The following is a 71,595-nucleotide window of genomic DNA, read 5'->3' as shown; positions in this document are numbered from 1 at the left end:
GGATTGCAGAAGCCTTTCCTGGGATCAGGAGACAAGAACGTGCTTTTAGGCACATTGAAGTGAAAATTAGCTGAGAAAGTTAAAGACAGATAGAAACTAAGATGAGGTTTAAATAATTCTCAGTACAACTCAGAGGCAAATGAAAAGGACATTTCAGGATTACAAATGAAAGGAAGGAATAAAGGTGAATTGGGGATTGTAAAAAAGCAGGCAGGGAAGAAAATCCTACAATATGATGTCAGTTTGATAGATACCTATCTGTTAAGTTTGCCTGAACTCAATAAGTAATAGAACAGTTTGAACCATACTAGTTTTATAAACACGTTTTATTGCTTAAAACTTCAAAATCAAAATGTGAAGATGGATCACTATCTCTGTCTTGCGTATATTGTAAGATTTGGGGGTTTTGGCCAGCCTAGGAAACCTCTGGCATTTTTTACCCAGCCCTCAGAATAATTTTTCAGATAGACGGTTAGATGGTTTTTTTCCTCTGTTTCTAAAAAGAAATGAGAGTGTGCATGAAGGACAGCTTGACAGTTAAAGGACAGAGTCAAAGGACTTGTCACAGTTTGCAGCAAAAAATTGAACATTATCTAGTTGGAGTTCAGTCCACAGAACACTGGAGTGTAAAACAGCTGCAGCCAAGGGATGCAAGTGGACAGAGAACTGGACAGTAAATGTTTAATGTGGGTAATCCTCCCTGAAGTATGTTTTCGTGAAATTTATTGCAGTGTCCCTTCTCTTTCTGTTTCTTAATGTGGAGCGTGCCCAGAAGCAGTCTTATTTAATAGAATATTTAACTGAGGTTTTTAGAGTGTAATTCTGAGGTGACACAGATTGTGTGTAGTCTTTCAAACAGACTCATTAAGAGAATTGATACTTTGAAAAACAGGTATTTCAAGGTGTTAAGTACCCTAAATTCCAATTAATGATGTGACAGCCAAGAACAGTGAGGACCATGCAATGCAGCATGATAATGCAGTGCACCTGTACAGACATTATAACAAGCTAGGAAACTAAAAGTAGAATTCTCTGCATCTCTGCCTCTCATGGGGAACCTCCTTGGTTACCAAGAGAAATACTGAGGACATGGAAATGGCTTAAATCTAGGATTTATAAATGAACATAAGTAAAAGCAGGCCTACCACAACCCTTTCCATATGCATAGCTTGTATGTGGCTTCACCTGTTCTCTCTTCTGGATGAATGTTGACGTGGAGAAATTCCACTGACTGTAAACACATTTTCTGTAAAAAATTCACTGTCACTACTACAAAGGCAGCTCCTTCAACACAAGCTAGAGGAGAAGTTTTTTTCTTCTCCTTTTGACTTCTAATACAAATAGTAGAATAAAGGATCAGAAACATTCCTCTCCAAAACCCTTTTTTACAGGGATTTTTACTAGATGCTACAAGACCTTTCTAACTTGCAGCTGAATGGTTCAAAGAAATTGTATTAAAGCATTTATAATTTCTTCTGAACTGTGCTTTTTTTGGGAGCACAGAGCAAAGGTGTCCTCAAAGATCTGAAGCTGTTTGGTTGCAACAAGTGTACCTAAATTCTGTGCAGATACCCAGTCTTACTCAACTTTCAGCTAATAACTTCTCTTTGATTCTCTAAGTATAAATAGGGCTGTCCATGTTTGGATAACCTCTGCGAATCAGAGGGGCTTTTTGTATCTATGTCTTTTCCTGGTTTCGGTTTCTTGGGCATGGACATATGTTGAGGTACTAACTGGGAATTTTAAGATTCTGGCCTTCCCAAAATCTCTGTCTGTTCAAATCCACAGCCTAGAACCCTACAGAGTTAAATTACATCCTTCCTTTCAGTAGAAACCACAGTGTCCCACCTTCCTATTAAAAATCAGTTGGTTGTCATTTCTGTTAATACTGTAGCTCCAGATGCAGAGTACAGTGTGAGCCCTCAGCTGAATTCCTGGGCCTCTGAGTAATATGCCTAATGGTCTGGCTGTGGACTGGTTAGGGATCAAGGTGACCCTTTTCCTTGTGAGACTGTTGCCATTTGATTGTATCCTTCCTAGAAGGCAATATGTTACAATATGTAACCAGAAACAGGTATAATAGCTCTACTGGAATATTTTAATGGGTAAATGAGGTCCGGCATTGTTTGTGACTCTTGCCTGAAGGAGGAAAATAGAATATGCCTGGAATAAAACGGACTGCTTCTGATCCCATGCCCTTGCTGCCTACAGCTCTTGGCACAGACTGAGGGAAGACTGTTTGCTTAAATAACCTGTCTGCTACTGGCCAGGGGAAGCACAGCAAAAAACCCTGAGCTTCTCAGAGCTGGGAGCCTCAAATGTACAATTTCAAAAGGATGATGTTAACACAGCATCTTGCAGAGGCCTGGGTTTTGTGGTGTGGGAATTCTGGGAGAACACCTACTGGATGGAGACTTTCCATCTTGCTTTTGAAATCCCACCCGACTCAGAGAGTGAATTAGGAATGGCAATTTCGTGTTTGTCTGGAAATCTAATTACAGATGCCTGGAGAAATGTAATGTCGAGTCTAGTCAAGAAAAGAAGGAGGTGTGAAGTTTAGTGTTTAACATACTGGTTGGCAGCAGCATGCCTGCAGGGGGAAAGAGGAGGGGTGGGAAGTATTAATTACAGTTTTGAGCATAAACACGTACATTGCCATATCATTCTTGTTCATGTTAGCCTTTTCTTGAATCCAGCTTCATAAATACAGGAGCACTGGGGAGAAAATTTAGTCAGATTATTTAGGATGCTACTGCACTGACAATCAAGCTCAAGGAAAGATGCTGACAATTCATAGGTCAGAAGGAAAACTTAGAGACAAGAGTAGGGGTATAACAAAATGCCAAGATTTGTAGGATCTTTTAAAATACAGGTTAGCTTGTTTAGACTTTTCAAAAAAAACAACAGCTCTAATCCAAGAATGTTGGGACTTTCCAGTGCAGAAATAGTAACATAATTTTCAGATTCAGCAGGAGAAATTGTCCTACATTTGTTGCTGTTGTTATTTGATGTGCAATGGGACTTTTTAAAATGAACTTTCTTTGCTATTCCTTTAATTACCTGAGGTTTTTCACAACACCTATTTCTGCTACCTTTGAAATGGTTGTAAAGCCAGATGCTACAAAGCCAGAGCAATAAGACATATGGAGACAACTTTGGGCAATGTACAACCTGCTGGCTGAAAAGATTTTAGGAAATACATCTTCATACTTGAAAAAGAAAGAAAAAAACCCCAAATGGTGAAAAAATGAAAAAGCAAAAGCTTAGCTGCAAGTATATTTGAAAACTTTTAAAACATCTCTGTACAGAAAAAAACCAGAATTGTTGTTCATCATACAATGATAAGATAGTTTGTGTTGGGAGGGACCTTTAAAGGTCATTTAGTCCAACCCCCTTGCCATGGGCAGGGATCGGATCACTCTCTGTGAATCGCAGCTCGAACTTGCACAATATTAACTCAATGCAGCAATAAAAGGTGAGGGTTTGTTTGGATTTTTTTTTTAAGATAAATTAGTTTTTTATTGCTCATAAATCCTTTTTCAAGGATTGTAGCAATATCTCCATGCACTTTTTGATAACATGTAAAATTGGAAGAATTCTTCTGTCTAAATGCTGACGAGAAACTGTCCATCACTGATAAGTTGCTTATTATCTTCTAGCTACAACAAATAGTGCCTTAATTTTTTTCCCCCTAGTCTTTCCAGACGACTGGCTTTAAATTTCTATGTGATGAGACTCCATGATCAGCTGCTACACTGCTGGTTTGAGACAGGATACAGGTAGCACATACTTCTCAACAAATTTTGACTTCCTTTCCTGCTGTCACCCATATCTGGCTTAATAACTTCTGTGCTTTCAGATATTTCGACATTTTAGCAAGTATGGAACTGCAACTGTTGGAAATAAATGCCTCAAGCATCCCTTTGCAATGCAGCCTTCAAGTAGGAGTCCCTGGGTGGGGTTTTAACAATGCAAACAAAATATATTGCTGCTTCAGAATAAGCTATTTCCTATAGGAAATGTTCCTCCTTCTTTCTCAAAGTGGATGCTCATTTAATGGTTTGGAATGATAGCTGTCAGACACCCACCAAAATCTTGACAATATTTTTCTCTTTCATTATTTCTATGCAATTTCAGCCTGCCTTATGCTGTCCCTTTATACAGAGCAATTGTTCTACTGTTTTTTCAGAAAATCAAATTTTCAGAAAAGTATAAGTACTGACCTACTTAGTTCTTCTCTTGAAAAACTCTGGAAGATTTTTGCAATTTGTGCTGTTTCACAGGAACTATTTAGTCACTTGAAAACATTTCTCCTGTTTTTCATCCTAAAAGGAAAATAAAGCTACAGGTACAAGGTGAAAATATATTTAAAAATTTCACTACTCTTGGAAATACTGTCTGAAATCACTACTGAAAAATGGATATACAAACATGGATATTAGTCAATAAGGTCTAAAGTTTTCATCTATTTTTGACATATTTGTGCTGACAAAATACTGTTTTCCTGTGTTTAGGAAGGGGGTATTTTTATTTACTTGATTAGATAGAAATTGACCCTCTGATTTTGTCATCATGATCTGTTTAAATAGAATATAATTAGAAACTACGTAATGGGTTTTGCTTTCTTCATTGACTAATAGCAGTCTTTGATTTTATTGCATAACTAATACCAAAAGACCTCTTTAAAAAATCTCTATCTAAGTTTGCACATATAAATCATTAATTTTAAATAGTCAATCTATAATAATTTGCCAGGGATCCTGTAGAACATGTCTTGTCTAAGCTGTTTCCCTAGGAGTTCCTGTTTGAAACTCTTATTGCAGAATAAAAGAAGGAAGGTTTGCATGAAGGAGCAGTATCTCCTCTTAGATCCGCTGGTAAAAGGATGGGGCAAGCTTCCAGGCACTTTCTTCTGAAGCAGAGGCAGCAAACACAACTTAGCAGAGATCAGGAGCAAGTCCTGGGAGTCAAACAGCTCCCAGAGCCAGAGGAAGTAATTTATAAGAAAAGTGAACTTTGCACTTGCAGAGAACAGTGGGATAATAAAAAGGAGAAAAGGAAGGCAGTGTTAGGCCACCTTGACTGAAGCAACTCTACTCTTGCCACTTTTCTTGAATGGAGTCTTGATCCTAAAGCACTTCCATTATTTTCTCAGAAGCAATGAGAACCAGCACACTGGAACAGAGGAATTACTGCATTAAAAATAACACCAAAACACTGCTCTTACCATCAGGTTTCCTTTGTGCACCAAGAAGCCATCCATTGTATTATCTTGGTTCTTTGTGTTGGCCAGAAGCAGCTTTTCAGGAAGATTTGGTGTCACCAAAGTACTGGAAACTAAGAAAGCACAGCGGTGAATGACCTTGCAGCTCTGGGATGGGACATCAGAGTATTGGTACTGCATTTACTTTGTCCTGCTGACAGATTTTCATGATAGCATTAAGTTGGCCAAGATCTAACAAAGCTGAGCAGTCTTGCAATCTAGTGGCAACGTTTCTGGGAATAGGCTTTGGAACGACTAACGTGACATGATATGGCTCTGGCTATTTTATGTCTGTCTCGACAAACGAAATGGAATCCTTTTTGGAAGTTATTTCACTCTTTCACTGTCTCACTGTTCATACATACCTTAAAGAAATCTGAGAGATATTTAGCCCTAGATGGCATTCCCTTGGCAAGACTGGAGATGTGTTAAAGTGCTGAGCTGGTGCAGCCTGTATAGTGCTACTGATTGCAAAGTCTGAGTCTCAGAATTCTAAGCTTTAGCAATAATCCAAGTGTCAGGGAGAGGACAGATGGAAATGTTTTCTTAACTGCTTTTCAGTCAATTCTGAGCAGTTTCATGCTGCATGTTTACTGCTGCTTTCTTCAGCCTAGTGTCTTGAGAGATGGTGGTTCTGCAGTATCATGGCAAGTGTTTCGGGGTATAGGCAGCCTTGCCCTTCTGTAACTGCTTACCCTGGAGAGTTGAAAAAATAAAATACTTGACAGTATTAGCTGCAGGCCTAAGTGGGTCATGCCGTGCAAATGTCTCTGATCAAAAGGACAATAGATGCTACTGTATTTGAGAAAAAAGCACTTTAATACAAGTACTAGAAATGTGATAGAATATAATAAGCACTTTTGTACTCAAGTGCAAGTGCTGAGCAAATGCCCACAAGGAAAGGGTTAGCAGACTAAATCAGCACAGGTTAAATGTCTGTGCTTTCAAAACAGGGCTGAAATATAGTATGTTGGATTTTTCCATTTTTTAATGGGAAAGCTGATTCCATTTTCAGGTACCAAAGATGAAAGAACAGATACTACATCTCCAGCTGCTTTAAATTTACATATTTTACATATTCTCAGAGCAGATAATAAAAACTTTTTTTTTTACTTTTCCAGTGTTGCGCCCCGAGTCTAGAGTTCTATGTTCCTACTCTTTCTGATAATCACTACTAGCAATTACTGTTCCTGTTCTGATAGCATTTGTGAGAATAAACCAGTAGTTTGTAGCTACTTCTATAAAGTTTGACAAAAATGTTAAAAAACTGGCACCAATAGTTTGAAAGTTTCAACAAAAATGACCTGAATTAAATCAATAAATAAAGCTCGGAAATTTGGCCGATGTGATTGCCAGCACCAATGACCTAAAGTAAATTTGCTACTGGTGACCAGGTCAACCAAGTTTCCGAGCTTTATTTAAAGCCTAGGAGAGATATTTATGGGCAAAATTCTTTTACCATGTGCTTGTCTTTCTAGCATAGCTTGGAGTTCTTTAAGAATTGTTTATTAAAGTTTCAGTTTAGGGTGGAATATGACAATTAGAGATAAAATTTAGTGCCATTTTATCCTTTTGCCTCATGGTTTCCGTAGTACACATGTGCCGTGTTCAAAGCCTCACCCATCCTTCAGAGCAGAGTTCTCTCTGACCTTTCATCAGATGGATGACCTGAGCTTTATAAGTGTTTTTCTCAATGCCTGAGAGAAAAAATGGTGACATGAGGTACCTGGTGCTACTTCTCTGATATTTTTGTGTGCTTTTGATGTAAAATGACATTATGGAGGTAGTTGGATTGTTCTTTAGATTTCCTCTTCAGGGATGGCATCTATAATTTTTCTTTATATTCCTAGCCATTGCAGGATGCCAGTAGCACAGTTACTGTGGTGTTTTATTTGCTGCAATTGCCAGCATATTTTCTTGCATGCTTTGGAATTCAGTTAGCATGTGTTTTCACTTCACTGAAGTCATTGTTATTAGCAGCTATTCTCCTAACAGTGTGTGTTACATCTCATGCTGGTCAGTCTGAATGTAAGAATGTCCCAAGACAGCAAGTAATGGACAAATCTAATGGATTAAATTAATGCCTGTTGTAGGCTGAACAGCTTCAGCTAGAATTATCTCAGAAATTAACTTGACCCAATATGTGAACAGAACAGTTATTATCAACAGTACTGGTGATATCTTCCCTTTCACTTCTCTTATTAGAACTATAATACAAACTTTAGTCCTTGTGAGAGTGAATAAGGAGACATCTGCCCTCACAGAAGTCAAAGTCAGATGTATTCTTCATACATACAGCCAGACCCTTGGCTGGTGTTATCAGCCCAGCTGATTCCAGTGCATCTGCAAAATCAGACACCATTCCCTATCATCCTCCAAGAAACCAACATTACAGCAGGTTTGCACAATTCTCTTGGCACATAATTATGCAATTTAATGTGTAGTCTGTTAGTTTATTCTGTACAGGCCAGAATGGAGATTAAGTGTCCAGTCTACCTTGCAGGTGGTAAAAGCTGAGACTAGTTGTGACAATATGCCCTTGAAATTAGTAAAAGTAGCAAAATTGCTTGACTACTGGTTAATAGTTCAATGCCTTCTCTCTGCCTAATTGATCGAATGCCTGCCTCTTGTCACCCCCACCCTTTCTTTCTTATTTTAATGGGTTTGAGGCAAATTCATTTTAGTAATGAGGAACTTACTATCACAGTACAAGAGCTTTTACTCTTGCAAATCAAATATATCAGGGAGTCTATTACTACCAGGCTCTTAAAAAATAAATAAAAAAAAATAAAACAAACAAACCAAAAACAACCCCAAAGACTTTCTGGTAGTCTGAAGCAAATGAACTTACCTTTCTGATTTTTCCTGAGCTATGGGTTCCCATCTTGCAACCCTCACTGTGTTGCATTTTCTTGGCAAACTCTGCCACGGGATGAAGTTTGAGGAATTTTGGCTTACATTTCTTCAGGATGCAGAAATGGAGTATTTGGATTTCTTCTTTTCCAATTACTGCAATGTAGTTTGTTTGCTTGCTGTCTGAAGAAAAAGCTAAAGAAGAAAAATTATGATATTTTGGGAGAAAATTTTCATTTCTAGAGGAAATGTACTGCATTCTAAAGATGTTAGTTTAGTAACAATACTTTAATGTTTTCCAAGATTAATATAGTAACCACTAATGCAGTCTCAAAGACCATGGAAACAGTCTAAGATTTTTTTGCAAATTTTTCCTGCTTAACAAAATAGCTCTTTCACTTTCATAGTTGGTCTACTATGTCCTCAACCATTTAACAATTTGATAATAATGTAAGGGCTGATGTCTCAGTGAGAAGTCATCCCTAAAAGGGGAAACTGTCAAATGAAAAAACAATAGAGAAAATGCCACTGGTAACATTCATTGACTCATAACAAGAGCTTTTGAGCCCTGTGAATCTTAATCTCATTCCAGGCAAAAATTGATATGGGATGTGGCTTTCAAAACAGATGTTATAAGTCTTATTTATACATTAGGACAGCATTTATGTTGCTATTCAGTGGGAAAAAAGGGTAATGAACTAACTACTGAATCATTTTCCTGAACTGGGTCGTTCTCAGTCTACTGTGTTGCATATTGAAATGTTTTAATAAGCTCCTTTACAGTGGCATCTGTACTTTCAGGTAGCCCTGTCCACTCCAAGGGAGGCCCTGCCATGTGTTTGCTTAAAGTTCTGAAGTATTGGAATGCTTTCCCCCAAAAGGAGTCTTCATTTTAATATAACCTTCAAAAACCAATAGCAGTCTAAGAGGAACAGAGACACTGAAGGTAACAAATTCTGGCAGTCCCTGAGTCTCTTTTGTGCCCTTTGAAAATTAAGGTTACCAGAAAGGGAGCTTTTTCCCTGAGGCATTCCTTAGTGTTTTCCAAATGTTGCTTCATCAGAGGCAAATGGTCAGAGCCACTGAAGAATCCTATTACAAATGGAGATTTTTTTTATTCTTAGATATGTCTCCGTGTTTAGCTGCATTCCTGAAGAGGTAACTGAGATAAAGCATGTGCAAAAGCTTTGCTTATAGAGTTCTCCACAGCTCAAACTCAAACAATTTTCCTTCAAGGTGCATTAGAAGCAAGATGCTTCCAAGTGTGACAATGGTTGCATTTCATCATAAGCAGTTAATCTGGTTCATGTAAAATATTCCTTCCTTGGCAAGAAAACACACTTCCAGCAGTCCCTTGCACAAAATTCAGCAGGAGTTCAACAAACTGCAGTTCAGCTGCTGAAGCACAGTCAGCTTGGACTGCTTTGGGTATCTATGTTTCACTTATTCCACTATCCATTTTATAGTTTCCTACACTCAGCTAAAGCCAAAAAGAAAATGTGGAGAACAGAAGGAAGGGGGACGTCAATGGCTCTGAAGGGCTAGAAGTGATAGGCAGGACCAGGTATAATAAAAATTGAGATTGTATATACTTGAAACAAATTGAAACCCATGTATGTGTGTTTTACACAGGCCAAGCTTCCCATCTGATGGTCTCAATCACACCTACAGATGAGCTGACTGAAGGTATGAAGTCATGGCCTATTTACAAAGGTGTTTCAGACACAATTTATAGACATGACTGAGTAGTGTATAATCTTGATGTTTTTTCTGAGCCATTCCCTTTTCTTTCTCTGTTTCCCCTGTCTTTGGAGCCTCTTTGTTGAGAAGTTTGCCTCTCTACAGGATCCTGACTTTTGTTGCCAGACCATTGAAGCCTACATAGGATCATTTTTACACTGGGAAACACACTTCTATTCTTGCTGCCAATGGCATAGTTAAGAAAAACTGTTCTTGTGTGACTAGACTGGCAACAACAGGGACCAGTTGCAAATTTAAATGAGCCATTACTGAAACACAATTTGAGAAATGTAGAAAATCAGTCTAAGCTTTCTGGTCATAATGAGCTGATTCTCTTTTTTGACAGCAACAGATCAGTTGGTAATAGCAGGTGATACCATATTGAAGAGAGAAGAGAGAAAAATGAGTTGAAACCTCTCCAACCATAAGCTTTGTAATATTAAACCAAATTTCCTGGTGTGCAATAGGTTAATGTTTCCAACATGCAAACAGGAGTCAGTCGGCTCAATAACGTCTTGCTAAGCAAAACCAGAAAAACACCAACCAAGGAGATGACTGGGATAAATGTTTGATTTATGAAATGTAGTTATTTCAAATTTTTCCTGTTTTGAAGAAACCCACAAAAGCAGCTATAGTATCCATACACCCCTCTCCAAGTCTATTGTACGTCGTCAATGTATATTTAATCACAAGAGTATGCAGAGTGTAACGTCTTTCCCACTTAAAATATTTTAAGCATCAATTCAGCAACTTTATGCTTTTTGAAGAGATACTTACATTGCAGCACATTGTCCCAGGGACTCTTCAAAGGTAAGTCTCCATTTTGGCAATAGGTGGTTTGCTCTAATTTAAACTGAAAGACTGCCAAAACTATATAAGCAAAAAAAAATTCTCTCCTTAACATTTCATTAGGCCCTTTCATTTATCTCTCCTCAATATCACTGCAAAGCTCTCTGTAGAGGATGGGGGAGGCTCCACTCCAGATGTCTCCAGAGTAAAGAGCTTTCCCTTCCTTTTTGGCCTCAGGCACTGATCTTAAATAAGGCTACTATTGCCAGACAGTGGTGGAGATTAATACCAAACATAAAACTTCCCTGAGAGACTATTAAATCAGTGTTGACCTCATTTTAATAATGTTGTATTTCCATGGATTGCAAGCAAGTAAACAAGCTTAGAAAAATACCTTGCATAAATGGACTTTGAAAAAGAAAAGACTGCTAAAAAGTCAGAAAGGATACAGAGACTATTCTCTGAAGGGGGAAAAAAAAGGAATTTTTTGTAGAACAGCACTTCACCTAGTTAGAAACTTCTTGTATCACTAATGTGCCATTTCTTGTCTTGGACAGCTCTGCCATAAAATGCTGTTGGGAAAGCTTTTTAAAAACATTAGTGTCATACCTTGCTGGGATCCACTAGGAAAAATGTACTTCAAAAATCATGTGAGAAACCTGAAAGGACAGAGGAAAGTTTGTCTGGGGTTTAGTCCTCTTTTGGTTACACGTGTGCCAACAGCTGCTAAAACTGAGATATTCTGTGTTAATCTTTTGATGATTCTTTATGAGAAATACAGGAGGGAAATGGATTGCCTCTTCAGATAAATTATATTTGAGATAATGTGAACTTCAAAACAATGAAGCTGAAGAGCTAGCAGTAATCCTTCAAGTATATACCTTATAAGTAAATACCTTGCTCCTTTGAGAAGAAGTAGTAATTAGTCTTGAGTCCCGTATTGTTGGTGGTGTGCCTAGAAATTGCTGGTGTGCCAAGGGGGAAGTAACCAACTTTTAATTTTCTGGATTATACTTTATCTCTTTAATGGAAAATTTGACCTTGCTTAGACAGCTACTTACACCCTAGAAAGCAGCCTGTGTGGCAATTACTCCTGACCACATGGCCAGCCCTGGACTGTGATTGTCTGCCCCAGCTTTAGCAAGGCTTTCAGCACTGTCTCTCACAGCATCCACATAGGAAAAATCAAGGAGAGTGGGTTAGATGAGTGGACAGTGAGGTGGATAGAGAACTGAATGACAGATCCCACTCTGATCAGTGGCACAGGGTCTCTCTGGAGGCCTGTCACTAGTGGAGCCCCCCAAGGTTCAACACTGGGCCCAGTATTGTTTAACCTGCTCATCAATGACTTGTATGAAGGTGTAGAGGCCTCCTCAGCAGGTTCACTGACGACACAAAGCTGGGAGGAGTGACTGATACCTCCAAGGGCTGTGCAGCCCTTCAGAAATGCCTCAACAGGCTGGAGAGATGGGCAGAGAAAAGCCATCTGAAATTCAACCCACTGTGGTCACTTCCAACCTTAAACTATGATTCCTGAGAGTGTTTTGGCTCAGTGAAAGTCCAGTGGGGAAATATTGTTGCAGGGCCTTCAGCAGTGCACCTGGATGCAGTGCTTGTCCCTGGAAATGTGCCTGCCATTGTGTCTGCTGCAGTCAGAGATCTGTTGCCACTGTGCTCTATACAGTGCTCTGACATGAACAGTCTCTGCCTGGTGCACTTGTGATGTTTTGTTGTGGGCAGACTGTGTATCCACTTTAGGCTGCAAAAGAATTGCTCCATGCCCAAGAGCATAGATTATATCTGCATTTCTACCCCTGTGTGTCTGGCCTTTCGTGTATGCTATAGACCACTAGTTTTAAAACAGTGCTGCTGTTCCTCAGACTCCTATTGGGACACAGAACTTTTGCTGCTCTTGTTGCAAAGCATGTAGTATTTCAAAATCAGTGTCTTGCTCATAGCATGTTTTTTTACTTTGTTTTACAAATTCCAGTTCTTGAGTCTATCCTCACCTTACAGCATTCATCATGAACCAATTGTTTTAAAAGCTTTACAAGTTGTGTGAGCCTTATGCAGTAGCTGGTCTTGTAGGTATATAAATAATGGCTCTTATTTCTTCAATGGATATCTAGTGTTTAGGGGATTTAATTTCTTCTTGGCTTCAGCCTGTAAATATTCAGTCTAATATTCCATTCCCAGCACATTTAATAGTTGTCGCACTTCAGCATCCTTTTTTTTTTACCTCTTCTCTTTTCAGGTGGGAGTGTCATGATGTTTGAGACAATGAGTCTCTCTGGATCTGGTTCAGTTGACACAGGGTCCCTTGGCAGGCAGCTGAGGTTCTGTCTTCCATTAATAATTGTACCTGGAGATGTGGCAAAGGTTCGAATGTCTGATTTGTATCTTCTGTCACAGTGGAAACTCTCCCTGACATCAAAGAAGCCACAGATTTTTAAAGTAGGAGGGCTTATTTGGCCAGGTTGAATGGCCTCAGTTTTTTATATTACACAGCTCAGTGGCTTTGGGTTTACACCAGCTTTGGAGAAGAGGTTGTGGTGCATTTTCCTTGCAGCTCTGCCTGGCCTTGGCCAGCTTCCATGTCATGAATCCTGTGCTTGGGCAGGCTGGGATGGTCTGGTTGGCAGGCACGGAGGGGACTTCTTCTAAACTCAGTCTACTGTCCTGGAAACTCCTTAAAATTATAGAGGCTCTTTAGAGCGATCCTTTTTGGGACAAAATGGAGACTTCCTGATTACTGTTCTCTTCCCTCTTGTATTTCAAATGAAATCTGGTACTTAATTCATTTTTCAAGCCTATGGCTTGTTCTGCCCTGCTGGTCAGCCACGACTGACATTCTGTACATCAGCCATATGTTCTCAGTGATACACGACTTGCTTTTTCTTGCTTTTATTGGCAACCACACTTGTTGTTTAGCCTCAAAATGAGGCTAATTCATCCGTGTACTTATGTACTCTAATCCCACTGCTTTTCCAGTGAATCTCCCAGTCTCCTGAGATTGAGTGTCAGCTGCAATCAGCTGCCCATTGTTTATCCATCCCAGCTGCAGGAACAGCAGGACACTTCTGCAGCCTGGCTGCTTGTGAACCGACTGTGTCTGCAAGCATTACTCACACTAGGAGCAACGTCCCCTTTCTATCACTGTTTCATAATATGGAGCACTCTTTTTTTTTCTTGAGGTAGTTGTGGTACAGGCCCCAGAACTGTTGTTTCCCACAGCTCTTACAAAATTGCCTCTCAGCTGCATGTTTATCTTCCTATGAGGCATGATGTTTCCATAGAATATTTCCTGGCCCTTGATACATGCATCCTCTTTTACACTGGATCTCTTTTAGCTTTAGCCTGTGTACATGTTCCATATCAGTGGTCCTTGCTGGGAAAAAGAGAAGGTGCATCACAAATTGCATTTAAACAAGCCCAGGGACAGAAGTTAAATGCTGTAATAACAACAGTAATGGATTTAGCCATATGCTCATCCTTTTTCAGCCTACTGGGATTCTGTCTACTGCTGAAGCAAGAGGGAGAGGGGCTAGGGAAATTCCAGCTGTCATTGAAACATACTTCTCTACCGGTATAGTTAATAGAAGTGTACTAGGTGGTGTGCAGTACATTGAGCAGATTCATTTTCAAGAGTTCAGCTGAGGCCATCTATTGATTATATAGTAAATCCAACTTTCAAACTTCTAAATTGGAATCTGAGAGCTCCTGATTGCATGAAACACAGCATTGATCCAGTGTAAACTCACCCTGAAGATTCAGATTTGTCCAAAAGCAGTAGGTATAACAGCCTGCTGGTGTATTAGCATGCTGTCAGATCAAGCATTGTTTATTCTCACAAAACCAGCATAAAAACCTGGGCTGTGTACTCTGGTTAATCTGCCAAAACCACCATGGCCTCATTCAGATCAAAGCACTACATCTGGGTGATCACACAGTAAGTTATCTCGAGCTCTTGGCAGAGCTCAGGCTCTAGGTGTTACTCTTCAGTCTGCCTGAGCCTTGACTAATGCCACAAAGGGAAGCTGGACATCCACAAAAATCTTTGAGGCTACATAAATTAACATCTTTGTTCTTCAGGCTTTGCCAGCCGACTGTTTGGCTCTAGTCTCTGTGGGAGAGTCTTGCTTGTTCCTTCCTGTTTCTGTAGCTTTAACTGTTTCCAGCGCTTGAAGACCAATTCACTCCAAGAATGGCTCCTGTTGCTGAGCTTTTCCCAGGCATCACTCATGAGCATGTGATGGAACATGTGAGGAGCAGACCAAAGTTAAGATGAGATTCTTACATTATGTATAGGCGCTGTTTACAGTGAAGAGTATCTCAAGACAAGACACAGGAGGTAACATTGCTTAGGCAACCCCATTTCTCATCCTCACATCGCATAGTTCCATTTTAACTCACTGTGTGCTGCTGAATCTGTTCCCCAAAAAAACCCCTCAAACTATATTTTCCCATGGTAAGAATCCCTTGACTATATCCTTTGAGGAGAAGAGATTCTTTTTTTACTAGAGCCAAACCTCAGCGTAGCCCAGTACTCTGAGCAAATTTTAACAAAAAAAATTTTTAACAAAAAAACCCCCAGCAGAACAAAACAAAACCCTACAACCTATTATGTGTTCAAAGTTTCATTTTTCACAATTTAGCAGTCATTATCAAATGTTAATGACAGGTGTAATTTGAGTGCCACTGCAGAGTGAAAATATAAGCACTGTCCTTACTTTGGCTACTCCTCTGTTTTATGTGTTGGGAAGAGATATTTGAATCCACAGGATGTAGCCACCCTGTTTTGTCAATCTTACAAACCCCCTAGTTTTGGCTATGCATTATAAAGTATTATCTCTTTGCACACCTGCTGCTAATTTTCTGGAGCAATCAAAGTGATTTTGACTCATTCCAAAGCTGAGAGAGCTTTTTGGTAATGTCTCATGCAGTTCAAATGCAGTGGGGCAGTGTCAAAAGGGTCTGCTGGGTGAGTCCCACTGTTTGTAGGAGAAAGGGAGCAACTGAAGGTCAGTAATGGAAAGCCACCTTAGATCCCGGCTACATATGGAGCTGAGATCTGTAACAGAGCCATGTCCTCCTTTTCCTCTAGGCACTCCAAGGAACAGAAGCCTGTCCAGTGGCTCTCAGGATACATGGCTCAGCGTTTAGAAAGGATGGCCTTTAAGTTTGAAAGCTGCACTTACAGTAAGAAAATAATTGTATCAGCAGTGGATGTGATTAATCTCATTTAGGGTGAACTTGTTTCACTTTCTTCCAGCTTTTATTTTGCCTTTTGTTCTGAAGCCATAATAGCTGTGCCCACCGTGAAGCACAGGATTTTTCTGTGTTGGATCTATCAGTACAAACTGTTACGAAGAACCAATCTGGGATACAAGTGCCTTGTCTGGCAGAAAGAACCCCTGTAAGATGGGCAAAACCTGTATCCCAAGCACAGTGAAGAGGCTGTTTAATTCTCCCCTGAGCTGCTTGCTGGTACCTCACCCATGCTGCATTCTGTGCTGCTGAGAGCACCCAGGTTTCTTCTGGCAACCTCTAAGCCAGAGCAATTTGTTCATTTTTTTCAAATTTTGTTTCAACCATCTAATTTCCACTTGTATATATAAAGGAGTCACCTGGCTTGTTTACCAGGCCTGGCCAACAGCTAAGGTGGTAAATAAAAAATGTGTAGAAGTGATTCAACTAAAAAGACCAAAATAAGGAAGATTAAAATCTGGGAGATTCTTTAGTTTCCCTTTCTCCACCCACCTGCTCTGTGCTTTTTAAGTCAGGGGGGATGTTGAGACAGTCCCCAAGTCTTGATATTCCCCAACATTCTGTCTTGAATGAGGCTGTCCCACACTTTCAATGATCATATCACTTATTAGCCTCCTGGATAGCTCCAGGGGACAATTTGGAGGACATGGATTATATCATATTAAAGTGCATCTGTACTATTAAGATGCCTGTCCCGGGCAACAGGCAAAATCAGAGAGCATAAAAAAATATTGCTCAGAAGTGCTCCACCTAAGCAACTTGTGTCACTAATGGGTTTGTGCAGCTGATCTTCTTATACTGCTGTTGGGGTTTTAAGAGTTCTAGTTTTTTTTTCTGTTAAAGGAATTTTCCCCCCATACTGTTACTAAGACAACAAATCGCTGGGGTATTTAAGGAAGACAAAGAGCTACCCACTAGAGGTGGGGTGGGCTTGGCTACTCCTTTGTTTCACCTGGGTGTGGGGTCAGTCGCTCTCTGGGTTCGAGAGAGAGAAGCTGCTTGTTCTTTGCGGCCGTTTTCTCTTTCTGCGGAGAAAGTCCCCAGGATCCCCGGGGGGCCCACCTTCCCTGCCCCGCTGGAGGCCGGGCTGTGGCCACCCTGCCCCGCCGCTGCTTCGAGCCTTCGCTGCGTTGTAGCCGTGCTCGCCCTGCCTGCCCAGACCTCTGGGGGGTTCCCCGCTTGGATACATCTCGTCTGCCACCCGAGATTTGTGCTCATCCCTGCCGCTCCAGCCTGCCGTTCCAGCCTGCTGTTCCCGAGGGTCCGGCTGGACACCGGGATCGGCTGCCCAGGGGTTTGTGAAGCTCCCAGACCACTGGTGCCGTGTACTCCCTGAGCTCGCTCCGGAGCGCCCCCTGCAGCCGCGGGGGAACCATCGCACCTGCCCTGCTCACCGGGAGCCGCCAGCGCCCCTGCCGGCTGCGAGCGGAACTGCACCCGAGGGGAAAGGGCCTGACAGCCGAGAAGGCTGGGACTGGGTTTGTGATTGTTTGCTGGTACTGCCATAGTTATTGTTGTTTTGTTTGACTGGTTCTACACATAGAGATATATAGTAGTAAAGAACTGTTATTCCTATTTCCCACATCTTTGCCTAAAAGCTCCTTGATTTCAAAGTTATAATAACTTGGAGGGAAGACGGTTGCATCTGCCATTCCAAGGGAGGCTACTGCCTTCCTTAGCAGACACCTGTCTTTCAAACCAAGACAACTGCTGTCTGCCTTTTGGTCTTTTGAAGAATTAAATAATACACAGGGGGACAGTGCAGAGGTGTGTTATATCTTCCTACACTGAAACGCTGCCCCAATGGTAGCTGTGTTTTAAAATGGAGCCCTCTCTCCAGCTTATCTTGTTAAAAAAAAAAAAAAAAAAAGAAAGAAAAAGACGAACTCTAATTGTGAGAAAGAAATGCCAAGGAATCAAGGAATGTTAGTTGATGCAGTCTTTAAAGGAAACAGGTAAAAGTGGGATTAATTGTCACTGATGCTGAAATCTTCAGTCTGTGTCATGCAGCAGAGGGAATTCTGGCGGTTTTTCCAGGTGACTTGAAAAGATGACAAAAGGTGGTCTTGACCTCAGCAACTCCTGAATTTTGTCCCATATATGGTGCCTTATTTTATGTGGAACACTTCAGCAGCACAGCTACAGACTCTGTTATAGTGGGACACAGAGGAGTAAATGTACCTGCTCAGCAGAGCCCAACACACAACGCTTGCCTGAGAACCAAGGGCTGCACCCAAGCACTGCCCCTCAACCTGCCCTGGAAACGTAACTGGTTCAAAGTGCAAAGTGATTGCACTGACTGCAGCCCAGGTGTTCAGCCATGTCCTGCCAGGTGCCCAGTGTTTACGGGCATGAAGAGAAGAGTCCACTTTTCCCTAAGAAATTACATGAAATATCCTTTGATAAAGTCTTTTGAAAAATTACATGCAATATTTTGTTGGTTCTTTTGACAGCAAGAGAAAAGAGATCTTCAGAAAATCTAACTAAACATGAAAGGTAAAACTGAGTGGAAAAAGAGGATGGAGGAAAGGAGATTTTCCTAACAAAATCTTTTTCCAAATACTGTGTATTTGTGGTATTTGGGGCAGTTCCAGGAAGTAACATAATACTGTTTTGATTAGTATTTAGATCATTGAAACCAACAGATTTGTGTGAAATGGCAGCTACTGGGTAGATGTTGGTAAAGAGGGAAACTCCTTAGTGGTTTAATATAGATGCTACTGAATTCACTGCTATAGAAGTATGCTTGGAATCCATATTATCTAAGCATGTCACATCATAAGGTCCTTGTGCTTCCTCAGTATTTACACATATAGCCTTGCAATTTTTTTCCTTATCAGCTTTCTCATAGTTACTTTCTCTGTGGCTATTTTCTATTAAACCTTTATTTGCATTATTTACAGGCACCTCTGTGTTATTCCCAAGGAGTTTTTCATGTTGACTTCTTTATTTGTAGTAGTTTATATTTTTCTTTCATGGCTGGCTATAGGTTTTCCTGAAATGACATTCCAATTTTAACATTGTCATATAATGTCAGTGTTAAAATGTTCATAAACAAGAAAGACACGGTGATAATTTAAGCCTCAGAAAATGAAGAGGAGGCTGTTATAAAGGAAGAGGCTTCTCTGAGGTCAGGCAGGATTCAGCATAGAAAGACCTTTCTTCTGCCACCTTCAGTCACCTTGAGCAGCCTGTGATTTCTGAGGGGCTGCACTCTTTCAGATCACTTGGGCTCCTTGCCCAGTGAAAATCTGCCCAGTGAGGACAAGGGGAGATGAATCTAAGAGTTTCCTGCCTAGAAGCTTTCTGAAAAGATTAATTACTCTGTGGAGTCAAGTAATGAGAAATTACATTGCTTTTGTCAAAGGCCCTTGGGTCCCTGGATGGTTATTCCCATTTTCCAGGGCTAATCTCTACAGTAAATAGTTTTCTTTTTGTTGACTGTCAGTGGTGTGTCACTGTGCAGTGACCTGCATGTGCAAGTGCTCTGGACTAAGATCTTGTGGCCTCTGTCAGGTCTGTACAGGCTGTATCTTCTACTCCCCAGTGCTTCCTGTCATCAGTTCCTTTCAGTCTGAAAGGAAGGAGATTGAGCAATTTGTCACTGCTTGTTGAGAAGTGGCCTTTGCTTGTTGATGTCCAAGTCCTTTCTTTCTGGGCTTTCTTCTCTTGCTTTTGAACCTCTTTTTCATTTCTGCAGTGATGCCTTGCTCCATCCCTCTTCTCCTGCCCTTTTCTGCTATTTTCTGCTCTCTGCTTAACTCTTTCCTTCTTTACAGGTTATGGCTTTACATATTTGTGCATGCACACACACAGAGAACTTTAGTAAATAGAAAAATCTACTTCCAGTAGACAGCTAGAGACCTACTTTTTTCTTGATGATTTCACTATGTTGTGTGGTCTACTGTTGGTCTCTGACTAATTAAAATGATCATGACACCAAAGCAGCATGCACACACTCATCCTATTATTTTTTATTTAGTTGTGTGTATTTGTTATTTCCTTTCCTAAAGATATGAGAGCACCTTCCAAGGGACAGTTTCTTTGAAAACTGTTGATGTCAGGGGATGATGTATGAGTAGTGGTTTGCTGTGCAGCTGCACTGAGCCTCCCACAAATAACAGTGAGAATACTTAAATTAAAAATCTTGACTTTTATTAGGAAATTTGCCTTGGTCACATAAGAATTTTCACCTGGTGACAAATCCAATATTTATATCTATATATGTCTACAGGCAACCTTTAATATGCATGCCAAATTGAAAACACTGCAAAGGGAGAAGCTGAAGCTACCCAGAAATTTAGTCCCCTGTACCCCACAAATTGATGTCTTTGTTCCTGCTGTCACACTCCACAGCGCAGCTGTCTTCCTTGGTGACAAGATTGAGGACTGCAGTTTGGCTTTGGGAAGAAAACCAGGTGCACACACCTGTATTCTGTGTACAGCTATGCAACTGTTTATTTTCCACGTAGTTGCCCTGTGACAATTCTTCCTGAATAAAAAGGTGCATTGAAGACATTCTCACTGTGATGAACCCTGCAGTGCTGCAGCTGATGACAGAAGACAGTCGAAGGGAACCAAACCTTAGACATACCAGCTTAATCAAGTGGATTGTAATGCAGTACTGTCACTTTTGGTCCCTGGTCCTTTTAAGTACTTTATTTTTTTTCTTCACAGAATGAGCCAAAGGATATCAAAGAGTGACTGCGTGCAGAAGGCACCACAGTTATCTGTTCCCGCCTCCCCCAGGCAGCTGGCCAGGAAGCATACCACTTTATCCCAGCTGAAGGGGAAAACCAGGGATGTTTTCAAAACTAAATACAGGTTCAGCAGTCTCTGGGACACAGGAGGAAGCTGGATTTCAGCCATGTATGTCCCAGGCTTTACATAAACTGAGATCTTGTGCACACACCTCTGAAAAGCTTAAACTGCTCATCTGGTAATGGAGTGTCTGAAGCTGTAGGAAATAAAGCCCTGCCCCCACCTCACAGATCTTGTAACCTTAGTACGTGATAAGAAAATGAGCAGGTGTAAAACCAAAGGTAGCATCCAGCTGAGCTTGAGAGTTTGGGATAAGTGTGAAGGGGGTAACCACAACACAGGGGCAATGAGTCAGCTGTTAGGCTTATGGGAAGGCATGACTAAGACTTAAGCAGAAATTTGAAGTGACTGTAGATTCTCTTTACAGGAAGCTTCTCATTTCCAAAAGGAATATGATAAAGGAGGAAGAAGGCAGTAGTGCAGTACTGGAGAGCACCAGCAGCTAGAGAGTGACCTCTTATCTTCTTGGTCAGCTGCAAGCAAGCACTGAGCAGTGTGTGCTTTGATAGAAGGGGTTAATAGCATGGAACAGATTTGATCCAATAGAGGTAGATGAGGGATGTAGAGTATGAAAATGCTGAAGAGGTCCTAAGTCAGCAAGATATGTTTTTATGCAATGTGTTAAACTGTTTTCTAGGGAGAGAAAGTGGATGTGTTGAAACGAGGAAGACGAAGCTTCAGATGTAGAGAGATGAGACAATGAAAACCTGAACCAGAGTTTTACCAAAGGAAAAGGGGTGGATTTTAAGGCAGTTTGCAGGTAGAATGAACATGATTTGTGTTGAACAGGTTGCCTCTTCTCTTTCCAGCTGTGTGCATTAAAGAGAACACTGCTTTTGCCATTCACAGGTTACTCCTCTTACAAAATTACTGAAAATTTCCATGCCTGTCCTTATTTAGAAAGAGCTGCAATTAAGGAAATCCAATTATTTCAGTTCCCTTTGGTTTGGTTCCTCTTATTGTTGAAATTAGTTCCTCTGCTAGAATCTGCAACTTCTGTTTTACTCGTTATTCCCGATGTAACCATTATGTCAGCATAAAAATCCTCCCAGCTTGCACAGCGCTTTTCTAGAGTTCTGAAATCCTGTGAGAAGATTTTTGTTCAGGAGACTAAAACTTTAAGACTATGCAAACTGTGTTTCTGAATTTTTATCTTCTTTTTTATGTCACTACTAAAAGCAAAAGCTCACACAACTCTAGGATGTTCTTTAATTAACCCTCATCTAACTCCCACTCATGTTCACAGAAATACTTCCTTTCATGTCAATGAACATGATCTGAGTAAAGTTAAAGCCTAGATAATACCAATATTACTTCAGGAATATTAAGGATTGTTGTAATATGACCAAAGATCAATACTCAGGAAGTTTCCTGGTGATGCAAAACTACGGGAGTGGCTGATATACATGAAAGCTCTGCTGCTGTTCTGTGGGACCTTGATAAACTGGGGAGTTGCGTGGAGAGAAACTTAATGAGGTTCAACAAAGGGAAATGCAAGTCCCAGCATGTGGGGAGGAATAAACTCAAGTCCCAGCATGTGGGGAGGAATAACCCCAAGTCCTAGCACAGTTTGGGGGCTGACCTGCTGGAAAGCAGCTCTGCGGAAAAGCACCTGTGAATCTTGGTGGGTGACAAGCTGACCATGAGCCAGCATTGTCCTTCTTGGGGCCAGGAGGGCCAATGGTACCCTGGGGTGCATCAGGAAGAGTGTGGCCAGGGAGGTGATCCTGCCCCTCTACTCAGCCCTGGTGAGGCTCAACCTGCAGTACTGTGTTTGTTTCTGGGCTCCTTAGGACAAGAAAGACAAGGAGCTACTGAAGAAGGTCCAGAGGAGGGGCACAAATATGATGAGGGGTCTGGAGCATCTCTCTTATGAGGAGAGACTGTGGGAGCTGAGCCTGGTTAGTCTGGAGAAGACTGAGAGGGGATCTCATTAATGCACATAAATATCTCAAAACTGGTGACAAGATGGTGCCAGACTCTTTTCAGTAGTCCCCAGCAACAGGACAAGGAGCAAAGGCCATAAACTAAAACACAAGATGTTCCACCTCAATGTGAGGAAGAACTTCTTTACACTGAGGATGGCAGAGCACTGGAATAGGCTGCCCAGGAAGGTTTTGGAGTCTCCCTCTCTGGATACATTCCAACCTGGGTGTGTTCCTGTGTCACCTGCTGTGGGTGTCTTTGCCTTGGCAGGAGGGTTGGACTGGATGATCTCCAGAGGTCCCTTCCAAACCCAACAATTCTGTGATTCTGTGAATGCATATTTCAATATACTGCACAGAGGTAATGTTTTCCTGTACAGCACACATTACTGAGGATCTCTCTTTAGCATAAACTGTAGATGTGTTAGATTCATGCTTTTGATATGTAACCAATGATGAAAGATATAACCCCTCTGGATTGAAAGGACAGGAGTGGTGATAGCACATGCCATGCCAGAGGGAGATGATTAGCCAGAGGAATTGTAAGCACCTGGAGCCATTTGTTTCTTCTGGAGGAGTCAGTGCTGAGAGGAGTCAACACTCAAGTTGGCCTAGGGAAGAAAGGTAAGATGCCTTTGGCTTTTATTTGGTTTAGTTGTTTGTTTCCTTAACAAGATGAAAACAGAAGTCAACTTTAGGCCATGAATGAAAAGAAAAAAAAAAAAGAGTATTTTGTGTTATTTTTCACTCTCAGGCAGAAAGGAAATTATCCAGGTTGTGCTGATATTTTTGTTGGCAGAAAGCATAGGTATGGAAACCCAGTGGCTACCAGACTAACCTGGGGAAGGGAAAAGATGGTACAAGACAGCCTTGCTGCTCTTATTGTTATAGGCTCTTGAGACTGAGGATCCAAATTATGATGTTATGATAGTATTAATTAAAATATTCAATATTTTCCATCAATCTGACACGTGGGCCTATGGAGGTGAAGGTGACATAGGAGGGCATGCCTTCAAGCCATGGGCTGAAGTTTCTTTTTTACTCTTCGCCAACAATACAAGGGGGAACGCGAGTAAAGCTGAGGCTGTGACTCTGCAGTCTCTGCACTGACACGAGCACAGGCTGCTGCCAAAGACATGGAGAGGCACATGTTGACAACAGGCTGCCCTTATATTTAGAGTCATGGAATTACAGAATACCCTGAGTTGGAAGGGACCCACAATGATCATCAAAGTCCAGGTCCTGGCCCTGCACAGGACACTCCAAGAATCCCACTATGTGCCTGAGAGTGTTGTCCAAACACTCCTTGAACTCTCTGAGGCTGGTGCTGTGACCACTTCCCTGGGGAGCCTGTTTCAGTGCCCCGGCTGAAAAATCTTTTCCGGCTATCCTACCTAAACCTCCTCTGAGACAACTTCAGGCTATTCCCTCAGGTCCTGTAACTATTACCACAAAGAAGAGATCAGTGCCTGCCCCTTCTCTTCCCCTGTTGAGGAAATTGCAGCCTGCAATGAGGTCTCCCCACCTTAGTTAATTCTGTTAGTCCAGGCTTACTCGTTGATAGGAAATGGGGTATTACTCTGGCTTGCATGTAAAAAGCAGCAAAAGCTACAAAGGTAATGTATGACTCCCTAAGTACATAGGTTAAATTTCTCTTCTAAGTTTAATTTTTTCCAAAGCACTAGGGTGTTTGAGACAATCTTATCTTACCCGCTACACCCAATTTTTGCATAAATTTGATGATAAACATCAGCCATCATAACACCAGAGTATTTTGGAGAACACCAAGTGCCTGGACGTGGTGGTGGTACCACATGCCTCCATCCCTGCTGTGCTCTGGCAGTAGGACCCAGTTGAGGGGCAAGTTCCAGCCTTTCTCCCTTTCTTAGTAGGAATGCTCCGTCTGCAGGAAATAGGGATAAAGAACTTCAGCTTTGTTCACTGCTGATGATTCCAAAGTGTCCTGTTACTGTGCTTACTCCAAAGGTCGCATCTTCATGAGCATGATGCCACCAGCTCAGACAGATGCACAGATTTCAGGAGAGGTACAGCAACTAATTATTCTCTAATTAGCATAGGAGAGGTACAAATCCAGAGAAACTATCTGAAATCATTCCAGATTGCTTTTATGTACTGCCTTGCATGAGTTTTTTATTCACTGTAAGTAATTCAGTAAATTTAAATCAAACTGAGGAAAGTATTTGTTCTTCTGATCCCTACTTGCAGTTTTTTTCTTTCTTGAAACTCAGTCACTTTCAGAGAGTTTCAGACAACTGGTTTCCTTCTAATCTCTACACACCCCTCACCTGCCCTTTCACTTTTTGTGGTGATGTCCAGACCTCTTTGATGGTAGTCCTTTGACCAGCTTCTTCAGGCAATGCCTGAAGTGATGTCTCCAGCTGATGTGCTTTTTTGGGAACAGCCTCTCAACATACAAAACATCCAGAGACTGCAAAGGACAGATGTAGGAGTGCACCCTATTGCTAACTATCCAGAACTTTTTCCATCTATAAAGGAGAATAAAATGGTTTTGACCCCCTTTAAACATTTTCTTTAGTGATGATGCCTGAAGGAGCACTGATAGCAGGCCACGTTCCATGGTACTGCCCACCTTGCTCATCTCTGCTGCCCCTTGTTCTCACCCTCTGTTGATTTGTGCTTTATAAAAGTTGTGAAGCAGAGATTAAATGTGTGCAGAACCCAACAGAGTACAGCTTTGATCTGTGACCAGCTCTTACTATCAAACTCCTCGGTAATAACATGGAGTTCCTGGAGCACAGTTTTTTGTTCAGTAGTGTCCACAGGGAGAATTAGCACACAATTTCTGCAGTGTCTGAAGAAAGATGATGCTCAGCTGGTGCACAGATAGCATTCCTCTCTTCTTCCTGCCTACATACTTCCATGAAACATGCAGAAAGATAACATACAAGAGACCTTGTGTGTGAATTGCAGCTGGGCCGAGGTTCAGAATCATGAAGGCAGGAACTGAGAAATACCAGAGCCATGACTTATGTTTTACTTCCAGATATTCTAAGCTAAAAATTTCCACTTAAGGAAAAACAAAACTGCGATGATACCATTGCAAGTGGTGTGCAAAGTGTAAAACAGACCACAGAGCAAAAGTAAGGCTGTCTTACTAGGCTGTAGACAGTAATACATCATTCTGCTAACTGAGGGCAATGTAGAAAAGCAAACATTTGTACAAAGCCTGTTCTTTCCTAAGTGTGAATTCAAGACATTTTTACTTTGCTTCTTCATGTTAAGTCAGATCCATGTTTCTGGAATTACAGCGCTTCATATAAAATCTGAATGCATCTGTAGCCAAGACTGTGATGAGGATGCCCCAAACAACCATCCTCATAAAAACCTACTTCAGTCTATAATAAGTCACTCTCGTCCTCCCAAGCTTTCTTGGAAGAAAAATCTAGAGGAAGTAAAATGGGATCTTGCTGACTCCAGTTTTTCCCCAGCTTCTCAGAAATAGTTCCATTAGAAGGCAATCATTGAAGCAATTAAACCTACATTTAGAGGATGCTGAAGGATTTGTTTTTCTCCATGAGAATGTGCTTCAGGTTTCACATGCAGAAATGGGAGAAAAGGGTCACTCTGGCTCATAGTCTGCAAGGCTAATCGAGAAAATGCTGGGGAGATAGGCAAGTGTTTTGTGGTTTCTGGCTGCTTAACTGGCAATGGAATAATCAATCAAGTAAATAATAATAGAATCTTTTTATCTTTCTTAGACAGATTTGGGTTTGGTAGGGACTATCCAGGAAACATCTGAGCATAACCTTTCCTTGAATGCGTGGCAGCCATTGATGTACAGGTTCTGTGCCATGGCTAGGAGAAAATTCCCCATTTGTCATCACCCCCGCAGCGCTTCTGTGGATAGAGCAGCTGCATCTCTTTCCCCTCTACAGCACTTGCACTGTGTGCAACAACAGCAGCCAGCAGCACTGTAACATAAATGTGTCCAAAATCATACTTCAATTTAATTACCTATAAAACCGTATTCAATAAAAGAGGAGGAAGAAAATGCCATTACTTTCCTTAAATAGATCAAATTTCAGTAATAATCCTGAAAATTCCTTTACCTTTGATTTAACGAATGCAGGAAGGGCCTGGGTAGTCACCAAATCAGCTGTGCACTGGCAGGAGGAACTTGGTACCGCAGCAGAGATTCAGTGCTCTAATTAAAGAGTTTCAGGCTATTGGAATTTTCCGTTATGAGAACAGAATGTTTGTCTGCCTCACAATTATGATGCTATCTTGACTTGTCTCATATATCACAGCCATGTGGAAATTAATTCTGGGGGGAATTTAGAATGTGTTCTTTACAGCACTCTCTTTTAGGAAGGTTGGAAAAAATGTGCTGTCCATTTAAAGGTCCTAAAGTGTGTTTCCAGTGCTTTTATATTGCATTCTTATACCTGACCTTTTCTTTTTATTATTTTCACATCAGAAAGAAAAAAAAAAAGAAAAAAGAAAAAGAAAAAAATCTGGGTTTCTTATCTTCTTAGTGGTGCAGTTCTATAGGAGCTTTAAAAACTTTTCTTATGCTACAAATTCTTCCAATTTTCTGGGTGTAGAGCATTGTACCACTGCCTGTAATTTTTCTAACCAACCTACTCCAGGTTAGTTTCCATTTCAAAAGAACCTACTCCATTTGAAAGCACAGTTTCTTTTGCTCCTTTCTAAATATTTCATGGAGGTCATGCTTCTAAATTATGCAGGAAAGACTCCACAAAAAAAAAAAAAGTAGACTCTATCAGGAATCAAAGCCATGGAAATGGTAGTGTCTGCTAAGTGGTATCTGGGCATGCTCCTATTTAGTATAAAGGCAAGATGGTAACACAGTCCCAAGTATTCAGGAAGTCCTGTGGAGAGCAACAGCAGAACTGAAGAATATAGAACCACTTTGCTGATTGTGTTTTCAGCTGCAGTCACAGCACAAAACTCTCTTGCTGCATATCTTCTTTTTGGGTCTATTATAGATATATATAGTGTGTATGTATATAGAAATATGCAGGGTTTTGGGCTAGGCAGTAATTGGTACAGGGTGATTGGCAATAATGAACAGTGTGTATGTTGAAACAAACTCTGAAAACAAACACTCCTGAAGCAGACATTGCTTTTTGTAAAGCTTATTTCACAGTTCGCTTTACCTGAAATCACCTTTTTCATATTTGCTGTGTTGCTGTTACAGAATGAGGCTGTCCTCCCTGAATGGCAGCACTTGGCCATCGTCCTGTGCTCACAGGATGTGTGCACATCCAGTCCCACCCCACCTTGTATCAACCTAGAGGATGTGGAGTTACAGTTTAGTTCCTGGTGCAGGATTTCTGGCAAGGTTATGATTTGAGAATAAATCTAATACTTTCAGTCTGAAATAACTTTATTTGTAAATTCTCAAAGGAAATAGTAAATATCATTTGAGGTGAAGATTTAATATTAATATCAATATTTCTCTGCATTTTTTTTTCTTTTTTGTCAGATATATGCAATTTCTTTTTTATCCATTCTGAATTTTCTGTCTGGAAGAAAGAATTTCCACTTGCTGCCACTGAATTGTCATTGGGCTCATTACCTCCAATGAGATGAGCAGTGGCATGAAATAATTAAACTTACTTTCTGCTGGTAAGCAGGGAATATTTCCACCCTATTCCTTTTGATTTGACCTTTGGCTAAGTATATTTGTCTTTGCTACATGCATGATATTTCTTCCCCTGGATGCAGTGTGTTTCTTATCCTGGATGAGACAGTGATTTCTACAGCATTGTTTTCAAAATTATATTTGCAAGAAAGAAAATGTGATCTTTTATACTGCTGAATGATGACAAATTTTTGTCTGCAGAAATCCTCATTAAGTGGCAATAAAATCTGATTTTTATGCCTATGAGAATTAATTTCCATAATGAAATTTTATTAATAATATTTTTAATGAAGTTGTGTTTCTCTGTTTATATAATGTAGTGTTTAATCACATACGAATCTAAATCAGAGCTTTCTGGTGTAACCCACTACATAAGAATACCTCTTGGGAGATTTCACAAAAAAATCAGGAGTTAATTCATAATGAAATGAAGATAAATAATGCTTTTATTATAAGTTTTTCCTTAGTTACTAATAAAAAACATCCAAGATCATAAAAAAGAAAAAAAAAATCTAACAATCTCCGAAAGTGAAAAATAAAAAAGCTGCCAGTCAAAGTGAAATGTGCCCTAGTTACAGTGTGGCATGGGTTTGATTTACTGGAATCCAGACATTGTCTGTGGGTAAAAGGAATATTTCTAAAGAAATTTTCATTGCTTTTACTTTTAGGTCATTTGAGTGCTTATGAATATGGGTACCCTATAGACCAAAATATGTGAAAAATGCTGCATGGGAACCAGCAGCACAGGGTTACTCACACCATCCTCACCCATTGTCCATCTGGATTTGATCAGAAGGAAAAACAAGGGAAATGTTGTTCCTTGTCCTGCCAGAGGTAAATTTCTGGGAACCTCTTGTTCCTTCTCCCTGTTTGATTTTTGCAATTAGTTTTATATTAGGAAAAACAGTCTTAGCATAGTAACTCCCTAACCCCAGGCAAGAAAGTAATTTTCCTTTTCTTGATTTCCCACTCTCACCTCTCTCATTCTATTTAATTTTTCTTGGTTCTCAGTGGAAAAACTTGCCTGTCAGGGATAACAGAACATGTGGGCTCGAGGCCCTTTGTAGCAGAGAACGGAGCATTAAACAAGGGTCTCCCTCACTTTTTCTTTGCCTCTCTGTCCTGTTGATCTCACCAAGGACCATGCAGCTCACAATTTACAGGGTCTAGTCTTCTCACCTACTGGGAAATCACTGTCAGACCACGGTGATAAATGGGGTGTCTAATCTCGAGAGAGTTAATTTTTGCAGCTAGGCTTTGTTACCAATTTCTTTCCCTATTACTGCAGGTCAGAACAAATGTCCTCAAACTTCTTGGAAGTATCTAGAGAAAGGCTGTGCATGTCTCTCGCTTCAGTGTAGATGTGAGAATAGGCAAGAAAACAATCAAGGGTGGAGCTGTGAAAGCTCTAACTCAACAAATAGGATATCATCTGCTGACTTATTTAATCAGAGGCTGGGGCGCATTTTAGTAAAACAAAGTTTTACTTTGCTTAAAAGAAACCTTAAGTTTCTGCTTTTGCTACCTTCACTCTCCTTGAGCAGCACATGATTTCTCAGAGATTGTGCTATTTCCGATAACTCAGGCTATTCGTAATTTCTGTAATAAATAGATTTTCATATTGAAAATACTATACTGGAAACCAATGCTTTCATATTGGTTTTCAGTTCAGAAAAAGGGACTATACACTCTTTAAATTGGTCTGTGTCTTTTCTTAAGATGAGTGTGAGTGAACAAATAGGAAAACATCTTAGTAAGAAGTGGTTTAAACAGACAGCTCTGGTTCCATGTTGTATCAAATCTGTCTTGTAAAATGACGGCTGCTACAGCTGATAAAAATGTAAAAGTTATGGTACAGAAAAAAGGTCATAAGGTTACCTTATACCTGTATAATAGTTAAGTACTGGCCAAGAACAACTGTCTGCCACAGAGGGGTTTAAGTGCATGGCCAACATGATCATTTGTGCCTTTGTGCAGTCAAAGGAAATAACTCCATTTAATTTTCAGAGAAATAATGAGTAAACTTATGCTTGTTTTAAAATGAATTGTTTTATATTGAAATAAAACCAACAAATCTCTGGATACAACATCATTTTCCCTCTTAGTACAAGATGAATGCAAAGAAGTGAATGGGACACGTGAGCTGCTAATGCATCACTTACTTTCCCACAGTGCCTTAAATGATAAGGATTTAGTCTTGCAAGATACTGTAAAGCTGGGTGAAAAGTTTCAGTGAAAAGGGGGAAAGAGAGGAATCTGTGACATAAATAATTCCTGTGTTTGGACAAATTCATAATGTGAGGATTCCTTTCAGGCACAATATATCCTAAAGTTACCACACAGGAAATTTAGATGAATCAGGGCCTCATGAGAATACAGTTAGAAACTCTTTTCCAAACCCAAGTAAGGAAAGGCAGAACTACTGGGGTAAGAGAATCCTGCTTGGAATAATACCTCAATAACTCTGCTTGCTGTCGAGCTGTGTATTTATTGGCAATTATTGTTGTTGTGCTGCTTCTCCCCATTCCCAACCTCCCCACACCGAATCTTCTTTGTACTTCCCATTTTTTCTTTAATTAGTTCTCTTCTTTGGTCCCAACATGTAGGAGAACTAAACAAGGCTTTCCAGCCTGCAAGTAAGATCAAAATCTGTAAAATGAAATGGAAGATGGAAACAAAATGCTGTTTGAACAATAAAAAAAGAAAAATAATTTTGATGAAGATCATGATACTGAGTCCTCAATTATTACAGCAGTCTGGCCACAAAACTATAAGAAGCTGGGGAGGGAGGGGGGGAGGCAGAATCCACCCTAGCATCTTTCATTTTATTAAAACCCTGTCATTTTTGAGTGCTGCCATAAATTTAACCACCAGATTTATAAATCCAGACTTTGTGCCCAAGTCTAATTGCAGATCAGGAGGTGATATGTGCACACAGATTTTCATAGATTCACTTCAAAACAACTTTGATGTATGAAGGACCTTTTGTCTCTTGCGTAGACCAAGCCACAATAATACAAAGAAACCAGCAGTAAAAGAAAGCATCTGCAGAACAACAGAGTATGAGTGAGCATGGATTTTGTGTGCTACAGTTAAACTTTTTCAATTTAATTCACTTTCTTCAGTATGTCTGTGGTGGTGTTTAGTTGGTTTGATAGGAGGAGGTGTGTAGATATGAATAATTTGTGAAGCCCGCTGGATCTGGGATGTGTTAGGAGCTCCTGAGCTCTTCTGCCTGGAGCCCAAGAAAAGCTATTTGTAATATAAGTCAGGCAATGTTAGGAAAAATATACAGTAAAAATTAATGCAAGTTATCCTGTTGTGATTTTTTCTTCTTTTATTGGAAAAACTTTGAATTTAGAAAGAGAAAAGTTGTCCCCAGGACAGTTAAGATGATAAAGTCACTCCTTCACGTGTTTATGGTGCCTTCTGAGAGAAACATATCCTATTGGTGTCCTTTTTGTAACTTACTGAGTCTCCACAGCACATGGAAAGACTGAGCTGTAGGAAGTCAACTTAGCGCCCCCGATATGCAATAGTCTCTTAAGAGTGTGGCACTGCATTGGCAGGTTTCACAGAGGAAACGGAGAAGGGAGGGAGGGAAGGGGTTATATTTCTCCTTTTTCTCTTAGTGGGAACTTCACTGGACTGCTCAGATAATCTCTCTGTATTCCTCCCAGGTTATTTATCCTTGTTTCCACCACCAAACCTTTCTTTGCAATCCTGCTATGGATAGCTATTATTTACAAGACGATTTTAAAGGTTCTTTTTGTTGTACTTAGGGTGGGGATTTTTAAATTAAAATCACTGCAAATTGAAGATCAGTGAGCCTTGCTTCAATATAAAGGAAGTTAGATAAAATGATAATGAAATTTACTTTTAAATAATGTAGGCCTGCGCCAGAATGGGTTTTTTAATGGAAAGTAAAATTAAAGGAAGCTCAAAAGGTCAGGAGTTAAAATCATAAGAGAAAATAATCATGCAAGGATCACAAAACACACAATTGACCTCTGACAGACATTTGGTATTCAAAAAGATATGGATTACCTTAATTTACTAAACACTTAAAAGGGATTTAAATCCTCATGCTTCAGAGCTAAGTCAAATTTCAAATGAATGGAATGAAGAAGAGCAACTTTCACTACATAAAGTTATCATTTCTTCATTGTCCATAAGGTAATTTCTTGGGATTTTTCTCCAGGGCTAACTTCTGTCAGGCCCAGGTTGCTGAGGCTGCTTCTGGCTGGTGGGTCAAATTATATTTGTGCAGTGCAAGTGACCACAAGGTGAAGTAGATATGGTGTGATTTCCCCCTTCAAGAAATCGGTTACAGCACCAGCACGTCTTTTAGGAAATCTTTGGATCCCTGCTGTCCTCCTAAGATGCCCTAGTTCAGCTACTGGAAAGAAGACACATCCCAGGTGACTCATTAGCAAAGAGAGGAATTGGGAAGCACACACAGAAGAAAATAGGATCCCACAGGCCCTTTTATGATTTATTGTGCTTTGTGTAGGATTCTCATCAAAGGTAGTTTTGCTTTTAAGAGGAGTTTCTTGTTTCAATTCAGTCATCTTTGTGAGAATGCTAATAATCTTTCCATAGCAAGAAAATGGGTCTTTTAAGCTTTGGCCAATGATCCAATTTTTTTTCAGCTCCATTCCAATAAAGTCTTCTGAAGTCCCCTAAGTGCCCAAACAAGACAGACTGTACTAAACTCTCTAACTACAGATTCTCATTTCAGTGGAGTCACAAGCAATACATTTTTATCCATATACAGGAGCAAAAGGCTCTGATGTGGTAATTTTCACCTCCTTTACTTCCTTTTCTCCTCCTTCCTTCACATTCCCCTCGACATATTTAAATCTAGAGACACATGGCTGTACATCTGCATTCATAACCCAGAGCTGGAAGGCCCTGTGCTACACCCACCAGAGAAAACTGGAGTCTAGGGCTGGCTCGGGATATTCTGAGGCTGGTCTGTTTTATCAGGAACAGCAGCTGGCATGGGAGCTGGTCTGGAGAGGATCAGACAGGCTGCTCTCAGCAGGATGTTTTGCTAAATTGGGTTTGCTGTTACTGCTGGTTCTTTAATTGCCTAGCTGCTCTGTAAAAGGCACTCATAGCTATGATGGACCCCTTGTAGTCTGTTGAATAAGTGCAGGTTCTAACATGGCTCCTTTCACAGCTTTCCATTTTCCTGTCAACTCAGAATTGATATTTGGTAATACTTTCACACACTCTCTTCCAGGGGCTCATACCCATTTATTTTTTTCAAAAGATGCTGAGTTATATTAAAATTCTAATAGAACTTTGCTTCCCAGATACCTAAGTTGCTCTTGAAAAGCTTTTCAAGCTTTTTAACCAGTAATTTGTTACATTACAAAAAAACAAAACAAAAAACAAACAAAAAAGGGCAAAGTTTATATGTGCAATTTTTAACAACAAAAAAAAAGGTATTGAAAATTTTGATATTCATCCTGCTCAAAGAAGCAGGATTAAAACACAAATGGGCCTAATGTCTGTGTAAGCATTGGATTCAGAACAGGGAACTCTTTGTAATTCAATCACAGCTATGGTGCTGAAAATTTCATCACAAGTAAGAATGGGAATATTGAAAAATGTATTTTAGTTTTCTAATACCTCCTGTAATAGAGAAGCAGCCCTGGAGTGCACATTCAAGACTGCATAATCTGGGAATTAGCTAAAGAGACAATGGCAGTAAAGATTCTTTAATTCAAAAAGCTGAGTGCTCAAATGACACAAAACCCACTAAGAAAGTGCTACAAAAGATGATGCGAACAAACTGCCGGCCACATAATTACTCTCCCAGCAGGCTCATCAGACAATTCCCAGCATGCCCTCTTGCCTCTTCTGGGAATGTTTTGACTAAATCTAACAAAATAATGGCTGCAGTCACCTCCTTTTATAGTCACTTGGGATACAAACTGGCAGCAGTGTCAAGTCCTTGCAGGAACAGATAGTTCTCACCAGCAGTATTTGACTGTCAGATGCAAAACACTTGGCAACACACAAGCATGTTGAAAGCCATTAGAAAAAACATCCTTTTTTTTCTAGACTGAGAAATCCTGAGGGAGAAAGCATGCTGAAATATGGACTTTGGATATGTTTCTTTTTAAGAGAAGAGAGGAGTTTTTTCTATCAGTCTAGGTTATTTAAGGAAAAAGTAAAAATGCTTTTGGAAACTTCACAAGCAAACCATTCTGTTCACTCTTCCTTAGCATAGGCATTATCTGTTCCCTCATTAGGAATGTGCAACTTGAGCAAAACTAACTTCAGAAGCCATTTCATAGCACCATTTTCATAGCACATTCATTACATCTTTCACTCCTATTCATAAATATTTGTTTAAAGAATTTGCTTCAAATAGAACTAGATCTCAAATGCATGTTATGAGCCTGCCCATCTTGGGAGGTTCTACTAATGTTGGATAGGCACCAATATGCATTTCTTCCTCTACAGATGGAGAGGAGCTGAAGCAGTACCTGGGGTGTTAGTCAAAATGCCCCTGTTGAAATTGGTTTCCTCTGGGACTAAAAACCCCCATGTGAGTATTGCTGTGTGTGCTAACATACTTTTGTGGGGGAGGAAAGTTATGAATCTCATTGTGTTTCTGATTGCTTCACAAATTCCTGTTCCTTAAGGTGAGAAATGGCCATTAGCCTCTCTCTCTCTCCTGTCTGTCTCACATGGGCCACAGTATCTCTTTACCAGTGCAGCAAGGCATGTAACTTGTGAGTTACGAAGAAGGACAAAATAAATCAGCCAGAATTAAAGCCCTGAGGTGTTCCTTCTTGTAGGAGCTTGGGTGGGTTGGACGGTCGGGACGGACGGAGACGAGAGATCTCTGAAGTCAGATCTTGGAACATGCGGTTTATTGCAAAGGGCGTGGGTACAGGGGCACTGCTTAGAGCTGCCAGACTCAGCTCGGAGCAGGCCCAAGAGAGCAAGAGTGTAAAAGTAAGAGCAAGTAGGTAAGAGTGGAGTAAGAGTGAGCGAAGGGGAGGTAAGTAAGAGAGTAAGCGGGTAAGGGAGTAAGTAGAGTGGATTGTGAAGTCCTGGTTACAATACAATAAATCATCTTCTGTACTGAATATTCTAATTTCCACTAACCAATCTAATACAAGATACAAATCCTATAGCATTTACATACAGCCTATAAGAATTGTTATATTACCATAGAGTGTTACATCTTAACTCCTAAAAACTACTCTTTGGACCCCTTCTGCTGAGCTAGTAGGGTCTGCTCTGACCCTTGGACCTGCCTGCAAGCAGAGGGTATTGTTCAATCAAAAGGGGATTACCTTCAGTCGGCCATACCATTGTTTTCTAGTTGTTCAGTAACTAAGACTTGGTATTTCAAAAGTGGCTTTCATTTCGATGTTGCCTGTAGTTTTCATATTCCCAAAATCTTTTGTCAGGCAATCATATTTATAAGGCTTTCCTGTTTCATCTTCCCCAACACTTCTGCTGCATCCTCGGAGGACAAGTAGGAAGTTTATGACTGCCCATTCAGCACTGGCAATGAGCTCGTTCCTCTTCCAGCTCAGGCTTGGCCGCCCTGTTTTAGGTAGTCCTAGGAAGGGAGGGAGAACTGCTTCTAGAAATTTTTGCTTGTGAAATGGTTATGAAGTTGAAAATGTTGTCTTTAAAACCTCTTTAGATCTCTGAATCCTCATAAAGCAGAGTATTAAAATTTTGTTCTGTATTTTTTTACTTGACTCTACATGGTTTACAAGCTTAGGAGAGCTAAAAGATCTTTTCTGCCTTTGGAGAAAGCTGTCTTCATTGGTGACAATTCAAACTGTTAGACTCTTTCAAAACGTGTTATTTTCATGTCTAAGTGGATAGATCCATTTCAGTGTGTGAGTGAGAAAGTCCGCTCTCATCTCTCATTGTGTTTATGGAAGTGCATATTCTTGGACCAGGCTCCTCTTTTTTGGGGCGGGGTACATACACACAAACTTCACCATCTCAATTTACAGAATCAAAACTGTGTTGAAACAGTTTGTCATGGGTTTTACAGTTTTTAGGGTAATATGTTGGATAATCACAGAATCAAAAAATCACAGAATATTCTCAGTTGGAAGGAACCCACAAGGATCATAAAGTCCAACTCTTCATTGAATGGCCATACAGGGATTGTAATGGATGATTTTCTCTGGATCTCATTGTAAATAAAGTTAAGATAATAATCCAGAATATTCTTCCTTTACAATACTTTTAAGGATTGCAAATAGAAATATGATCGCCACTGTTTGTGAAGCTAAACTTCATGTGAGATAGCTGGCAATATCCTGTATCTTCCAGAAAGATTATCTCCTTCAACCCTCAAGGGATCTGTTTCTCCTTTGTCTGGCCTGCTCCACCACTTTTTCCTGGTCACATTTGCTGTGTAAAGGCTCCTCCTGTTGCCTCTCATTCTGGATCTCACAGAGCCAGCCCTGAAAACAAATTAATTAACTTGAACATACGTCTGCAATGCTCCCCAGATCCCCTGCCTTCTGCCCACAGCAGCACAGGTCCTACAGGACTTGCCTGGATGTCATGGTCAGAGCTACCACAACTGCACCACAGTCCCAGGCTTTTTGCTGTCCCTAAAAATGGACATTTTACTATTCCCACTGAATTCAGTGGAGCTGGGATTTGGCAGCTGCTCCTTCTGCTCAGTCCCCAGAACCTTGTGTCTGTAGGTATGGGTTCATTCATCATGGATTTAGGCTGGACAATCTCTTCTGCCAAATGGCCGGGAGCACAGGTTACATTGGTGATAAAGGATGCGAGAGGACGAGTCCTCACCACCTTTCTCTTACTTGCAGGGACCCAGTCCCACTCCATCTCTGCTGCCTGCTGCTGAAGGCGGAGCCAATCCCTCCATCTTCCCAGTCTTGCAGTCATTCCCTCAGGTCCTGAAGGCACTGACCCACTGTTTTATCTGAAAACTTCTAGTTGAAGATGTGCTCTGAGAAAAAAGAGCATTCCTTTTCTTTGGGGTATATATTTCCCCCTGCACATCTCATCACAGCCTGATCTGTTTAAACATCAAAAGTACTTGAGTAAATATATACAACAAGGCTAAGTGATTAGAATAATCTAATGCAAATTTCAAAGACTCTGAGGAGATCTGAGAAATCAACACTGTCATAAGTTTCATTTCCACAGCATGAATGGAAATAATATTAGTAAAATACAGTTTGTACTTCAAATAAAAGAAGTGTTGAAATGCTAATAAGTGAGAGGATTGCTGGAAGGTGGGGAGGGGAACATGGCAGGTGCAGGGTAAGCTCTTTCTCCAGTTGTAGATGCATTTTATTTGTTCATAAATACCTTAAAAATGTAATAACCTCTCTGTGGGCAATGAGGCATTCTTTTCTATTAACTTTTGTCATACACTATTTTCATGCATCCTCATTCGTCTCCTGAGCCTGACTTCAACTTCACGGGCCAGCACTGCCCAAGGCAGGGCCCTGGCCTCTCTTGGCAGCACCAGTGACAGCCACCACAAGGGCTGAACATAAGAGCCATGTAAAGACACCCCAGGGAAGGGAAGCCTTCTCAAAGGCAGCATCCAGCCTCAGCCACCCTCTTCCCAGAGGCAGGGATCCCTCTTGGACAAAAGGGAACCAAGCAGGAAAGCAAAACATGGTACACAGATGACTCAAGCAAGAAAATGCAGTGGAGGCATAGCCCCTACAAGTGCCACCAGTCTGATATCTGCGGTTCTTGTTCACAGCTTGAGCATCTGCTCTGTCCCCATCACGTCCTGAAGTGGCACTGTGTCAGCCCCGCTGAAGGGTGGCGGAGGAGGGAGTCAAGGTGTGGGGGTATCATGTCTCCCATCTGATGGGGTCGTGAGAGCGTCTCATCTAAACATCCACTTCAGACTCAAACTCTGCCAAGGCTGCACAGCTTTGCCTGCTAGCAGGCAGTTCATAAAAAGGTCCGGGTCTCCGGAGCTGCCAGAGCAGGAGCAGCCCCCTCCCTGTGAGAGGAAGTGGCCTATCTGGCCCCTGAGCCAGGGCTGAGTCTTCCACCTCCTTTCCCTCCACTTTATCCGTTGAGTCCCAGTGCAGCTCCACTGCCCAAAGTGCTCATTTCCTCCATCAGCATCACTTGCACTGAAAGTGCAGTGGACAGCTCCTCAGGGAGCTGATGGAGAGGTGGCCCATCAAGGTTAGGAATGTCTTTTTTTTCAGTTCTGAGGACAGGCATTTTCATGAGGAAAAAAAAGGAACATTTTTATATCAATAAGAGGTGAACAGTTCAGAAATAAAAGCCTTTCCTTCAGAAATGCAAATCATTTGGATTGCTGTAACATCTCCAGGGCTCTAATGATCTAAAGCACTGTCTTTTTTGCTGTCTGTAAAGCAGCCATAGCTTGACCCGTGAAGGACAATTTCATTTCAACTGACCTGGGGAAGCAATAAAAATGAAAAGACAAAATGAAAAGAAATATTTATTTGAACATTCATGGCACTATTTTTATTTGCATCATAGAGCTCATCGACCAGTTCTGTGTGATCTTTCCACTCCCTAGAAATTGCGATGTTCCACTATAGCAAATGCGCTGTTTAAGGTCAATCATAAAACAGCTACAAGTACAACTTAAGCTTTTGCTATTATGGGCAAAACAAGAGAAAAGGTACTTTGTACTCCACCTGGAATTCTACTCACTCTGTACACAGTGTTAATAAAATACAGATGCAGCTTGGGCCAGTGGTAATCAAGAATCATTAACATCAGAAGCTGTTCAATGGCCTGTATGAGTAGTATTTTGTTGGTCTTAGCTCAGTGCCCATTAGACAGACATCTACATTACAGGCAGAGCCATCACGCCATTGGCAAGGACCACTGTGACACATATTCTCACTGAAGTCCCCTTTCGGAAGTAGGACTGACCACTTTTGGACACTGGTGGGCTCCCTGCGTCCCAGCACCACTCGTGCTCATAACCTCCGTGGTCCCTGAGGGCAGAATGTGCACATGCAGGGCTTTTGGGTAAGTAATAAAATGCAAATAGGGGCCAACAGAGAAAGCTGTGACTGATGTAAGAGCAGCAAGGAAAACCTATCAGGCTGTCTGTCTTACATGGAGGGAGGTGATACTTCTTCCCCTTCTGAGCATCCAGAACCTGTCCCACATGTGACTACAGCCAAAGGCATTGCTGCAACAAGAGACACTGTGTGCCTGCAAAACATCTCTCTGAGTGTACAACATCCAGCACAGAAAACCAGGGCTTTGCTATCTAACAGATCTATCTGATCAATTAGAAGAAAAAATTGGTAAGCACGTCTCTCCTCTGCCCTGCAACATTTCTCTAACCTGTCTGTGTTTTTTCTCCTGTGAGATTGCTAAATTCAGAGCATAATCCTGAGGCAGCACCTCCCATACCACCCTTTCTGGTTTGTCCTGCTCTCTCTAAACCAGCACTTCATTTGGCATGGGAGAAACATCATTTTCCATCCCTGTGTTGCAGGATCACCCTTTCTGAGGCACGCAGGGATGCACTGCCAGCAGGGCATGCTGTAGTCCAGCTTTCAAGCCTCAACTGGATCCATACGTTTCCAACGATCAGGGTGATTTTTCCCCTGGTTTCTGCGTGGCTATGACTTGTAGCTGTCTCATCCATACAACTGTGGCCATATGCTCTTGGGTACCAGCAGGAGCAAGAAAAAATATATTACAATCTTCAGGGAACTGTGTCCATCATTATGCCAGTCGCCACCACAACAGGACAGGGCTGGGGAGCTTCCAGTTCTCCTGTGGAGACTTTCTACTCTTCTGTGACATGACGTTTTGCACTCAGATTTGTCACACACCTCCCAGGTTGGAAATCATATTTTGAGCCATTAAATCCCCCAGTCCTGTCTCCAGTAATATGCTTCATAGAAAAATGTCTGGAAGGCCTTTTTTGCTGTGAAAATACAATAATAAATTTGGGGTTTAAGGCTGTAAGGATCTAGAAATATGTATTCATTCATTGAGATGCTTTAAAAAGAGTACAAAGCTAAGCAAGTGACAATAAAGTAGGTCTGATTTATACAGTAATACAGTAAAAGGGCTGTGCAGGAAAAAGGCAAACAATCATTTTATGTATGTTTATGCACATTAACTTTATAAGTGATTATACAGTCTCTAACATCTAGATTTTCAGGGGGTTTTGTAATGCTTCAAAGGAATATAGCTGCAAATAGACAAGTATCAGTTTAATTTCTTTCATTTCAGTAACAGCAAATGCATATTTTTGCTTTCAGATGCTGCCTCTTCTGCCAGTAGTACTTACATTTTTGTCTGCTTTTCTCCTGATAAATTCCACTGATGTCAACTACAGCAAACCTTCATGCTTGCTAAATGTGTGAACAAGAAGGGAATAAGGGCCACACTAAACAAACAAAAGTCAATCATCAAGGAATAAGTGGGGCTTTTAGCCTGCTCAAAGAAAAGGTAAGTGGAAGGAGCTTTATATGACTCTTCTTCCATGCTCAAAGGTGGAGGGTGTTATTTAGAGAAAAGCTTATTTTTTGCCTTCTTTTTTCCTTGTGTGCTCTCAGAGGAAATTATATTGAAAAGGCTAAAGCTATAGGAGAAAGTTTCACGAAGGATGTCTGGACTTCAGGCGGCTCTCTTGAAAGCTGTTTCTTGCATAGGCGAAGTTACAGCATTTCAGGGAGTGGGTATCCAGAGCCAGCCCTACAGCTGCCAGCTCCAGCTGTAGGCATACCTGAAGCCACCTTCTGTTCAAGTTACAAAGCATTATATACTTTCCTTTGCAGAGTATCTTAACACATAACCAATAAGCACCATACACAATACCTTTACATTTGCCTATAGCCTAACATAGCTACTACCATCACCATATTATAGTCATTATTATCCAATCACAAGAGTAAGTTACAATTTAAGCTTACAGTGGAAAATTCTTAGACCTTTCTTCTTCTTGCTACATCAACATTTCTTGTTTGCCTGCCATATCTTTCTTTTTGGTAAAGACATGTTTTCTATTGACTTATCCTCTTTTTGAGACTTATTTACTTGGTGAAAAACATGTCTTTGTTTGTAATCACATACCTTTGTCCTGCTCCTAAAAATCTCCTTCCAACTCATCTCCAACCTTTGCCTTCTCAGTTACTCAGCAATCACTGTTTCAGCAAAACATCTTTTATTCTATATCAAAACTTGCTTTCATTTCTACCTCATCCCCAGCTTCTACATTCACAGACCTTTCTGCCAAACCTACATACCTTACCAAACTTTCATCCTCCCCAACATAAAGCCACTGACATTTTGGTGTTGTGAAAGAGTGAGAATGTAAGCTAGAAATTAATGGTAGTGTATCCCTAAGTATATGATCCATTAAGTTTTGTTGCATCCCTGAGAAATGAAGCATTGAGTATTTTCCTAAAATCAATATCCTACAGGGGTGAAAGCAAGATTAGTATCTTTCAATGCAACAGCCCAGTAAGTACCTAGGTATAAATACAAAATAACTCTGGTTTACTTAAAGGGACTGCCCTGAATAAGTACCAATGCAGCTGAGGACAACCCAGGGCCTCTAATCCCAGCCTGGATGTCTCCAAGCTAGTGTTTCCAATGCTCTGCACCTGCCAGGAGCAGCGCACTGGAGGGGAGGAATACGACCTCCCGTGCCTTGCCTGAAATGGATCTGAACAGATGTTTTCAGGGCTGGTCAGCTGCAGCAGGTTTTCTTTTCAATAGGATGAAATAAAGAAAATAACTCTGCAGGGGGGTTCTTTACACTGCATACCTGAACCTTAAATACAGAGGGAAGCCAGGCATTAAAAGAGTGCCAGCTTCAAAAAGTTGTTGGCACTGACAGACGTGGCTGATCAATGGTTTTTGTTGCTACAAGGGGAGCTTTAACTGAAGCTGCTTCCCCTTGGTCTGCTGCCTGGGACAGCAGCAGAGGTCTCTGAGGAGCTAAGGAAGGAAGGCAAAGGAGCCCGGAGGAAGTCCTTTGTGGCAGTGACTACAGACCAAGAGAAACCTCTCAGCCATATACATCTTCTATAGCCAAAAGCTTTGCAAACATTAAAAGCAGGCAGTAAAACATTAAAAGCAGCAGCTGAAAAGAAAGTCAACTCAATCCTCAAACACACTTTTCATGGTATTCTGTCTTCAGGTTCTGTGAGTGGCAGGTGAGGTGAAACACATTTGAAGTCAGGTGCTTCTCCATCCTTCCCTTTGCATTTGGTATGCTGGAATCTAAAAAACAGCAGAATTACGAAGCTGCAGTTGCCCAGCATAAGGACTCTCTTGGTGGTCAGACCCTTTTCCCCTCGGGTGCAGTTCTGCTCGCAGCCAGCAGGGATCGCTGGTAGCTCCCGGTGAGCAGGGCAGGTGCGATGGTTCCCCCGCGGCTGCAGGGGGCGCTCTGGAGCGAGCTCAGGGAGCACGTGGCACTGGTGCCCTGGGATACCGGGGAAGGATGGAACAAAGGCTTCACAAACCCTGGACAGCTGGCCCCGGTGTCCGGCTGGAGCTTCGGGAACAGCAGGCTGGAGCGGCAGGCTGGAGCAGCAGGGATGAGCACAAATCTTGGAGAACAGACGAGATGTATCCAAACGGAGAACCCCCCCCGGAGTCCCAGGCAGGCAGGGCAAGCAGGGCTACAACGCAGCGAAAGCTCGAAGCAACAGCGGAGCAGGGCGGCCACAGCCCGGCCTCCAGCGGGGCAGGGAGGGCGGCCTTGGGATCCCGGCTCTGTTTCCAGCAGAAAGCAAAGTAGCCGAAGCAGGCGGACTTCTCTCTCTCTCCGACTCAGAGAGCGAACTGACCCCACACCCAGGTGAAACAAAGGAGTAGCCAGGCCCACCCTACCTCCAGTGGGCAGCTCTTTTGTCTTCCTTAAGTACAGCCATTTGTCCCCTAGCAACATGCATATGGGAAAAAATTCCTTTAACAGGAAAAAAACTAGGACTAAACTAAAACCCCAACACCAGTTGAAAGAACTAACACAGTATTAATCTGGTTTCAGATCCATCCAACTGATGATAGGATAGCTCAGGTATTAAGCTGCCTTTGTGATTTCAATTACCTACCTTTTATATGCCTGGAAAGAAAAGTTATCAGCAAAAAACTAATAAAGCAGAGAGTTCTGTAAAAGTGGCAAATGAGTTATTTCACTTGCTTTAGGCAGTGTAACCTACTTCTGCATAGTCACAGATGGGGAAGGTTTACTCGTTGCCTAAATTTTATATGCGCAGACAGAAGAGGAAGACACGAAAGCAGTCCTGTTTCCCCTACAAACTCAGCTTTTCCTTCTCCTCACTGTTGTTCTGCCCCCAACCCCTGCCTCCCCAGCAGCCAAAAAATAAAATCAATTTCCTTTAAAGGCAAGGGATGAAATGGGACCATACTGTAAAGGGAAGGGAAAGGTAAGGTGAAGGAGGAGATCCCTGCTGGCCACGAGCAGAACTGCACCCGAGGGGAAAAGGGTCTGACCGCCGAGAAGGCTGGGACTGGGTTTGTGATTGTTTGCTGTTACTGCCATAGTTATTGTTGTTTTGTTTGACTGGTTATATATATATAGTAAAGACCTGTTATTCTTATTTCCCACATCTTTGCCTAAAGGCCCTTGATTTCAAAATTATAATAACTCGGAGGGGAAGGGGTTACATCTGCCACTTCAGGGGAGGCTTCTGCCTTCCTTAGCAGACACCTGTCTTTCAAAACCAAGACAACTGGTCAGTGACACAGTTTATTTATCATGTAACTGACTGTTCTCTGTGTAAAATGGACGAGTGACAGAAGGACCTTTTTTCCTGACAAGTTCTGTAATATTTAGAAGCACAAATTTAAGACCATCTGGTCAGAAGCTACTTTTCTACTGATAAAGGCACAATGGGATAAACCTGGAATCCAAATATTTGGAGTAGTGGCATTAGTAAAAGCAGAGAATTTTACAAACTTTCTGGATCTCCAAAGAGTTATAGAACTCGGATTGAAAAACTAGTGCTTTTGTGGCTTACAGGCACAGATGAAGAAACAGCTTTTACCATTTCAGCCCTGATGGAATATTTCATGGTGGCTAACAAAATGCAAGAGTGAAATTAAAGACTTCTCTTTCCACGGCAGAAATAAGAATGATGACCACAGATTTCTGGTGGAACTAGATCTCAGGATCAATCTGAAGTGACTGATAGCATGCAATTCCAATGCCTCAGAATATATTGCAGTATACAGTAGACCCAGGAATTCCATCTCCTGGAACTTCTACTTCATCTTCCACACCTTCAAAAGGTATTCAAGTGTTATATTGGTTTTCTCTTCCCTGCAGAGTGTGGCTGTAGCAGCAAACAGTTGATCCAGTGTGCCATAAATTTCCAATTAAGATGGCAAGAGAGATCTCAGGATATGTGAAAGCTGAGTTTGGAAAAACTGTTTTCAAACTGGGCTCTTAAAATCAAGATAAGGTGTTTGATTTTTCATGTAGTAACAATTGGTCTACAGCCAGTTGAACATGAGCCAGCTGTGCCCAGGTGGCCAAGAAGGCCAATGGCATCCTGGCCTGGATCAGCAATAGCGTGGCCAGCAGGACCAGGGCCGTGATTGTCCCTCTGTACTCAGCACTGATGAGGCCACACCTCGAGTGCTGTGTCCAGTTCTGGGACCCTCACGACAAGAAAGACATTGAGGTGCTGGAGCGTGTCCAGAGAAGGGCAATGGAGCTGGGAAGGGTCTGAGGGAGTACAAGTCCTGTGAGTGGCAGCTGAGGGAGCTGGGGATGTTCAGTCTGGAGAAATGGAGGCTCAGGGGGGACCTTATCACTCCCTGACAGGAGGTTGTGGCCAGATGGGGGTCAGTTTCTTCTTCCAGGCAGCAAGCAACAGGATAAGAGGAAATAGCTTCAGGCTGCACCAGGAAAGGTTCAAGTTGGACATCAGGAGGAATTTCTTAACAGAAAGAGTTGTTTAACATTGGACCGGGCTGCCCAGGGAGGTGGTGCAATCACCATCCCTGGAGGTGTTCACAAAATGACTGGACACGTCACTCAGTGCCACGGTGTGGTTGACAAGGTCAAAGGTTGGACTTGATGATCTCAGAGGTCTTTTCCAACCTAATTAATTCTGTGATTCTGTGATTGCAAGTGGATACTTGTTATCTCAGCACATTTCTAACTTTCCCAAGATCAATTGAACAACTCCTGTAATTTAAGTGACAGGAAATTATTGTTTACTGATTTGCTATACTTAACACAGACAATTTGACCTGAGTCTTCAGTGAGGGTTTTTTAAACTACAGACACTAATTCTATATATGTATTCATTAATTTTGAATCTCAGAAATTGGAGAGTCCTGTTGTCTGCAGAGAACCAAAGCACACAAACAGCTTTCTGTGCTGGTCTTTTTGTTCAGCTTCAGAATGAAATGTTGTGTGCTGTTAGCTTGGGTGTGCAAGGCTCTGAGCAGAGGCATTGCTCGAGGGAGCATGGGCTCTGCAAGCAGCTGGAGCTTGTGCTCGTTGCCTTGGTTCTTGATTAGACATGATTCTTTAGGCAGACATGGCTCCCTGCAAATCAGTGTGTGGTGCTGGGCTAGGATTCCTGAGACAAGAACTGCTGTTCCCAGCTGCCAGTTCTGGGTAAATAGAAGTGAGTTGTGCTTGGGCTCTCCATAACTTACCATACTACAAAAGCAACTTCCAAGGCTTCATGGGCTTGATCTCACACACCAAATGGCCAATATTAGTGACAGAAGGAACTCTAATATTGGGAAAAGGGCAACACAATGGTGCAGACCCTGCCACAGTTGCAAGTGTGTCTGAGCAACTCTGAAAGGACCCAGGCAGTTTCCCCTTAGGTCCTGCAGGCTCAGAACAAGGGGGAGGTTGTCCAAGGACAGTCCACAGTCTGCATTTCACTGGCACACAGCCCATCCTAACACAGTCATGGCTTACTGGACTAGACATCAACTCCTGCAGTTCAGTTAACCCTAAAGGTGAGTGGGCAACAGTGGGGCTTTGGAAGGAGGGAAAAGGGCTGAAATTATGCTGAGCAAAGGACCACAGCCCACAGAGCACTGTTCAGCACCTGGGGATCTGAAGGGCTACGAGAGACAAGTACAAGAAAAACAACCCTCAGGTTCATTAGTAATGTATTTTGGCAATATTCCATGTATTAGAACAAAAAGCAGATGCTAGACTTAGTCCACTAAAGAACATGACAGATCATTTGGCTTTTGTTCTCACCTTAGGGTATTTCACCAAAGGACCTGAGCTTAGTTGCAAACAAAACACCATGTCCTGCAACTTAACAGGTCAGATCACTGCTTGGGCTGACACTAATTCTCTGTCAGCTGCAGCAATGCCTGTCACCCCAGGGCATGCTCTCCTGCTGGGCTGCAGCTTATGAGAGCAGCTGTGGAGCAAGCGGGAAGACCTCTTAACTTTCTCTACAAACCTGGAAGCAAGTTATTATCTGAGAACCAAACATCTCCAAAAGGACAAAGACTTTCAGATATTTTTATATCGCACTTTAGGGACTCTGGCTCATTTTCAATGTTAATAATCTGATATAGCTGTAATATTTTTTTAAATACCCAAGAAAAAATTACAGCATATAAAAGACCATGAGGTTATATTTTATTTTTCTAGAAGCTGAGATAGTCATATTAATATATTATGAAGGCATTGTAATAAGGGTGCTAGGATTTTAATGATAAAACATTCAGGGTCAGCAGAAAGTATATATCATCATCTGCAAATTCATTTTAGATATAATAAAATAGCATAGCATAGGAGATCTGTCACATCTTAAATAGGATAAATGTTATTTATACTTTATGCTGCAACATTTTATCTTCTGAAGAAATGGGAAGGTACAGCAGGATTCAGTACTTGATCATGCAGCATCTGCAAATGTGCAGAGCGGCCACAGCAGCTCATCCAACAGCAACAGTCCAGGGCTGCAGGAATTGCCATGTGTGGGAATGCTGGAGGCCATCTGAGGAGAGAAGCCACGCTCACCTGCCCCACACAGAGTCAGATGGGCCCTGCTGAAGGGGTGCAGGTAGAAAGAGGTTATACCAAGGGGAGCAGGCAGTGAGTGAACTGTGAGGTTTCAAGGAGCTTTGGCCGGCCTGGAGTCACTTGACCTGGGGGTGAGTGACAGCTTGGGTTTCTCTACAAGGGAAATGTGATGGTCAGGCGCAGCTGGTGACAAGGAGAGGAGGGGGAAAGCTTGTGGCAGTGAGTGGTTTCCTTTGGGAGTGAGTTCTGGTGCTTGCAGGGGTGGCTACACAGGCTGCAGCAGTCCTGACAGAGCCCAGGGAATAGCGGGAATCCATGCTCCCACACCAGCAGGATGTTGGGCACAGGTCTACCCTTGGTTGACTAAAACTTACTGACTTAAACCAAGGTCAGAAATGTTGCTTGCAGAAAAGGTTTCTTAAGCTGTTAATTTGCTGATGACTTTGTGAACTGTTGAGCAACAGAGCAGTGTTTCTCTGAAGGTGTAGATGGAACCTGCTACATTTTATGTTGGCCCTGTCTGCTCAGAAATGCTTTCGACAGTAGATCACAGCAGTGTTCTTGTGCAGTACTAGCAGGTAAATGTCAGGAGGGGATCTTTGAAAAGCATGTAACATCAAGAAAGTGGGGAGAATGTGGAAGGAATGCAATTTATTATCTAACTTCTGGATTATTCTTAATGTTCCAAATCTGGCAGCAGCAGTTGTATGCGCTAAATGCCTGGTAAGGAATTGCACGGTGCTCCACAGGAACTGTGAATGCTTTGGCAAACAAAAGCCCCAAGGTTAAGCTCTGCATAATGCTTTCTTGGCCTGCTCTGCCAGACTTAAGAGGAGGGTGCTGAAAAAGGCAACTGTGAGCATATGGTGTTGTCCTCTGCATACCCTTCCTTCAAAGCGCCCAGTATAGCTTTGTTGTTCAGCTCTAGATAGGGGAACATCTTTATTGAACTTCCTACATCTTTTTCTCGCTTTAATCTGTACTCAATAGACTATTATTTTTTAAATAAGGTAAAAATGGTAATAATGAGTTCTGTACAAGCTTGTGCACACATTCTGTTATTCCTGAGGAAGAAGCAGAGTGCAAATACCTTCTCAAGGGATGAAGCTTTGCAGTAGTTGTTTTTCCAGGCAGGATGCATTTGGGTTTCTGCAGGCTTCCAAAGTAGTCTAGTGAAAGGTCACGTTTCAGTTGTTACCACCTTGAGCTGGCACACCCTGTGAACTGTTGTTGACATCCAGGGTGAGGTCTCTGTACACCTCTCCTGATGGTGGGAAAATCTCAAAGGGCCTCATCCTTGTCTCTGCCATCAAAATAAGGTGCTGAATTTAAATCAGACTGGAGGCATCCCAAGGGTTTATGTGCCTGACTAGCAGGGAATCACTTCCAAAATAATCAACCTCTTTCTCTAGGCCAAAAATAAAACAGTAGGAACAGCAACAGGCAACTATAGCAGCAAAATACTTGTATTACCTGTTAAAGAAATTGCGGAGGTTTGGCATTCTAACACTAATAATTTTTTTTTAAAAACTTAGTGGTTTTGTAATGTGAAAATCTTCAACAGATGTGATGTAACATCAAGATGAAAACAAGCCCTGAGGCACTCAGTATTTCTCATTTCAGAAGGAAACCAAAGTGAATTTCAAATTACAGTTAAGTTTGGGGAACACTGTGAGAGAATCACAGGCTGCAGAAGTGAGGTGTAAAAGAATGCAGCAAACATTTTAGCTTACCTTAGTGTTAGAAAATAGTAGGAGTATGGATAGCTACAACAGGTTTTCTCATGCTTTGCAGTTGTTTCTCAGCAAACCTGCTTATCTGTAGCAGCTTAATTTGGTGAGACACAGAAATGCAATTTATTTTTCCCCCTTCCGTATTGAAGTACAGGCTTGTGAACCTACTGTTTGTTTAGCAAAGGGAAACCAGTGGCTTTTCCATGGATTATTCTTCACATCTGTGATACTGTCTTGCTGGTTTTTGTCTGTCCTGCTCATGGAAGCCAAAAGCTAGGCCCTGCTTCAAATTTCCCATGTGTGGTAGCCAATTACAGCACACTTATCTTAAAAAAGAACTGTCCTTAGTTATAAAATATGTTTAGTCTGGAGCTTCATGGGTAGGAGATGGAGAGTCCAAGGTGCAGAGGGCTGCTGCCAACTGGACTATTCAGGACGTGATTTTGTCAACTACCGTGTTTTCTATTTATGTACCTACAAAGAAGAGACAATAAAATTTGTCTGTGTCCCAAGTGCTTTGAGTTTTTAGCAAATATTTATTAATTACGTGATGACTTTCAGGAGATTACAGTAATTACATTTCTGCATCTTGTAGAATCTTATCTCTTCCTGCTTTAAGCAGCTTCATCTTTCAGTCTTGAGAGCACTTCCCAGTGAAACTGTTGAAATTTAGAACAAATATTTTCATGCTAATGGGTAACATATTAACCTCATGTAAAAGCTTTGCTTCATTTTCCCCTCTTCTGCTTATGCTCATGTTGTGTTCCATAACACCTCCTGATATTTACGATGAACTGTAGATACTGAAGATTATTGAATTGTTCCCACTTGAGTAAATGGGAACTTTGCCATTGGCTCCTCTGGAAATACGATCAGGACCTGGACAGATGCATGTAGTATCTTGTAAGACAGGCTAATGTCTTTCTGCCTGAACAAATAGGACTCTGAGCACTTCTAAGTTTGTCCTCTAGCTCTCTGTGACATGCCTGCTACTTTTTTAGCTGCTCAGTACATTATAATGATCTTCCCATTAATTTTCTGGAAAGAAAACCAGCAATACTGGATTGATCAAAAGACTCCCACTCAGAGGTGCTAAATTACACTTGAGTATAAAGGAAAATGCATTAAATCTACAGGAGCACCAATGAATTCAGCTGGTGCTGTCATCATCATAAACAAATGCAAGAAGAGAGCTTACAGAGGTGGCCAGAGCTTTTTTTTTAGGTTCTACAGGCACAATAAGTATTGCTGTGATTTTAATTCAAGTCCTACTTAAGCTTTGTTTAAATGGTCATCACAGAGGTTAAAAAACCTAAGGTTAATACTTTATCAAGGTCTTGGTTTCCTGGAGTACATGTAAATCATGGGTATTCCTGTTTACATGTTAGAACTGTCCCTCTCTCAAATCAGAACTTCTTTTAACCAGGGACAAGGTTTTCAAAGGAAATGTACAGCAATGAAGAAAAATGGAGCCAATATGATTTTGTCCCTGACCTGTTTTCATGAAGTGAGAATACATGTTCAATTTTGTTCCATCCTGTTCCTGCAATTTACCTTAAGATAACCACAATGATGCACTTTCTCTGACAGCAAGCTCTGAAGGCCTATCCCAAACAGAGCACGTGCTTGTAGCTGTACTGAATAAGCAGAGAAAATGCAACACATCGCATTCTATCCGGCCTGTGCTGGCACAGATTGACACATTTGTCTGTTCCAGCCTGAATCCACCAGATTACCTTAAAACAGCTTAAGCTTGCCTGTTTTGACCCCTGGAAGGCCAGGCACTGCAGGGCTAATTTCTGATCCCCATTTCCAGACAGGCTGACAGCACAAGCATTTTCAGTGGTCTGAACAGCAGCACAAAAGAAAAGCAAATCGATGCCCACTGAGTAGTGACCTTGCTGACTTATGGCAGGTACCTTGAGCATCTGCTGCAGGCACTGCTGTGGCCCTCACTTCCAATGTGCCATAGTAACACACATTAGCTCTGGAGTATTGATCTAGCAAGGATCAGTGCAAGGGCACTTCAATGAGAAAATGAATAATTCTTTACTCTGATTATGATGATTAATTCTTTTATGTCAGCAGCCTTTGGCACAGCCAGTGACAGCAGCAGATTTCAGAGGGGAAAAACCTAACTCAAGAGCCAAGAACCTTAAAGAGGGGTTTTGTGTGGCTCAGTAATAATATTAATGAATGATATACAAGCAGTTAGAATTTTACATATATGCAGAAACACATGTATTTTCCTCAGTTCTGTACAGGACTTGGTACTGATGTATAAGTGTCCTGCATTTGAAACATCAGCCAAGATTTAAAAACTGGCATTGTTGCTGGAATTGACCAGCCACAGATGGACTCAACATGGAAGTTTTTGGACCACATGAAGCTGAGCAGAAATTCTCTCACAGGCACCAATTTCACAAATAAATAATCAGTGTCCCACTTCCACCACTTCAAGTTTGGTTATGCAAAAGACTAATCAAGACACCTCTAAGGTACATAATTTGAGATAGGCTTTTGCATGCGATACTGGATGTTTCAATGTTTGAAGGGGATCTGGCTTTCAGACAGTGCATTAATTTGTTTCCTCTCCAGTTCTGAAGGCATGCACTGACCAGTTGTGCGCCTTTCTCCTACAGAGTTTCTCCCTCAGCTGCCATAACCAAATTGTCCTCTTTGGCAGTTTGTTTTTGTCCTGGATGGATCCCAGCTCTTGTCTTTCATGCATTTGGTAGGAGATGAGTTTAGGAGGGAAGTATCAAGACCAGGTTTTCCAATCCTGTTTTGCTAGGACATGTTCAATTGGCAAGCATACCATCATTAAAAATGATTCTCAATAGGGTACGCTCTGAAAGAGGAGTCAAACACCGCAGAAACAAGTAGTGATATAATCAGGTATTTAACAGATAACAAAAAAGGCTCCCTTGCATTAAAGGATGACATTTAGAAAGCTGCAGCAACACTTTAGGTAGCTGCCCTTGTATCATGATTTGTCTGCTGTAAAACATTCCCCTACAGAGGGAAAATAAAGGCCATCACTTAGATCTGTAGATGGATAATTAACATATTCACTTTCAAATCAGAACCACTGCGAACACTTCTGCAAGTGCCACCTCCTCAGCTCAGATGTGCTGACCACTTGCCCTGTACCAGCAGACTTCCACAGAACAGTATTTGGACCCAGCATTTTGAACCCCCTATGTTTTCTCACCTTCTCAGTTCAGATACAGTATTGTTCCTATCTAATTTTTTTATATCATATGCAAGGAAAAGAGTTGAAGGCTGGTTTCTTCTGTGCCTAGTCTCCTTTTTATCTAATGGGAAACTGCCTTACAGATTTTTGTGGCAGAGAAGATGATACCAATATTTTATTTCCATAAAAGTTTTGATTATCTGGGGTGCTCTTATAGTGACTATATATAGCCCCACCAATTAATATCTAATAACAAAAATGCTGAAAAGGTGATGTGCAAATACACAGAGAACTACATTGATCTGCCATACTGACATAAACAAGGAAGTCATTTCAGTGTCAATTTACACTTTGTATACAACCTGCTTTCCAACTATTCAAGGGAGATCAATATTTATGACAGTTTATTAGAGAATGAAGTTGACTTTTATTGCGCAGACAACAAAAAATGCAGTCACCAACCCAACACTGCCTTAATGTATGAAATCAGTTAACAAAATTACTGTAAAAAATAATTTCTGATGGGCAAATGGAAGCAAGTTCTACAGCTTTCCCACATTCCTGTGTTGATAGGAGAAAACGGCATTGAACCATTATACTCAGTAACTCGGGGACAAAACAATTCTGTTGTTTAGGGGAATAAAAATATCCTGATTTTCTCCCCCAGTCCCAAACCCAACATCAGTTCATCTATAGGAAAAATTACTGCAGAAGTCCCACACTCTTTATTCTCTAACTCTGATATGTAAGTACCTGATAGAGCTATCCTACTGGCATGTACACAACTCAGTGAAGCATTGCTTGGCTCCTTCCAAATGTTTTTAGCTTGCCAGCATACTAAGCTTAATCTTCTGATTCCTCATAATGTGCATACCCACTAGCATAGGTCCTTCCTAAATTCAAATTGCTGAATATATCCGTGGCCTCAGAATCAGAATCCTTCCCTCGCTCATCATTGTCATCTTCATCATCATCTTCTGCTTCATACTCATCATATTCATCCTCACGGTCACCTGCATCCCCTGTCTTGCTGGAAGAAAGATTTTTCCAGTAGGCATCATAACCAGAAGCTCCATCTGCATCTTCTCCAGTCTGTCGGCCAAACTTCAAAGAGCGAGCTGCAGGCAAAGAAAAATCATCATGTTCCCACCAATCCAACATTTCATTTCTATCTTTCTTTCACTACTTGAAGAGTAGTTTAAATGGCAATTATTTTTCATTTTTTCCACAACTAAAATCTCAAACTAAACAAAAGCTTTCACTCTCTTGGAATCAATTAATGGTTAAGAATGAAACTGCTCAATTCCAGAACTCAGAAACACAAAGTTTTTCTCAAAATAAATGAAGCAAAACTGTGCAAAACAATTGAATGTAACCAGACTTTTCTCAGTGCTCCTAGGCAGAAATTAGTCACTAATGGCACTTGTATGGCTAGTTAGCTAGAGAAACTGGCTTACTTGACATGCTCAGATCCTTTGTCTGCTGAGTTTCATGGCCACATTTAGGGCAAGGAGGCTTTTTTCCTTTTTCCTGCTTGAAAACCTTACTCCGCACATGATCATCACAAAAACAAGCCTGTGTGTTGAAGGGAGAATACAAAGGCCAAATGTTTTAATCATTGAAGCACATTCTTCAGCAGGAAAGCAAGCAAAAATGTGTCTAACAGCAGCAGGGTTTTCTGGCTGGGATTAAAATTTAATGAGGTCTCTCTTGCAGTGGACTTGGGGTCTGTGCACAGAGGAACCACTTGGTATTCAATGTGGTTCCAGGGTTTCTGAGGAAGAGGCTGGATAAAAGTGCCAATAAACAAGCAGAGAAAGTAACATACTCCAGGGCTGGATTGCAGAGCTGCCCACAAGGAGCCTGGCAAACTTGGGTTTGTGTTGACAAGCTTAAATACACATAATGAGATGTATGCCAGAACATAACTATGCAGGGCCTGAAGGCAAGAATTAGAGGTGGGAAGTTCACATGCTGAGCACCAGGGTGCAGTGAAAATACCTGGGAAAAGGAAAGATTTGGAACAGGCCATAGATACCACAGGAGAGTGCAGGGAAAACATATGGAGGGTAAAAAGAGTAAGAGCAGGCAATGAACCAGCACCTGGAGAAATCTGGGCAATGCTGACGATGAAGCAGGTGGAACTTTTTATACAAAATTACTTTTGAGTGTGTAAAACCATAAGCCTGATGACAACAAATCAGCCTGTTCATATGTAAAACGATTAGCTGTGGAGATTATTCCTTTGGATGCAAAGATTTCTGGTCAGATCATCACCTGACTGTTTAAAAGAACAACTTTTCTAATTGTTGTAGTTCCACATTGGATCAAAGCATATTCCAAAGCCTTAGATTCTGTTCAAGACCAAGGATTTATTTTGTTGTTTTGGTTTTTTTTAAAGCCCCAACATGGTGCAAGCCCAACTTAAACTAAAGCGCTGGGCAAAGATCACCTCACACTGTCTTGTGGTCAACAGGCGAGCACAGATACAAGACCTTTTGTCCCTCACAGGTCTGACCCCAGGCTACAGAAGTATGAATTTCCTTTTAATCATGCAGAGGAAGGCATGACAAGGCCTGATGCCAGATTTAGAGGCCAAGGAGAACGAGCCTAAAATCAGCTCCTCACAACTGTTTTTACTCTTTACCTTACAACGCAGGCAGGAATGCTGCCCCAGTCTGTTACAGGAGACACCTGTTGGAGAAAAGCAGTATGACAAATTCAGAACTTGGAAACTGCAGACCTGTCATGTTTTCAAAACCTTGTAAAAGTATACAATACCATAATTGAGGCACTTCTTTTTAATTCCCTGACACAAGTATGGCAATGTGAATCAGTCATTTTACCTCACAGTACCATTTTACTAGATTTTTTCAACTCTAAACCTCACTTTGACACAAAAAATGAAATTTCAAGAGGGGAAAAATGTTTAACTATTTCTTGAGTTTTCAAACTTTTAAAACCTGAAGTTTCAGAACCAACTTGGTATTAAGGTTTCATCTTGCTTTTCCGTTTCTCACAACATTCAAAAGAGAGTCTACCTGTGTTAAAGAACTGGAGCTGGCACACAAGCTGTAAAGAGCAGAATCAGTGCCCAAAATTTAACTTGTCTTGAGCTTCAAATTGTTTTTATTATTCCACTAGAGGGAGTACAGTAAAGGCAAACACTCAGGAATTGGCAGCAACACAAAGTTTAGTGAATAGCTACTCCTCAAGAAGCTATGTAATATGTACTTTACCAGTTTCTGTGCAAGTACTCATTCCTTTCCTCCTTGCCTAACCCCTGTGACAGCAAAGTTTTTGAATCTGAAGTAATAAATATCATGAGTTCTCCACATGAGCAGGACAGACATGGGATTTAGAGCTCTGACACATGTTTAAAGATGGAACTGGAAATGCTGAGGCATATATATTCATGATTTTTTGAGTATCTGCACTTCAAAAAACCTCTCTCAGACAGTGATAGAAAGTAGCTATCTTTTTCACAGCTAGAATGGATTTAGACTACAATTGCATGACTTCATTTAAAGTCCACGTATTCTGTAAAAGCACAGGTTTTATTACCTTGTTACCTCCCACTGACAAAAATCTTGTCTCTACCAAGTCTGCACTGTGCCACAAAACACAATGAAAACCCTGAAAAAAACTCTCTAATTCAGGGTGTGATATCACATCTGTGAATTGAGAGCTTCCAACAATCATTGAAAAAACATTCTTTCGGAACAGCTCTTGCTGCTTCAATATTGCCACACAGGAAGATATTCTGGCAGAATATGTCAAGGGAAGCTAAGCAAGGTGTAAAAAATAGCTGGCTGGGAGATGAAAAGGAGGTAAGAGATGTCTAAAGACACCGATTATAACATTGAAATCACAAATATTCTGGACCAGGAGAAATCTATTAGGACAAGAGATTAGTCAGTTCAAAGGAAAACAGCCTTATGATAAAGAGCACCTCAAATTTCTACAATAAGGACTGAAAATGTTGTAATAGTCAAAATACATAAATACAAGTTTTGGGAAGGACAAACAAATGCTTGTCTTGTGATAACTAAATCGTAGTTAATGGTGGCTAGGCAAGAAATACTGCTACAAAAATTTAGTTATTTCAAATATGCATAGTCTTGGCTTGTTTTGTTTTGTTGTTGGGGTTTTTTTTAACTTCCCTTGAAGTTTCCGTTTTTCAACCAGAGATGAGTAGCAGGTGAGCAAAGTCAGGCACAGGCATCACACCCTCTTACAAATACCAGTTTCAGTTTTGTCCACACAATTAATCAAAGTTCAAAAGGACATAAAGTCTTCAGCTACCTGTTCTTTACTCAGAAAGAGTGAGCATTTGATACATTACTTACACACATGTCCACAGTTCACTGGTCAGTGAGGAAATGAACACTGAAATCATGCTCTGGACTATTTTTGTCACTTCCTTCTGTGCTCACCCTATCTCACTGAATCAGATAACGACTGAGTCATGGCTTTCCTCAGGACTTAAGCAGCTGCTAACCTTTCACCAGCATACAGGCCCTTCCACAGCAACGTGGGAAAGTTTAGCCAGACTAAGACAGGTGGCATTGTTTAGGGCAGCTGTTTTCCAGGAGGAACATGTATCTAGAACTAGCTCATCATTGGGTCAGAAGAATGTAAGACAGCTCCTTCTGCCGGCAGAGCTTTGTGGAGTGAAAAAGCAGCATCAGCAATTCCAGTTGTTTTGCTGCAGTCCTGGCCACTGCCAACACTGCAGCTTTGGAGAATGCTGTCTCCTGCAAGGGCAGCTTCCCATGAAAGGCCTGTAGGAGCCTGGCAGGAAAACAACTGCCATGTAAGCTCTGGCATGGAGGAAGGTCCATGAAAGAGAAAGAAGTTCTAGTCTGGGTAACTGGATACCAAAAGCCAGTACACAGGAAACAGGCGCTTCCCTCTAGCAGTGGCAAAATCTACCTGGGAAAGGTGATGGAGAGTATTCTGGAGCACAGAGCAGGCAAGTAGAAAGTCTGCTTGGCTGTGGTGAAAGGGAGTATGAATAACTAACTTACATTTAAATGTCTCTGCTTCCAGAACTTGGCAGCTGGCTTGATGTTCAAACTGATCATCTTCACAGAGGAAATCATGGCAAAAAGAGCAGGCGAATATTCTGCCTCCTGAAAGATTTATCAAGGCAAAATAATCAACAATGGGCACAGACATCAAGTCCTGCTCTGCAAACAATTTAGGCAGTAGTTTTGACTGAAGACCAGCTCTCCCTTCTGTCACAAATGCTTCAAACTCCTAAATTAGACAATGCCATCCATTTTTACACTGAATACCTGCTATCCTACAACAGAAGCATAACTATAAAGCAAGTATTACTTCTAGTACTTTTCTTCATTTTGACTGTAGCCTTAAGTATTTTTCTTAAATCAGATCACATTCTCATCCAGTCTTGTCCCCTCACCTCTGATACACACTTGAAGTAAACACTTTAAAGGATTCCACAAATGGAGACCAGTATGGTTTCACTAAGCAACTGGGAGTCCAAATACCTGTGCTAGTGCAGAAGAATGGAGTGAGAATGGCAGAAAACTGTGTTAGCAATTTGATGCAGTGCTTAATTATGTGAATAGTTAAGCTGATAGAACCATTATAATTTAGATTACAAAATCATCCCTAAATTGAGCACTGTATGTTCTTGAGCAGGTCATTTACTTTCCCACTGCGTAATGTCTGTTTTTAAAACAGGGAGAATCCTTGCTTTGAACAAACATACTGTAAGGACTAATCAGTGAAGACTAAAAAGGCTGTGTTAACAATACAGGTGCACTAACTTAAGCAATGCAAGGAAAGAAGTGTAATTTATATTTTCTTATTTTTAAATGTGAGCAACCTACCATGGTCCCAGACACTTCTTTCACACTCAATGCATTCTGCGTCTGCCAGAGGGCACATACACGCATGGGTGCTGAGACACTTCCTCCCGTGACACACCCAGGCTTCACAGAAATCACAGATTGCACCCTGCAATCACAGCAAGATACCATCTCAGGACTTCTGCAATACCAAGAGAGAGATTTATCCCATAATCCTCAATGTATCCTAGCATGCATTCTCTCAGTGGGCTCATTTTGATTGAGTGAGAGAATATTGAACCAAACTTGTGTTCTGACCAAACTCCTCCACAGTTCATGTTTGTTTGCTATCCATTTCTGCAGGATTAAGTATGACGCAAAATAATTCAGTTATCTATCTCAATTCTGGTTTTTTACATTTCTTATCTCACATTATGCATATGGAAAGTTGTGTTCTCCAGTTGAAATCTGAGATCCATAAACAATAACAATGTTCTAACAAAAATGAAATTTCAAAGAAGACCTGAAAAATGCCTCTAGACTCTTACAGCTGAAATCACTCATTTGGATTTTAAACTCTGCTATATTAGAGGACAAGCTCTGCAGAGAGCAAAGATCGAGTAACTCATTAGAAGTAAGTTAGACTCTTTTACTTTGTTTAAATTACAAGATCTCCATATAAGCTATCCTTAACTGTAGCATTTAAGAAGCCTTCTCAGCCCATAGGTAACTAATTAGCATGAGCACTACATGCACACAAAGCTTAGAAAACAATGATGAATCCTAATTTAACTGTTGATGCATTCACTCTTGCACCAGTGAATGCATGGGATGAGTTTGGGAATGCCAGCATGTAAAGGCTGGGTGTGTTACTGAGAACAGCTGACAGCCCGCTACAGGCAGAAACAGGACAGAGGTTTAGTCCATTTAATCCAGAGGCTGTGACATATCACACCTTGCTTTCCAGAATGCAGACACTAACTTGTCCTTCTAAGGGCAAAACTTCAAAGGCCTGACGCTATGATTATTTCTAATTAAGAGCCCAAATGAGGGGTTTTGTTCATTAAAATTCTCCCCTAATGGAATAGATTCCTCTCTGTGATGCTGATGATCTCTGAAGTAACTGAGACAACAGCAACAAAAGTCTGCAGCTTTCTGCAGAATAATCCATTTTAATGAAGGCTTATTATCATGAGAATTGTCTATGGGACATGTAAGGGTCCAGTGCTGTTCATGCATGTGCTTAGGGCCTGCCACCAACACAGATCCATTAGCATCCAGGACATGTGTTGGAGTTTGCAGGAGCTGAATGCAAAATCGAAAAACTTGGGGGTTTCAGTATAAGGGAAAAATCAGTTTCTTACAGAAAAACAAGGAAAAAAACAAACTTGGCAATGACATGCTGTCATTCCATAAATCTGTTTTATCCTTTTTTCCAGGAAGATTTGCACAGAATATCCTCATAGTGCAAAAGGCTGTAATTTTCTATACATACCACCATAGCTAGTCCAGTACTGTACACACCAGCATGTTTTATAACACAGTCTGAAGACTTCATCATGCATTTGGTTTTTCCTGTTGAAAATAAAAAGGCAAGCAACCATAAGAAAACTATGTAAAAATAGAAAAAAATAGAATGCATGTTCATGTAAGAACAACACTTCAACTAAATGCCTGTGCTCAGCCATAAATCTAGGTAAAAATAATGCAAACAAAGATGTTTGCATTATTCCTGCATTCTGCAACCCATCTTCACACCTCTCTTAGGTTAAATTAATTATTGTCTGTTTTCAGTCAAATCTCTTACCCCTGGACTGATAGTAAGACAATATGTTGGTCTTGCTCTGTGTTTTGAGGCACTGGCAAAAATTTCAGATGTCAAAACAAAGAACAAAACTAAGGTCAAAGTCCAGCAATGACACCTTAAAGAGTTGTGTTTAAAACTGCTGCTAGTTCTGTCCCACCATAAAAGCAGCTGAGCTGGGCAGTGAGAAGTGGTGGGGGCATTACTGGGTGTGGAGCACAGGAACACAGCTACCTTGCTCCCATCCCTAACAGGCTCCTCTAAGAAAGATGCTGTTGGTTTATAATCCCCAATGCTTGATTAAGCATCAAACAGCTCTAACAGTCTTTGTTTGGAAAACCCTGGGTCTCAATATAGTATGGTTGTTGATAGGAATGCTTTTCCTCTAGAAACATACTCCAGATTAAGATAAATTCAGCAGAGATATGAACCATAAGATAGAGAGCATGTTTTTAGTACTTCACTGCATGGTGACAGAAGGGAGACTTATGAAGGGTGACACACTGCCACTGCACACTAACAGCCTGGCTTCCAGAAATGCTCAGTATCTGTGGGTCACAACAAAGGCACTGGAAGCTGCATGTCAGCAGCTCTGAGAGTCAAACTCCAAAACAGCCAAACTGCTTAATGACAAAGTGAAAATCTGCAATGATGTGTTGAAACAGTGGAACAAAATTCACCTCAGTATGAAATGAATATCCTGCAAGCCAGCAGCTGTTTAAAAAAAAGGGCATTTTAGCCTGATTCAGAGAAGTTCTGTCACTAGGAGTCCTTCTCTACTAATTTCAAAGCATCAGCCCTCTAGCTCACATAAATAACAATATTGCAGATTACATTACAACCCCATGCAAGGTGAATAATATATTGTTGCTTTAATTGATATTGATCAGAAATTATATAATCCCTAAAAAAGGAGTGTTTATTAGTGCCTTGCTAGCAGTCAGAGCATTTTTAGTTTTGCTGCTGTTATGAAACAACGCTTCACATGGTCAATCTACGGAAAAAGTCAGATTTCTCAAACCTAAAAGGAAGTGAGACAAAGTTTTCCAAAGAAGACAAGCCATGATCCAGGCTTGCAAACCTGTGGGGGTTAGAGACATATATACTGCTCAAGTAAGATCACTTCTCAAGGAGGATATTCACAGCAGATTCAAAAGAACCTGCTCCACATCACAGAGGTACTTTAAGATAAAGCTATGGTAACACGGGTACTGCGAGTTTAACACCACAAACAGGACTGAGGACAGCTTGTTTTCATTCATTATTTCTACTCACCACATTGTGCACAAATGGGCAATTTCTGAACAGAATTACAGAAGTAACAAAAAGCTCTATTCTTCTGTCGTCTAGGCACATGGAGGGGAAAAAACAAAAAGAAAGTATTAAGCTTAAAAGAAAGTATTAAGAAGAAGACCTATAAAATGTCTGAAACAAATATTAAACTTCTGGTTTTTAGAAGGGTAAAAAAATCTTACCTTTGGCACTTATCACATTCCTAAAGAGAAGAAATAAAACACTGGTAATTATTTTCATTCTAGGTAAAATATATAAAATTCACAGACCTCCACAGGGAGTTACAATTAGGATCCAAACCTTTTAATCAATATTCTGTCTGGTGCAAACATAACCTTAAATATAAAGGAAGGATAGTGGGAAGAATGATATTTTAGCGGCATTAAATGCAGTCAAGGTATTACCACTGGTTTTACATAATTGAAAATTAGGTATTTTAATACAGAATACTTTAGGTTCATTTACCATTGAAGCATTACAAGGATGTTTGGCCAAGTCTATGTTGGCTCTTGAAGCCCTTATCTGCTTCTCACGTTCCCGACGGTTCTCAGCTTTCTTACGAGCACCAGTCTTTTTTTTAGGCATATTTCACTATCTGTGGGGAGAAAAGTAGGTATGGAATGAATGCACACAAAACTGTGTGTAAATACATGGATACACATGACACATCCAGCACTAAACCTGGATCTTACGCTAATTGTCCTTCATCTCCATTCATCACCTTGCCTGAAAGTTTCTTTTGAAATGTAGAATAAGGGGACAATCCACGAGGAAGAGCCATGTGATGAACCATAAAGAATCTTGTGATCTGGAAAACTTTGCTGTCCTGAACTTTGTGTTTAACGATCTTTGAAGCGTTTTGCCTTTAAAAAATGAAACCATTACATCTGTAGGTTTATTTGTGATGGACCTCTGGTTTTGGTCTGCCTTGCCTGTTTAATAAGCATCTGTAAGGACAATTGCAGCATCAATTCTAGCAGTCAATTCTAGCAGCTTCAACTTAGAAGAAAAATTTGTATCTTCATTCAAAAGGTCTTAAAAATCAAAGAATCCTGACTTTTCTGAACACAAATATATTGTCCTGACCAGATACTAAAATTTGCTTTTGATAGCACACATAAATCAGTTCTTTTATCCTGCAGCATTTTGCACCGTTTAAATTGTATTAGTGTCATATTTTGTAGTCAAAATTGTATTGCTGTGCTGCCTACTGGCAACGGTCATTATTCTAGAGTGTGACATTTCTGACACTGGGAGTCCAATATGAGGCTCCACACTAATTTTCAAACCACTCAAATGCTGATTTAACAGCAGAATCTAATGATTAGTATTTATACCTTGACTTCTTCACATTCCCTCATAATGGAAAGCACCAAAATGACAAACTGTTTTCAGGAAAAGCACTGCCCCAGTGCCTACTGAGGACACAGATTACGAGTAATTTTAGATGGCAGTTTTCAGAAAGTCACACTAAACTAAGTAACGACAGAACTGCAATGTCAGGTCCTTTTAGCAAAGCTGTTGAGTAACTCCATGCTTTCAAACACCATCCAATAATAACAACATCCTAGAGATCAATATTCTTATCACTCTTTCCCTCTGGGCTTTCATTTAAATTGTTTGTTGTCTCCATCCTCAGCTCAAATTTTTTAAGAAATTTACCATCTTTTTAATTTTTGGATTACAGTTTAACAGTTATGATTCCAGAAATTACGACAGCATAAACCCTGTCTACCTTCAATTCCTTTCAAATCAGAGTATCACCCCCTTTGAAACCACTAATTAGTATTCAAATGCCTCTGCAGTGTGTTCTACCTCCACCTTTGGCACACTGTTACCAAATGCTCAGGCAGGAAAGACCCAGTGGAATCTGCCTGCAGTCCAGCTTGCCTGAAGGGTGTGTGGGAGAGAAAAATGCACCTGGAGGACTTAAAATAAGAGGTTGTAGGTCCATGCCTGGTTCCCTCCTCAGCCCCAGAGGGTACAACTGTGCTGCCCTCCAGAGCACTGGAGCTCCTGAACTGGGACCATTCTGCATGAGGGCTGTTTCTCCATTTGAAGTTTCCTACTCAGGAGTGAAATGCTGCAGCATGCCTGGGTCACAGCAGCAGGAGTGAGCGTGGCTCTCCAACTTAATGGCTGACGCTGTGGCACAAGGAAGCAGAGTTCAGATATCAGGAGGCTGTGGAGGAATGAGGTGAACAGCAGTTCAAAGGAAAAGCCCTAAAACATGTTATGTGAGTACTGGGTCAGCACCACTGCATTCCATTCTGTAAATTTTCACCTCCTGTTCGTCTCCTGCTGCATTATTTGTTAAGGCAACTATGGGAAAAGACCACAAACTTCCCACCAGAGCTCCAAAGACTGCTGGTGGATTTTAACTGGTGGTTGTGCTATGTGAAGTGCATTAACAATGCCTGGCATCTAAGTTCTGCTGAAGTCACAGCTTCTTGTCCTTGGTGAGGTCCCAAAGACCCACCCTGACTGCACCAGCAGGTTCCTGGATCTTCTGTGCTGAGCAGGACAGTGCCTTGCCTTATTAGCTGGTACACAGCCCACCCTGCTGTCACAGACATCGTCAACAGCTGGAACGAGCTATTCACTGCAGGGCAGGGAACTGTAGGGCTACCCTTGTCAGGCCACAGATACCAACACCCAGAAGAGGCTTTCCATATTTCAAGGTTTCTTGTGCTTGACCATCAAACAGCTTCTACCCTACGTGTATTCAAAATCTGTTTCACCACTCGTACAAAACCACAACTTAAAAAAAAACCAAAAAACCAAAACCAACCAACTGTATTAACAGTAGTTCATACTTAAAAGGATCATGGACTGAACGCCCTAATTATGCAATAATCAGTTTCCAGGCACTGTGATGCCCGTGACTTACTCCATCTTTTGGAAGTAAGGTGGCTAAGAACTGCACTGTGGACCCGCAGCATCTGAGAGCTGCTGTGCTGTAAGTGCCCAGGTGTGCGGGGCTTTCCTCAGGCGCCCCTCTGACCCACTCCCTCCTCAGGAACGGCACCTCGTCCCGCCGGGAGCCGGACGACACCTGCTCCGAGGCTGTAAGGTGAAGCGCCGACAGCAGGGCTGCTCTTCGCGTGCACACGCACACTGCCAGTGTTCAGCTTTTAGCGCTTTCCCTCATCTTCAGTATTTTCGCCCCCCAAACCGTGCCGCATCACGCTGCCAACCTGGATCGCCGTGCTCCGCGTTTCCCGGCACTTGGCTATGGGGGAAGCTGGACACCGCTTCGGTTGCTCGGGCACGGAAGCCGCAAGGGACAGGGACCCCCAGCACCCCAACCCGGCCCCCTTGAGGCACCGCCGCCCCTTCAGCGCCCCGGGCCCGCCCCCGCTTCCCCCCCCCCCCCCCCCCCCCCCCATGCCCGCCCCCGCTCCCACCTGGCTCGGGCGGCCGCGCGGAAGCCGGAAGCGGCGATGCGCCGCAGTGCGCTGCCCGCCCGGCCCGCGCCGCCCGACGGGAACGTTCCGAGCACGATTCTGCCCCTTTCTCCTCAGGGAGCTGCGGCGTGGGCATCAAGAAAGGTCTTTTACGAGCTGTCTGCATGGGTGCTACTGCTCAGCGGATGGCCCATCCTCAAATTTTGTTTGCTTTCGAGGCAACTGCACCTCAGCTTTCACTTGTCAAGAGACCAAATTTTGGGCAGAGTAATTGCAACAATTAGTTGTGATTGTAATTGGCACCTGCAAAGTTATCTCTGAAATCTTTCCATCTGTGGCTTGAGCTGTTTTTAAAATGAAGTATTGATTAATCTTAATGGTAGGAATACAATATAGCTTAAAAAGGGAAATTATACCCGAGCTATTAAAAAACCCTGCACACAGCTCTGTCTCATCTGAGGTTATGCAAGTCACTGTCACAGATGTATATTGCCTAGAAATATTTCACTCTGTGAAAATCATTATAAGATGTATTGTATAGATATATTTAATGGAAGATGAGTGCATGGATCGCATTCCAGTGTATTTCGTAGTCTTTCACCTAGGAAGGGTTTGATACATTATTTCCTATAAGTAAGACCTAGGGCATTGCTTTGTGTGCTTTGATCACCGATTCACTCGAGTGAGGAGGTTGTGTTGCTTCACATTGTACTTGGTCATGTAATTCTTCCTGAAAGTTGGCTGCTGGTTATGGAATGTGATTTTGGCTTAATGAGAGACACAGGTTTTCATGGGCCATCATTGCCTCTCCAGGAAGACACACTTAACTTTCGTGAGGCCACTGTTGACTCTCCCACAACAATTTGTTTTCTTGTCACACTTTTCCTTCAAGAAGTGATCTTCACAGCAGGTTAGTGGGATGCACAGAAAACAGCATTATTGTTTAGAGACAAAAAAATCATTGTGGTCACTTAATGGGACACTTCTTCGTGCGAAAGTGTGGGGAGAAGTAATTTTTAATTATTGTCAGTAGCCATGGCCACACACTGTTTAACTAACAACCTAAGTAGAAAATACCATCTTTTCAGAGATGTTAGAAGGGGTTTTGTGTAAGCCTCACTTTTCTTAATGAATGCCACTTATCACCAATATTCTTGTATTCTGCTTGTGACCATCATAGTCTGTTTTAGGCAGCCATGAATGCAAGAAGACAATGAGGATAAATGTTGTAGCATTGGAAAAAAATACGAACAGAAAGTCTTAATCTATTTTATAATCATTAGCCTCATCAGCTAACCTGCTCTCATGAATGAATGGAGCTGTTGAAGGACTAGTATACATACACAGATGTAACTGGGCATTTTTACACAACCTCATGAATGAAAAAGAAGGAGAAATCTGGAAAAACCCCAAGGAGATATGTGGACACTAAGATATTTATCTTAGGTTTATTTTACCCTGTGAAACAGTATCTGCCTCGAATATGTTCCAGGAACCACCCTCTAGATGGCAGGAGTCTGTCACTTCATTCATGAGCAGTAAAACAGTAAACATCTTATTTTCAGAACCAATAGAGTGGCCTAGGGCTGTAATACAAGTGAATTTAAAAAAAAAAATTAGATGAGAATAGCCAATTTAGAGCTTACAGAATTTCCATTAGCAGTACTGAACTAGTCTCTGGGGAGTTGTTGCAGACTTGTTTCAAAGAAAATGCAGAAAGTTACAAGAGTCAGCCTCATTTTTAGAGGAATTTTCAGTTACCTTTGTGAGAGAAGCAGTGGAAGGACAGTGAGTGTGTCTCTGAACTGTTATCATTCCACATTACCTTACAGAGGACCAGAACTGTCATGTCTTTGCTTAATGCCTACTGTCTGGCTGGCCAAGATAACAGGACAAGACTCTGTGAGTGCCGCCCTTCACTGCCTGAAAACGGTGTTTGTCTAGTCAAGAGCTTTCAAGACAGCACATTTATTGGTGACTGTCTTAACTCTAAGCTGAGCTACCTTCAGATGACACTAGAGAGAAAAGTGAAAGTCACTTCCGTAAAGTAAATGATGCAATGACAGCAGAGCTGTTGGTCTTCTGTAGATACAAAAATGCTGCTAGCAAGGATTTTCTTGCTATTTTCTAAGTCCGTGAGAGACTTTTCTCTCTCACAGAAGAGGTAGCAGGGAATGTAAACAACCAAGCCACCTGCAACCTTGAAAAGTCTTGTTTATGGTATAGTAGAAAATATTTTGACAATGGACGTTTTAGGATTTTAGCCAATCACCCCCAAGGGGTGGCTGGTCCTTTGTCCAATTAGACTATGAAGAAAAAAGTCTATAAAAGAGTTTGTAAAATAATTAAATAACTCAATCTTGCTGCACAGTTCCTGCCTGCTGGATCTTCTCTCCTCCTCCTCCCTATGGCTGCGGGACACGGTGATATACCGTAGGAACCAGGCCTGCGGTAATAGTCTTCCCATGCTAAAGGCATAACCCTGCAGCAGCATGTACTGGTCTTCTCTTCTGTTCCACTCTGCAGTGTCATCATACATCTCATAAAGTTAGTTTTGCCTATACAAAGGGCCAGAGGATACCAATAAATCAGAATCTCTCAAAAATAAATGGATGTCTGGGGTACAGAACAATGAAATTTTGAGCAATATCTTTCCACCTCACTCTCTTTTTTGTTCACCTTTCAGAGTCATGTGGCAAGGCAGAGCAGTGGCACTATGGATTACATACTGGTTGCTGGTCAGACATATGTTTTTAAGGCAGTTAATTCACATATGGGAATAATTCAGCAAAAGAGTGTTGCGAACAGTTGTCTGATGGAAGGTGGGCCTGCTTTTTCCAGTGGCAAAGCTGAGTAGTGCCACTGCAGCACCGTGTACCAGCTCACATGGACACTGACCATCTTCAGAGTTGTTGTGCTCACTTCTTCCCCTGCTCATGTCATAAAAATTCTTCCTTTGCTGCGAGGGGACATTTCAGGAATGGATATTTATTTATTCCTTCAGCTATTCACGTAATAACAAAGGATTCATGCCTTCTCACTTCTACTACTGAAAATTATTGAGATCAGAAAGCAAAATCAGGAAATTAGGTGTGTGCACAGCCTCTATCAGAATGGCAATATTCTGGGGCAGATAAGACCTTCATATGCAGTGACACTGGGCTATGCTGGATGGCAATGAAATATTTTTACTGCCTTTTGCTGTGATGTCTCAGTCCCTTTAAAGATACAAGAAAGCATATTATCTCTCAACTTGAAATAAATACTGACCTGAGTTGTTGTCATTTACTTTCAATTGAATGAACTGAAATTTCTTTTTCTCTAAATAATACGCTTGTTCTGATCTAATTAAGCCTCTATTACCTACCTGCCTTTTACCATAATTATCTTCCTTATTGCAATGTCTCCTTGCAGCATTCAATATGTTTGCCTCCATGGGGATTGCATTGTAAAATAGGTGCAGCATATACCTTTCTAAATGACCTTTGAAACAGCATACATCAAATTTAATTTGTTTTTAAATCCTGGCCTTGCAGCAACTGACCTTAAAAGTCATGTCAATATTTGTTTGATGTAAGATAATTTTGTCTGAAGACATTTATACTTGATGATTTAACTACATAAAGAAATGGGAAGCAAAGAAAATAACTTGAGGCAAAAATCTTTACTGACGTCTCCTGAATTGGCACGTTCAAATATAATATTTTAAAGTAGGCCTCCTAGAATTAGATGTTGTAAAGATTTTTTGTGTGTGTGTTTTTGTTTCCCCCTGCTATTATACCTGATACTTGCAGTCATTAATCTTAGCCCTGGAAAGTCATTCCCCAAGAAGTTTCTAGATGGTTATTTTGTCTGGTCAATGTTTGTGGAATGTATCAAGAGAGAAAAGAAACATAAGAGATAAAACAAAAAGAGAGATTCTTCTGTTAAGTGATTAGAGTCTTGATTCAGGGAGCTCACTCAGTTGTCATCTTCTTCATTAAAATCTATTAATCTTTCCTATGATATTCAAGTTGCATTTTTTCACATTTCTTCCATGACTTCAACAAAATACTGAAGAGCATTTTTATCATGGTATTTTACTGGGGCTTTTTCATTTTGTTTTTTGAGATGAAAGATATGCAGTAAAGGTAATACTTTATTTATGTGCACAATTAATGTGTCATCATATGTTAATTACCATATATTAATTAAGATTGCTGAGGTGAGGGGATAGTGCAAAACTGATCAGTTACTCATTTGATAACAAAAGGGGGAAGCTATAAATTTTTGTTATGGAGAAAGAACTTTTTGTCTGGTGGCAAGTTATTAGTATTGTTTTTCCATGATGAGATTGTAATATTATAAATTACCTTGTTTCTCATCCCTCTGATCCCATCAAAAGGCTGGCACACAGTGATATATTTGCTGCATAGGTGACACTGGGAGGCATCATTTGTGAAGAAGAGGAGGGAGATGCCTGCTAAATGGCAGCACCTGTGTGACAAAAATGAAAAAGGTAAAAAGAAAAAAAAAACAAGGTCAGACAGAGGATGACTGATGACAAGATTTTCTCTCTCAGTGCTGGAGGCTTGTCAGGTGGAAGTGGCAGAGGAGAATGAAAAATGTGATTGTTTTAATTGGTCACAGGATATGAGAGTAATTCACATAGGTGATCAGGAGACTGCCAAGGTGATCAGGAAACTGAGGAGCCAGTCCCATAGGAGGAGGCCAAAAGGATGTGCTGCATCTGGCTAAATGAAAGGTTAGAATGGGAGAGTGGGGTTTCTATCAGTGTGCCCAGTTGGGGGGGGGAGGGGGGCGGTGAGCAAAATGCCTATTGTGGCACAAGAGCAAATGGGTATGAAACTTTATAGCCTGGGGCCACATGGGGAGAGAGAGAGAACAACAGTGGGAGAGCTTCAAGGTTCAGGGGACATAGTTTTGTGATGTATGAAGAGAGCTGACACAGATTAATCTGGAGAAGGGAAGGCTGAGAAGATCTAATTGCTGTCTTCGAGGACCTAAAGGGAATTTATAGAGAAAACAGAGCCAGGCTCTTCTCAAGGGTACCCAGTGACAACATGACAGGCAACAGTCACAAGCTGCAGCAAGAGGAATTACAGCTGATATACAGAAAAAAGTTATTTGAAGCGAGAGTGGTTAAGCAATGGAAAATCTGTGCTGGAGCCCCAAGCATTGATGTCAAGAAACTCTCTTGTGTATAGAATGGACATTATTAAAATAATGAATTAAGTAGAAAGGGACCTCTAGAGGTCACCTATCCAAGCGTCCTGAAGCAAGTTTCCACATCAAATAAAGCTGGTCAAGGCCTTGTCTAATCTTAAATGTTGCCATGGATGGGGATTGTGCAACTGCTCTGGACACCCTTTTCCCAGGATTAACAACCCTGCCTGCAAAGATCCTGAAGAGGAGGATCCTACTGATTTCAAAGGCAGCTGGACTGTGTCCTAGATGAGGTAGAATATTTGTTTGCCATATTTTTCTGAAATAACTGTTCTAACAAATTCAACATTTCAGCTGTTCCATGTTTTTCTTCTGTTATCAAGCTGTGTGACATGTTCCTCTTTGGTGTCACTTCTTATCTAGGTAGCAATTTTTCTCCTTTAATTATGGCTTTTCCTTGTTCAGTAGAATTTGTTTGTAGAAATCTTATGCAAATATGAACTGAATGGTTTTCCTGTCTAATTACAGCTCCATTTAGATGGCATTAATATCAGTGGCACTGAGCACTGGCTGAATTAAATACTGAATTTATTCAGCTAATGAAAGCTGAAGGACAGTCGTTTGTTTTATGGCATACAACATGGGTGGCTTAGCTGTTGATTCAGAGGACTGAAAGAGAATTTTTGCATCAAGTGTTCTCTTCCCTGACATTGTAAGGAGCTCTCTCTTGTCATCTCTTTCACAAAATTAACGAGCTCCCATCTTATTTGCCCTCACTGTGTTTTTGAAAAGCATTGTGGATAAAGAACAGGATTGCACCCAGTGTAGCATAGCATCGTGCAGCAATTCATCATATACTGAATTTCACAGTGTAGGTGATATAATACCTGTATTATAAATAAGATGTTTGAATGCAGGTAATCGAGTGTCAAATCAGATGCTTATGGCACTATGAAAAATGACACTTAGAACCATTTCTAGGTGTGGGCATCAGTCCTCAGTATTGTGATTGATTTAGAAAACCCATTTGTTTATGTTCCACTACTGTTAGTTGATGTTCTGAAAATAGTTTCTATTCATTCTCATCTGTGTTTTATTAGATTTCATTTATAGTGCAAAGTTGTAATAACAGTTCTATTGCTTCTCAAGTACCTGTACATTTAGACTTATTGAAATGTCACTATAAATAGACATGTGCTCACCATGTTCACTAAACTCCTTATTTTATTTGTTGTGGAGTAATGAATCTGTAGTCCTACTCTGAGCTAGAGCTTATCAACTGGTGATGTATTGTGAAATACATTTCCATTTTTATAATAGCTGTTTCAAGCATAGTGCTGTTAAAAAGCTGAGCAAAAGCTTTTTTGATGGAGTATGAGGGGGAATTGAAGAGTTTGTTCCAGTTATTTTACTGTATTTACATGTTATTTAAAACACTAGTGAAAACTGCAACACCATTGTACCTAAGGACAGAAAAAAAGCAAGCAGTTTCTGAAAACAGCATTCTGGGCTGGGAGCTGGTTTTGTTGCTCATTTTTACTAGGCTATATCTCTTTTTGACAAGATAGAGTTCTCTCTAACTCACTGTAGATGTGCAGTCCCTGCATTGAGTGTGTGTCTGATGGGTCACTGGAAGTACCAAGATGTTTGAAGTGTGTTTTATTATGTTTCTTGTTGGTGTCATGTCTCTGGGCAGACTTGTCATCTGCAGCTAGGATGTGCCTATGTATTTTATATGAAGTTAAATATTTGTCTACAAGGGCCTTGAGGCTATGAATTTGCAATTTGCATGATGATGAGTGAAGTTAGAAAGGAATAATTTTTGGTCACTGCCTGCTTCTCTTGGTCTGACCCACTCTGAG

The 71,595-nt window shown here is 41.1% G+C and overlaps 1 protein-coding gene and 2 long non-coding RNA genes across 6 annotated transcripts; 2 read left to right on the top strand and 1 right to left on the bottom strand.

Annotated features, from left to right (window-relative positions):
• Positions 1-8,926: 8,926 nt before the first annotated feature.
• LOC120409963 lies at positions 8,927-16,993 on the top strand. The gene is made up of 3 exons (XR_005601854.1): positions 8,927-9,062; positions 9,749-9,802; positions 15,750-16,993. It is a non-coding gene; the product is annotated as an uncharacterized LOC120409963 (long non-coding RNA).
• A 17,796-nt stretch (positions 16,994-34,789) lies between these two features.
• Positions 34,790-44,749, top strand: LOC109146307. The gene is made up of 3 exons (XR_002048252.2): positions 34,790-34,874; positions 40,582-40,771; positions 44,319-44,749. It is a non-coding gene; the product is annotated as an uncharacterized LOC109146307 (long non-coding RNA).
• A 7,655-nt stretch (positions 44,750-52,404) lies between these two features.
• ZNF330 (zinc finger protein 330) lies at positions 52,405-64,647 on the bottom strand. Of its 4 annotated transcripts, none has more exons than XM_039551305.1 (10): positions 64,568-64,647; positions 61,626-61,755; positions 61,343-61,362; positions 61,143-61,213; positions 59,559-59,638; positions 58,106-58,232; positions 57,275-57,379; positions 54,892-54,938; positions 53,702-53,819; positions 52,405-53,362 (listed from the first exon to the last, which is right to left on the bottom strand). In XM_039551305.1, exons 2-10 carry the CDS (start codon positions 61,743-61,745, stop codon positions 53,088-53,090), a joined length of 963 nt encoding a protein of 320 aa, XP_039407239.1. In that variant the 5' UTR covers positions 61,746-61,755; positions 64,568-64,647; the 3' UTR covers positions 52,405-53,087. The 4 variants fall into 4 exon arrangements, with proteins under 4 accessions (XP_039407239.1, XP_010410381.1, XP_019148997.1 ...); XM_010412079.3 differs by lacking the exon at positions 64,568-64,647 and adding an exon at positions 64,358-64,478; XM_019293452.2 differs by lacking the exon at positions 64,568-64,647 and adding an exon at positions 64,189-64,345.
• Between the last annotated feature and the right edge of the window lie 6,948 nt (positions 64,648-71,595).

The sequence above is a fragment of the Corvus cornix genome, chromosome 4 (assembly GCF_000738735.6).
Source record: "Corvus cornix cornix isolate S_Up_H32 chromosome 4, ASM73873v5, whole genome shotgun sequence".
Classification (NCBI taxonomy): domain Eukaryota; kingdom Metazoa; phylum Chordata; class Aves; order Passeriformes; family Corvidae; genus Corvus; species Corvus cornix.
The sequence above is the reverse complement of the archived record's forward strand: the minus strand, read 5'-3'. Positions and strand labels throughout refer to the sequence as shown.

Bases quoted from the DNA above. Each gene is read 5' to 3' on its own strand.
- ZNF330 (XM_039551305.1), bottom strand. From the start codon at position 61,745: ATGCCTAAAAAAAAGACTGGTGCTCGTAAGAAAGCTGAGAACCGTCGG. The intron at 59,639-61,142 runs GTGAGTAGAAAT...TATTTTCAACAG, and splicing joins GCCCATTTGTGCACAATGTG to GAAAAACCAAATGCATGATG. The intron at 53,363-53,701 runs GTAAGCCAGTTT...CTTTGCCTGCAG, and splicing joins AAAGGATCTGAGCATGTCAA to CTCGCTCTTTGAAGTTTGGC.